The 72089-nt window shown below is 34.6% G+C and overlaps 2 protein-coding genes and 1 pseudogene across 5 annotated transcripts in view; 1 reads left to right on the forward strand and 2 right to left on the reverse strand.

Moving 5' to 3' along the window:
- The window catches only part of LOC103540420 (killer cell lectin-like receptor subfamily F member 1), a 22983-nt gene extending 17870 nt beyond the window's left edge, over positions 1-5113 (forward strand). Inside the window, exons 4-6 of one of the 2 annotated variants that reach the window (XM_008506997.2) lie at positions 2520-2659; positions 3048-3160; positions 4534-5113. In XM_008506997.2, coding sequence (XP_008505219.1) covers positions 2520-2659; positions 3048-3160; positions 4534-4642 — 362 coding nt within the window. In that variant the 3' untranslated portion in view covers positions 4643-5113. The remainder of the gene's footprint in view (positions 1-2519; positions 2660-3047; positions 3161-4533) is intronic. The other variant, XM_008506998.2, reaches the window with a different exon arrangement.
- Positions 5114-13680: 8567 nt separating this feature from the next.
- On the reverse strand, positions 13681-34800 carry CLEC2B (C-type lectin domain family 2 member B). 3 transcript variants are annotated; one of them, XM_070620680.1, is made up of 6 exons: positions 34463-34800; positions 28531-28626; positions 19772-19926; positions 16537-16640; positions 15426-15534; positions 13681-13901 (listed from the first exon to the last, which is right to left on the reverse strand). In XM_070620680.1, exons 1-5 carry the CDS (start codon positions 34551-34553, stop codon positions 15426-15428), a joined length of 555 nt encoding a protein of 184 aa, XP_070476781.1. In that variant the 5' UTR covers positions 34554-34800; the 3' UTR covers positions 13681-13901. The 3 variants fall into 3 exon arrangements, with proteins under 3 accessions (XP_070476781.1, XP_070476782.1, XP_070476783.1); XM_070620681.1 differs by having other exon boundaries at positions 15422-15534; XM_070620682.1 differs by having other exon boundaries at positions 15388-15534.
- Positions 34801-58379: 23579 nt separating this feature from the next.
- Positions 58380-62451, reverse strand: LOC103540903 (C-type lectin domain family 2 member A-like; annotated as a pseudogene).
- Positions 62452-72089: the final 9638 nt, after the last annotated feature.

Below are 72089 nucleotides of genomic sequence, written 5' to 3' on the forward strand. Positions count from 1 at the left end.
ACCCATGTTGCATCATGTCAGCACTTTATTCCTTTTTATGATTGAATAATATTCCATTGCATGTATATACTACAATTTATTTAAGATGACAATACTAACCTAAGTGATCTGCAGAGTCAAAAAGATCCTTATCAAAATTCCAATGGCTTTTTTTGAAGAAATGGGCAAGGTGGTCCTAAATTTCATATGGAATTGCAAGGGATCCTGAATAGCAAAAACAATCTTTTAAAATAACAAATTTGGAAGATTCACACTTTCCAGTGTCAAAACTTACTACAAATCTACTGTAATCACAACAGTGTGGTACTGACCTAAAGATAGACCTCGAACAGTGGAATAGAATTGAGATTCCAGAATTGAGCCCATACAGCTATAACCAAATGATTTTTGACATGGGTGCCAAAATTGTCAAATGTGGAAAGAATGATCTTTTCAGTAAATGAGTCTTGGTCAAATGGATATCCGCTTGCAAGGAATGAATTTGAACACTTAGCTCATACAACACAGAAAAATCAATTCAAAGACTTAAGTGTAAGAGCTAAACTATAAAATTTTTAGAAGGAAAAATGATATAAAATCTTCATAACCTTGAATAAGACAATGATTTCAAATAAGATATCAAAAGCACAGGTGACAAAAGAAAAAAGTAGATGAAATAGATGTCATCCAAAGTAAAGAATTTCTTCATGAAAGATTATTACCAAGAAATTGAAAAAACAACACACCAGGGTTGGCCCCATGGCAGAGTAGTTAAGTTCATTAACTCTGCTTTGGTGGCCCAGGGTTCGCTGGTTTGGATCCTGGGCACATACCCATACACCCCTCATCAAGCCATGCTGTGGCAGCATCCCAAATAGAAGAACTAGAATGAGCTACAACTGGGATATACAACTATGTACTTTGGGGGAGAAAAAAAGAACAGAAAGATTGGCAACAGATGTTAGCTCAGGGCCAATCTTCAAATCATGTAGCAAATAGGTGTGTAATATCCAGAATACATAAAGAACTCTTATAACTCCAAAACAAAAAGAGAAAAAGCTCAGTTAAAAAATGGGCAAAAGACATAAGCAGACATTTCTCCAAAGAAACTATACAAAACTATACAAAACTAGACAAAGCACGTGAAAAGGTGCTTAACATGATATGCCGTTAAGGAAATGGAAACTCAAAACCACAATGAGAAAGTGTTTCACATTCACTAAGGTAGCTATAATCAAACAGCAACAGCAAGTTTTGGTGAGGATGTGGAGAAATTGCTCAAACATTGCTAGTAGGAATGTGACATGATGCAACACTCGGGGAGACAGTTGGGCTGTTTCTCCAAAAGTTAAACATAGAATTCAAGCAATTTAAGTCTTAGGAATGCACCAAGAGAATGGAAAACATATATCCACACAAAAATTCATACATGAAGGTTCATAGCAGGATTATTCATAACAGCCAAAAAGTGGAAACAGTTCAAATGTCAGCAGGTGATATATGGATTAACAAGTTGTGCTACCTCCTTGCAATGGAATCCTATACAGACATAAAAGGAAAGAAGTACTAATACATGCTTCAATTGGATGAACCTTGAAAACATTATGCTAAGTAAAAAAGCCAGACACAATAAGCTACATATTATATGCTCTCATTTATATGAAATGTCTATCATAGTCAAACCTATAAAGACAGAAAGCAGATCAGTGATTGCCAAGGCTGAGGATAGTGAGAATGAGTAGTGGCTCCTTAATGTTTATGGGGTTTCATTTTGGCATGACGAAAATATTTTGGAATTAGGTAGTAGTCATGTCTGCATAAACTGTGGATGTACTAAAACGTAAGGTGTTTGCACTTTAAAATGGTTAAAATGGTGAATTTTATATTACTTAAATTTTACCACAATAAAAAAGGAGATTGTAATGGTTGCAAGTTTGAATAGTTTTCTTGGTCTGCACTTATATTTTTACATATACTTCACTGTATCTCATTATTTGTGAAAAGTCTCAGATATTTTCAATTTGAGAAGACCTCAAATTAATTTTAATTTCTGAAAATCAAAGGACTTGATGAACTTGTAATTATAAAGTTAAAAGACTCTTAATCTCAATATTATGTAATATCAAAAAGGAGATATTAAAGAGAGATTTACACACATAAAACGATAGCGATTCTAAAACTTTCACATGGAAGAATTCTAGAAAAGTGGTATAGAAAATATTTTATCTAATTGCTTGAGTAGTATTAATGCACTATATATCTTAATTGGTTTATGTTACTTTAGTAATTATATTAGACCGTGGCCTGGAAAAGAATCCCTTTATGTCTAGGTTTTCCTTCATCTTACTAAGTTAGTTTTCTTAATGCCCATGGGTTACCATTTGTATTTTGGATACCTTATGAGTCTGAACACTTTGTTACGAGTGATTTTGTCATACCTCCACTCTTATTCATACAACACATAAGAATTATTATCACTGTCAATTTTCAGAGATGCATATGTAATTTAATTTTTCTGTGTTTCATCCATTTCCCTATAGGATTGTGCCCATCAGAATGGCTCAAATATCAAGAAAAGTGTTATTGGTTCTCTAATGAGATGAAAAATTGGAGTGACAGTTATGGGTATTGTTTGGGAAGACAATCTCATCTACTAATCATTCAGGACCAACTTGAAATGGTAAGTGGTTTAGTATTGTGGTTAGGGTATTAGTCTCTTTGCAGTTAAAAATGCTTTTCCTCAAATTTCTTCCCACCACTCCATTAAATTATCATTTATCTTGATTATTGAGGTTTTGGTGCCCTCTTAAATTTCTTGCTCAAAGCCACTGCCTCAGTTGACTCATGCTAGTCCTAGTCTGAATACCTGTATTCAAATGTAAGTAGTGTATGTGTATATATATATATAATATACATTATATGTTGTGTGTGTAAATAAGATATAAAATTATTATAAGAATCCTCATGCAGAATGCTATGTGTCCAATAAAATTATCAAATCTTGCTTAGTATGTTTGAATTATTAAAATAGTCTGTTCATTTAGTTATTCATCACCCACTTTTTTTAGTCTTTTATACAGAAAAACCTAAAACAATCAAATTATGTGTGGATTGGGCTTAATTTTACCTCCCTGAAGAGGACATGGACCTGGGTGGATGGTTCTCCATTAGATTCAAAGATGTGAGTCTTTCCTAAAAGGCAATCTGATTTACTCTTTACTGTAGAGTTTATCTTCATAAAGTCCATAGGCTAATCCCCAAATCCTGTGATTAATAATCTTGAGATAGGAATATTATGCTGGATTATCCAAGTGGACCTAATGTAATCACCAGAGTCCTTATAAAAGGCAGGAAGTAGGCGCAGAGTCAGAGAAGGAAATGGGAAGACAAACACAGAGGTCCAAATAATGTGACTGTGACCTACAGCGTGCAGGGAGCCTCTAGAAGCTGAAAAAGACCATGAATGGATTTGTCCCTAGTGCCTGCAGAAGGCATCTCTGCAGACACTTGATTTCAGGCCTTAAGATCAATTTTGGACTTCTGATCTCTTAACCGTAAGATAACAAATTTGTGCTGTTTTAAGCCCCTAAATTTGTGGTAATTTATGTAGTAGTGATAAGAAATGAATACACTATGGTAACCAACTTAACCATTTTATTGTGTTATTTTCCCTTCACTCATTTCACGATTAAATATTACTCATTTTCTGTATCACTGCACCAAATTAATCAACGGAAGTCAATTGAAGATATTTTTTGGAATGGAGAGTAAAATTATGGGTGTGTGTCATCTGAGGGTAGAACTGTACCACTGAACATTACTTGATACTCACTTACGAAGATGCTAACCTAGGATTTTTTTCTTATGCCAGATTCACTCAAAATTACCTTTAATATTGAATTTTAACTCTACGAAAATTTGCTTACTTGCCCCCTATTAATTTGGAAGCTTCGATGATCATGTGCATCTTTTCCGTGATTCTTTCTTAACCTGTCTCCTCGTTTTAAATAAATCATGGATACTACAGTATTTTATAGATAACTCTATTATTGTATTTAACACACTGTTTTATGGATAAATAATACAAAAAATATACAATTTATTTACGGTTTAAATGGATCAGTTTGTGTATTGAGTTTTTTACAGGCATGAATTCATTTAACCTGTATAATGATATCATGAGGTAAATGCTACTGTCACTATTGTATAATTAGATATGAGAAGCCAAGAAAGGTTAAACAAGCTGTCCTTGTGCACTTTATCTTAATTTTTAATCTAGTGGACCACATGGAACAAGGGAAAGAATATTAGAACCGGAATATGGAGACAAATTTATTCTCAGCTCTGTCATTTGCAAACAAATGCTCTGGGAGCTCTCTGACGATCAGAGACAGCAATAATAAGTTACAGAGATATTATAATATTTAATGAGTCAAAGTATTTGAAAATGCCTTAAAATTTTGAATTACCTTTTAATTAAAGGAGCATATTAGCTAAAAACACAAATGGTGTCTTCAACAACGATTAACAATGTATTTCTCCTCTCTTCTGCAGATTCTTCATAAAAGGTCCAGCTAAAGAAAACAGCTGTGCTGCCACTAAGGAAAACAAAATTTACTCTGAAACCTGCAGCAATGTTTTCAAATGGGTTTGCCAATATTAGAATTTAAAAAAAATGATAATGGAATAATCAATGATAAAATCTTTTGCCTATTAGGTTCTAATATTAATCTTTAGGGGTAAGAATTTAAAACTGCAATTGAACGCCAAAATAGCTTCTTTATTTTCCCTCAATCACCTACATTGGTCCTAGACTTGGAGTAACCCATGTCAACAATGTAAAATACACTTTTCCCATTTTTTATGTGATAATGTAATCCAGTGTGAGCTCATGCATTCATATTCAGAATTTTTGTTCACTTTTTATTTTACAAGTGTTATCAAATTATGCCTACTTTTCTATATTTTGCTTTTTGAATTCTTAACAATATCCTATACAAATTTTGTATAGATCTGAGTTGCATTGTAGTGTGGATTTATACATTTTTCACTCATATTGATGAGCATTAACTTTGTTTCCATGTTTTTGCTACTATAAACTACGCTGTAATAAATATTCTGAATATTTTCTTAAGTAGTAGCACTTTTATTTCTATGACATAAACTGTAAAACTGGAAATTCTGCGTAAAAAATGTTAAATATGTTCGTTTGCTTTAGATTTTATGTAATTTTTATCTAAATTTAGAAATTATCATGAACTTCTAAGAAAATTACAGGTACAGAAAAAAGAACTTATCTTTTTCCTGAATGTTTTGAGAATTAGTTTCCAAATTGATGCATTTTATTATAAAATTTCAGGTATCTTTGGGTACTTTTGTGTATAGTTCCTACAAAAACAACTCCTACTTAACTACAGTACAATTATTAAAATCAACAAATAAACATTGACACACTACTACCATGTAATTCTCAGACTCACCTCAAGGTTTGCCAATTGTCAAGATAATGTTCTTCAAAGTAAAACATCCAGCTCGGAATAATTTTCCACATTTAGTTACTATGTCTTTTTAGTCTCCTTCCATCTAGAAGAGTTCCTTAGCTTTCCTTGACAATCAGAACTTTGGCACTTTTGAGTACTACAGGCCAGTTATTTTGTAAAATTTTCTTCAATTTGAATTTGTCTGATTATTTCTCTGGTTATATACAAGTTAAACTTCCTTGGCAGAGAAGTGATGCTGAAAAGCTTTATTTTTCTCGCTGCATCCTTTCAGAAGGTGTACATTTTTATTTCTTCCCTTATTGATGACATTCACTTCATTCACCTGACTAATGTAGTCTCCACCAGACTTCATTGGAAAGTTACTCTTTTTCCTTTGTAATTAATTAATATCTTGTGGGTAGTGACCAAGATGACATTAACATTTTCTCAGCTTGACTATAATTTAGACAAGCTTCTTTCTTCCTGACTATCCACCTCTGACCTCCCTTTTTTTTTTATATAGCATTTACTTTACAAAACTTGTAACTGTAAATTCTTTCTCTGTTTGAGATTTAAAGTTTTTTAAGAAACCTCTTGAAACTTTTACAACCTGGAAATGTCCTTTTCAATGACCTGCAAGCCATCTCTTTGAAATAAAATCATCAAGAAAGATAGCACCTCTATTTTTCAGCTTCTATGGGAGGGTAGAGGCCTAATTGCAGTAGATGCCCAGCTCCCAGATGTAAAACTACCTCTTATTATGAAAATCTGATAAAGTTTAATTTTCCTTTGGGTAAAGCCATTTAGCAAACACGGATGATGTATGATCTCCCCCTCACCTCAGCTCTTAAAGACCCTACTTCCCTTTGTTTCAGAAGATTTTAATTCAGACTGAGTTCTGGCCTATCTCGTCTATTGCAGTAACTTTTGAACAAAGCCTTCCCTAACCGTGTAACATTGTCAGTGTAATTTTTGCTTTGACAGGAGGTACTTCTAAATTTTGCAACTATCCAGCTCATCATCAAAATTTCTATTTATTCATTTTTGTATTTGTATCTTTGTGGGCTCTCATTTTCACATCCATATTGTTCAATGGATTATAATCTATTTTGATGGTAAAATTGTTCCAAACCTATTCATGAGAGTGACCATTCAAGTTCACATTTGTATCCTTGATCTCCACAATCCTTTGCTGGTTTGTAGCTTAAAAAAAAGAAATGGTAATGACCTCACCAGACAACCAGCAACCATTTTTACCACTGTTTGAACTAGCCTTTATGTTTTAGCCTGATTCATACCATTAATGAAACAATTAACCAGACATGCATAAAAAGTATAACTTTGTTTCCTTTTCCAAATACTTTGCTTTTCTTTGTATCTTTTAAAATGTTATATTTTATTTTCTGTCTTCTCATCTGGAATTTAAGCTTTACGTGGGCAAGAGCTTTTCCCTGCTTGTATTCCTATTGTATCCCTATTATGCAAAGCAATGCCTGGAGAGTTATGGTTCAAGATGACAACACAGAAAGATCCTGAACTCACCTCTTTCCACAGACACACTGAGTCTACAACTACATGTAGAACAGTTTTCTCTTTAAAAAAACTAAAGGCTGGCTGAGAGATGACTGCACATCAAGAAAATGAGAAGAGAACCACATTAATGTGAGTAGGAGAGGTTGCGACACAGTCTTGCCATAAATTTCACCCTTATCACAGTGACCCACAACTAGGAGGAAACTCTAAATCTGGAGCTTCTTGAAGAGTGAAGGGTTTGAACTCTACATTGGGCACCTCAGCTTTTAAGACCCGCACCTGAGAGATGAGTCCCCAAAACATCTGACTTTGAAAACCAAAGGGGGTCACATCCCGAGACCCACAAGAATGTAGAAATTTCAGAAAAGGCTTTTAAAGGGTTCACACATTCAGACTTACCCACCCCAGGGCCCAGCTCAGAGGCAGCCAATTGTGTTCAAACTTAAAGTGAAGAGGGCTACTGGCTTATATGAAGTTGTGGTGTGAGGGACAGGCATCTAACTTAACACACACATACAAGAGGCTGCTGGGGCACTCTCCACAGATGGAGATGGGTGGATGCCATCTTTGCACTCTCCCTTTGCTCTGCTCTCAAACACCAGTATCTCCTGAAAGGGAGCTTTTACATTCATCTGGTGCCCCAAGTTTTTGTGGCTACTACCCAGGAGACAGCTCTTCACTGTCTGGCTCTGGAGGCCAGGAGGGCTTGCATTCCTGGTCCCATGGGACTGTAGTAATTGGTGTTACCAAGAAAGGAGCTCAGACACCTCTCTGGTGCCCTTGTTTTTGTGACAGCTGCCAGAGTACATCTCTACGTCACCTGGCTCTGGCAGCCAGTGTGGCTTATTCTCATGGGTCTCACAGGACTGCAACAAATGGAGTAAAAGAGTTCTTAAGTAGCACCCACTCCCAGGGCACAGAGATAGGCAACAGACCCAGGAGCTCTTTCTGTGAAGGAGGCCCATTAGCTAATCAGTGTGGCTGTGATCTCAGGACCAGATTTTTAATTAAATTTGCATCTAGGGGCTGGCTGTAATCATTTCCAGAGAACTCAGAGGGTGGGCACTACCTTCACGTTCTCCTTCTGCTGTGTTCCAGAGTGCCAGTGTCTCCAGAAGGGAGCTTTACACATGTATGGTGCCCTGATATTTATATTGGGTGCCCTTATTTTTGTGGCTGCTTCCCAGGGAACACCACAAGATCACCTGGCTCTGGAGGCCAGAAGGGCTTATACTTGCAGCCCCATAGGACTGTACATATTTGCATACTTTAAAAAGCTGCTACCTAAGAATCTTGATTCAAATCAGCCTGAATCTAGGTGCTGAGATCTTCCTGTTAGGGACACCAACAGGTCTTGGCACATCCTGGATTACTAGGAGCTATTAAAAATATAATATGCTGGTTGGACAGGCACAAAGATTTGAAAGACAGCAAAGAGCTAGGCAGGATTGAACAGCAAGGTTTACCTCCTACACAAGGCCACTCCTTAAAGACTGGGAGAGCTGGTTGTTTCATCTACTGTATAGAAACTAAGACAGAGAGTCAAGAAAAATGAAGAAATAGAAGAATATGTTCCTAATGAAAGCACAAGATAAAAATTTCGGGAAAAAAAAGCATTAAAGAAATGGAGATAAGTGATTTACCTGATAAAAAGTTCAAAGTAATGGTCATAAAGATAATCACTGAACTGGGGAGAAGAATGGATGAACACAAATGAGAATTTCAACAGAGATGGAAAATATAAGATCGAACCAAATAGAACTCACACAACTGGAGAATGTGATAACTGAACTGAAAAATACACTAGAGAGGTTGAATATCAGACTAAATGAAGCAGAAGAAAGGATAAGTCAACTTGAAGACAAGGCAGAGGAATTCACCCAATCAGATCAAAAAGAAAGTAGAATGAAAAAAAGTGAAGATAGCTAAGACACTTACGGGACAACACAGAACGAACTGACATTTGCATTATGGGTCTCTCAGAAGGAGAAGACAGAGAGAAAGGGGCGCAAATGTTATTTGAAGAAATAATGGCTAAAAACTTCCTTAACCTGGGGAAAGAACCATACATTCAGATCCACGAAGCCCAGAAAGTTCCAAATAAGATGAATCAAAGAGACCCATACCAAGACACATTGTAATTAAAATGTCAAAATTTAAAGACAAAGAGAGAGTATTAGTAGCAGCAAGAGAAAAACAAATTGTTACATTCAACACAACCCCCACAAGACTATCAGCATATTTTTTTGGCAGAAACTTTGCAGGCCAGAAGGGAGTGGCACACTATATTCAAAGTGCTAAAATAAAAATACATCTAACCAAAATATTTTCCCCAGCAAAATTATCATTCAGAATTGAAGGAGCAATAAAGAGTTTTCCAGAAAAGCGGAACCTAAAGGAGTTCATCACTACTAAGCTGGTATTACAAGAAATGTTAACAGGACTTCTTTAAGCTGAGAAGAAAGAGCTCTGAATAGTAAGAAGAAAATATATAAAATCATAACTCACTGGAAAGGTAAATAAATAATAAAGATAGTGGGTTAGTCACTTATAAAGGCAGTATGAAAGTTAAAAGACAAAAATAATAAAAATAACTATGATTACAATAATTAGTTAAGAGATACACAAGATAAAAAGATGCAAAATTTGACACCAAAAACAAAATGTTGGGGGTAGGGACGAATAAAAATGTTGAGATTTATAATGGGATCAAACTTAAGTTTTTATCAACTTAAAATAGACTCTTATAGCTATAAGTTGTTATATGTAAGCTTTGTGGTAACCACAAGGCAAAAACCTATAATAAATACACAAAAATTAAAGACAGAGAAATATGAACATACCACTAAATGAAGTCATCAATCACAAAGCACACCGCTAAATAAAGTCATCAAACCACAATTCTCCAAACAAAAGGCATAGAGTGGCTGGATAGATTAAAAATCAACACCCATCTATATTCCGCCTATGATAGACTCACTTTAGAAGTAAGAACACACTCAGACTGAAAGTGAAGGGATGGAAAAAAATACTTCTTATAAATGGAAACCAAAAGAAAGCTGGAGTAGCTATAATTGTATCAGACAAATAGATTTTAAAACAAAGACTGTAATAGGAGGCAAAGATCGTTGTTACACAGTGATAAAGGAGTCAATTCAACAAGAGGATATAACATTTGTAAATATTTATGCACCCAACATAAATATATAAAACAAATATTAACAGACCTAAAGGGAGAAATAGCAATACAATAATAGTGGGACACTTTAATACCCTACTTATATCGATGTATAGATCATCCAGACAGAAAATCAATAAGGAACATTGGCCTGAAATGACACATTAGATCAGATGGACTTAATAGATATATACAGAACATTCCATCCAAAAGTAAAAGAATACACATTATTCTCAAGTGCGCATGGAACATTTTCCACAATAGCTCATATGTTAGGCCACAAAACAAGTCTTAATAAAGTTAAGAGGATTGAAATCATATCAAGCATCTTTTTCAACCTCAAAGGTATGAAACTGGAAATTAATTACATGAAGAAAACTGGAAAAATCACAAATTTGTGGATATTAAAGAACATGCTACTGAACAACCAAGGTGTGAAAGAAGAAATCAAGAAAGGAATAAAAAATATCTAGAGAAAAAATATCTAACATAGCAAAATTTGTGGAATGCAACATCAGAAGTTCTATGAGGGAAGTTCATAGCAATAATGCCTACCTTATGAAACAAGAAAAGTCTCAAGTAAACAACCTAATTTTGCACCTCAAGGAACCAGAAAAAGAAGAATAAATGAAGCCCAAAATTACTAGAAGGAAGGAAATACAAATATTAGAGGAGAAACAAATGAAATAGAGACTAAAAAGACAATAAAGAAGATCAATGAAAGCAAGAGTTTGTTCCTTGAAAAGATAAACAAAACTGATAAGCCTTTAGCTATATTCACAAAGGAAAAAAGAGAAAGAACTTAAATAAATAAAATCAGAAATGAAGAAGGAGTTGTTACAACTGACACCACAGAAATACGAAGGATCATTAGAGAGTACTATGAACAATTATATGCTAACAAGTTGGATAATCTAGAAGAAATGGATAAATGGCTACAAGCATACAATCTACCAAGACTGAATCAGGATGAAATAGAAAATCTAAACAGACCAATTACTAGTAAGGAAATTGAATCAGTAATCAAAAACCTCCTGACAAATAAAAGTCCAAGATCAGATAGCTTCACTGGTGAATTCTACCAAACATTCAAAGAATAATTCATAACAATTCTCAAACTCTTACAAAAAATAGAAGAGGAGGGAACTCTTCCAAACTCAGCCTACGAGGCCAGCATTACCCTAATACCAAAACCACGCAAGGACAGCACAAGAAAATAAATTACAAGCAATATTCCTGATGAACACACATGCAAAAATCCTTAAGAAAACATTAGCAAACAGAATTCAACAATACATTAAAAAGATCATACACTATGATTGAGTGAGATTTATCCCTGGGATACAAGGATGGTTCAACATCCACAAATCAATCAACATGATACACAAGATTAACAAAATGAAGGATAAAAATTATATGATCATCTCAATAGATTCAGAAAAAGCACTTGACAAAATTCAATGTCCATTTATGATAAAAACTCTCAAGAAAACTGGTATAGAGGGAATGTACCTCAACATAATAAAGGCCATGTATCACAAGCCCAAAGCAACATACTCAATGATGAGAAGCCGAAAGATTTTCCTCTACTGTTAGGAACAAGACGAGAATGCCCACTCTCACTACTTTTATTTAACTTGCTATTGGAAGACCTAGCCTGAATAATCAGGTGAGAAAAAGAAATAAAAGGCATCCAAATTGGAAAGGAAGAAGTAAAACTGTCACTATTTGCCAATAACATAATATATATATAGAAAATCCTTAAAATTCCATCATAAAACTTTTAGAACTGATAAACAAATTCATTAAAGTTGTAAGATACAAAAATTAATATGCAAAACTCTGTTGTTACACTAATAACAAACTATCAGAAAGAGAAATTAAGAAAACAATCCCATTTACAATTGCATTAAAAAGAATAAAATATCTAGGAATAAATTTAACCAAGGAGGTAAAAGACCTGTGTATTGACAACTACATGCCATTAATGAAAGAAACTGAAGGCACAAATAAATGGAAAGATATTTTGTGCTCATGGATTGGAATAATCAATACCATTAAAATGTCCATACTACCCAAAGCAATCTATAGATTCAACGCAATCTCTATCAAAATTACAGTGGCATTTTTCACATAAATAGAAAAGTAATCCTAAAATTTGTATAGAACCACAAAGTACCCTGAATAGGCAGAGAAATCTTAAGAAAGAAGAACAAAGCTGGAGACATCGTATTCTCTGATTTCAAACTATATTACAAAGCTATGGTAATTAAATCAGGATGGTATTGACATAAAAACAGACATATAGATCAGTAGAACAGACTAGTAAGTCCAGAAATAAACCTACGTATATGTGATCGATTAATTTATGACCAAGGAGCCAAGAATATATAATGGGAAAGATCAGTCTCTTTAATAAATGGTATTGGGAAAACTGGACAGCCATATGCAAAAGAATGAAGCTTGACTGCTGTCTTACAAAATACACAAAAATTAACTTAAAGTGGTTTAAAGACTTGAACATAAGATCTGAAACCATAAAACTAGAAGAAAACACAGGTGGTAAGCTCCTTGACATTGGTCTTGACAATACAGTTTTGAATCTGACACCAAAAGAAAAAGAAACAAAAGCAAAAGGAAACAAATGGGACTACATCAAACTAAAAAGTTTCTGTCCAACAAAGGAAACCATTAACAAAATGAAATTCAGGCAACCTACTGGATAGGAGAAAATATTTGCAAATCATATATCTGATAAGGGGGTAGTATCCAAAATATATAAAGAACTCATACAACTCAATATAAAAAAATCCACTTAAAAAGTGAGCAGGAGATGTGGATAGACATTTTTTCAAAGAAGACATACACATGGCCAATAGGTAATCATCAAGAAAATGCAAATCAAAACCACAATGAGAGACTTATACCTGTTAGAGTGGCTATTATCAGAAAGACAAGAAATAGCAATTGTTGGTGAACATGTGATGAAAAGGGAACCCTTGTGCACTGTTGGTGGGAATATAAATTGGTGCAGTCACTAAGGAAAACAGTATGGTAGTTCCTAAAAAAATTAAAAATAGAACTACCATGTGATCCAACAATTCCACTTCTGGTTATTTATCTGAAGAAAAGAAAAACTCTTGACTCCTTGTATGTGGAATCTAAAACAAAACAAAAGTCAAGCTCATAAATATGGAGGTGGTTGCCACAGGCAGAGAGTAGTGTGTAAGAGAAAACGGTGAAGGGAAATCAAAAGGCAAAACACACACACTCAAGAGCGTTTGCACACACTCTAGAAGTTTGATGAAGGTACAACACAACTTTTGTTCCTTAGGGCCTAGTGTAGTAAATAGCAAGTAGTTTACACTTAATAAATGTTATTTGAAACTAATCAAATCAAGTTTAATTGAATCTAGCTAAAATAGAAGTATAAAGAAAAAGCTATGAGAGCAACAGAGGAAAGCAATTTCTAATTCTACCTGGAGGAATTAGGAAAAGTCAAAACAAAAATAAAGCAAAATATATTTTAATAAGTTATATGAACCATTTTAACAATGTAATTTCATTTCGTGTGGCAAACATTTATTTAATTTAAATAATAAATGCTGGGGGCTGGTCCAGTGGTGTAGTGGTCTAAGTTCACAGACTCCTTCTCGGAGGCCTGGACTTCGCAGGTTCGGATTCCCAGAGTGGACCTAGTGCTGCTTGTCAAGCCATGCTGTGGTGGCATCCTACATAAAATAGAGGAAGATTGGCATAGATGTTAGCTCAGTGACAATCTTTCACAAGCAAAAAGAGAAAGATTGGCAACAGATGTTAGCTCAGGGCCAATCTTCCTCACAACAAAAAGAAAAAAGTTAGCGATGTTGTTATTATTCCCAATGTCATAGCTCTCAGGAATTTTATTTTATTGAAACAAGATGGATCTTCTGCAGTTTGCAGCTCCCTAGCACCATTTACTCAATTCTGATTACATCATGCTGTCCATCAATATTCTTTTCCAGTAACTCTCTCAACGGTTGCTATTGTGCCTTATTGCTGACCCCCCCAAAAAAATCTACTCTAAAATATGCATAAAAATGTAAACCATAATTAATTTTCTAGACACATTAAATTTATCATTCACAATTTTATAGCATAGATGTAAACAACATGTTTTCCAATAGTGTCTTCATCAAATTCTGTAAGCCACAATCTTTGCCTTCCTAGAAAAAAGTTTAGGGTAATCACATTCACAAATTTAGATGTAAGAATATTAAAAAAGAATATCAGCAAGAATCTATCTAGAATAAAAATGATATCACATCATGACCAAGTTGAATTTTGTCGAGGAATACAAAGTTTTTAACATTAGAAAACTTATAAATGCCATTTACCACATTAAAAGATTAAGGAAGAGAAACCATGAAGACATCAAAAGAGATGCAAGAAACAAAATCATATAAAAAAATTAAAAATCTCTTCCTATAAAAAAACTCTTAGCAAATAGGAATAGAAAAGAACTGTCAACCTAAAAAAAAAAAAAACTAGATAAAACACTACTAAAGTTAAGATGTTAGGAGCATTTTCTATAAAATGTGGAAAAAGTGAAGCGTGTTCACCGTTAATATTGTCCTGGCAATCCTATACATTTTAGTTAGACAAGATATAAGTAATAGTTATAACACGGGAAAAAATAAAACTTATTAGACTCTACCTTTTGCAGTATTTAAAAGAAACCACAAATTATTAGAATTTTTGAGGGTTTTCAGAATGGATGTTTGACAGAAGAAGAATACCCAAAACAGTTACATTTCTATATAGAAATAACTATTTTAAAAGATAATAAAATTACATAATTGAAACAGCAAAAATATTAGATATGTATAATAGGGATACATATAATAAATAATATGCAGTAACTTTGTGGAAAAATTGTAAGATACATAAGAAGACAAAAATCAATACAAGATATATATCATAAATGAATAAGAAGATATAAATATAACATTCTCAAAATTGACATATAGGTTCTATGAAATTATAAGATTCTTCTAAAATTGATACAGAAAAGCAAAGATTTAGGCCATTTGAAAAGTAAAAAAATAAGTTAAATGAAAATTACTTTAATAATTATGAAGATGTTTTATCAGGCTATAACATTAAAACAGTAAAATGTTGAGAGTTAAGTTATACAGAAGGAAAGAAAAAAGTTTACAGATATTAAAACCATCTTACCCACGGTTTTAAGTCCATCATCAGAAACACTTACGTACTTAGTGTACTTTTTTTCTGCAAATCCATTTTCTTTCTGTGTAGCATCTAGCTGTTGCCACACCATCATCATCGAGGTAGGCACATTTTTCATTCCCTCTCACAGTAAACCTGTAGAAAAGAGATTAAGTACTAGGAACTAGGGAGTCCCAAGATTTCTCCCTTGCCCAACGTCATATTTTAAAAAGATATTACCCATCCAGAGTTCTGAAAAAGTGTGCAGTGACACAGTCCTCTCCCGATAGGTTAAGATATCTCTACCAAATTGAACTATAAGAGTCTGTCTTCCAAAATTTCGTATTTCTTAAACTGACATTGTTAGTTACATGTAATCGACGGAACTACCAGTTCATATAAACCAATGGTTCTTAACTGGAGGTCATTTTGCCTTCCCTCTACTCTCTGCAAGGGATACTTGGCAATATCTAGAGACACTTTTGGTTATCATAAGTTGAGGGGAGAGGGAGACAATTGTTTGTGTCTAGTGGATAGAGGCCAGAGATGCACAAGAAAACACCCCCTCCCCACAGCAAAGAATTGTTCAGTCAAAAATGTCACTAACATTTCTACTGAGAAATTCTAATACAAAGTAAGTGGCTAAGTGGATAGTAGTCACCAATTTAGGTGGCTATGCTGAGGTCATGTGTGCAGTAGACTCAGATCTTTAGATCCAATTTTCAATGTTATAAAATGGAAGACATGAAGCCCAGGATAAATTGCACTGTCAGTGCAAATAAAATCAGGTTAAAATGAACAACAGATTTAACTTGACCTGTAAAAAATGTCAACAGATAACAGGAAATTCGAAAAACAGGTATGGAATTGGAAAAGACAGGTTAAAATCAGGCAAAATTTTAATTGTTTTTGGACTGTGCTTATGAATCTCAGGTCTTTATTTCCAAAATAATCAAGTAGGCGATCTTTCCTTATCCTGATTTCCAGCTTCTCTAGCTGACCCTTAGAACTAATCTCAATACATGATACAATCTTCTGCATGTCATCTTTGCAACATGCACACAAACCTTGGGCTGTAGTGAAATGTAGCTAATGCATAGGTTCTAGAGAAGGTTGTGCTATCTAAATTTAAATAATGTCAGAAAGAAAGAAACTTACCATTTGTTAAATACGGTTCCATTTACCCATTTTCTTATTTGATTTTCTGTCATCTCCAGCCCAATCCAGTGATCACTAGTGCATTTGTGTCTCCTGAGAAAGTGCTTTTGAGACAAAATAGATTGCATCATTTTACTTGTCAGTTTTTTCTGTCATCTATCTTGTCCCTCTTGCTTTGCAGATTGTGAGGGGAGGCGACATATGTTCAACTCCTGGCTATGGGATTTTGAAAAAGAATTTTACCCTCTTACCCTCAGTTTTCTTATTTGTGAAACAAAGATGTGAGATAAATTTTCTTTAAGATACTTTTTGATTCCAAATTGATAAATATTCAACATGAAAATCTATTCCTCCAGGATTTTTAAACTGTAAACTCCTGGAAAGTTACCCTTTGCAATCGAGCTCTTGCACAGTATTCCTAATCATCAGATATTTATTATAATATTTTTACACTTCCCAGTAAATACTAGTATATTAAGTTTAATGTTATATTTTACTTTAACTTCTCTCTCAAAACAATCACATGTGCTCATGCACACACACACACACACACACACACATGCCTCATGTATCCAATTCCTTTAGAATCTAATTATCAAATTTTATTTTTCTGCCAAATATTTTGCTTTCTAAAGGAATCATTCAGGGAAAAAATATATATTTTCCTGATATTTCTTCTTTTTATTCATTCAATGTCGAAATTTCTTGAAACCTGAGAGCTTTTTCACCATAGAATTATATTATACACAGAAAGTCATTGAGTCTACTCCCCTACTAAATAGCTGGGAAACCGTAAGCTTCACATTGTATCATTTCATGTTTCAGTTTTATGATAAAAACAAGGGAATTATGGTAGATCACAACAATATTGCCCATTCCTATGTAATAACAGTGACACTAATAATATTTGGCATTTTAACATAGCATCTTCTGCAGCATTTCACGAATATATTTGAAAAAAAAGTCAATTCATTAGTCTAAGTTTTGGGTTTACAAAGGAACAGATTAAGAAAACATTGTCCCTGTATTCACAGGGATTCATTTATAGTGAGGAAAATTATATAAACATAGAGTTAGAAAATATTCTACCAGATAAAGAGATGATACTGAGTATTGTAAATACAAAGTGAAATTCGAGTTTATGGGAAGAAGCATCTGAGTCTCATGAGACCCTTTCACATGGGATGTGCTCTAAGAGGTAAGTCTGCAAGAGAGGAGGAGAAGATTCCATATAAATATAGAGGGCAAGGGAGAAGAGGGCAATTCATATTTGAGGTTTAGGGAAGAGATTGTTAGAAGGCAGAAAGAAATATTAGAAAGGATGAATGTATTGGAAACCAACAGGATACATGTTATTGGATAATTGGGAAAATTGGATGAAATTCAGTAGTTTTGGTCCTGGTGACAGGGAACTCAGAGGTGTATTTCCTAGAGCCTGTCCTATGAAAAATGTCAATCGTTATTTGTTCAATAAAGATTTGCCCATGTAATCCATGTTAAAGATGCAAGATAATTTTAAATAGGTGGAAATAAATATGGGAAACAATTTATGAAACAAGCTTCACCTCATTTTAACTAAGGAGAACATTTTGTAATTTAAACAAATATATGTAATATTCTAATCAAACTATTTTAAATAAACAGTCCTTTAAAAAATTCTTCTACACATTGCTTTTATCACTCCTTCACGGATAACTTTACCTCATTCTGTTTGTCACTTAAATTTTGCCCAGATTATGTAGCACATAATAGCCATCTATGACCTTCAAAATATCTCAGGATATTACATGATCAAAGTCTTTTTTCTCTATCCAAACAGTACAATTATTCTCATCCGATAAGTTTAATGATTTCTGTTAAGCTCAAAAGTAATTATTTTTGTATACTTCTGTTCTTTGTGTTTCACTATATTCACCATTTTTGTCAGCCTTTCCTGATAAGATTCCTATAAATGACAATTTTTAAAATATTTGCATTATTTCTCTATCCTTCAAAAATTTTATTAACACATTATTTTTCTATCTTGCTACTAATTTAACCTTGTTTTTCCCCAAGAGAACTGTAAAGGGCAGTTTAAGGATTTCTCAGAATGTTTATTTCAAATCTTGCAAAATTCAGCAGCAAAACTGCTGACTACAGAAGATCTGCCTACTAAATTGAGCCTGCATCTTACTTTTTAATTTGCAGTGTCTATTCTTAACATATCTAGTTTTTCACATTCTATTCAGATTTCTATACCTTTTGTTGCCCAAAATAGTTTAGTTTCTTTGTACTGACCTATACATTGCCCCCACCTGGTTCCCACCCATTTAAATCAATCTTCAGGCAGATTGCATACGGATGCTTTGTTCACTCCAGAAGTAACAAACAATTCTCTTTTACAATGTTGACTTCTGTGCTGTGCTGCTTTACATTTTAAGCACTTTTTAATAGCACATTATTCACAATTTTTTAAAAAAAATAAGTCACATTACCTCTTATATTGATCCTTTACTTTAAAAGAGACTAAACAAAAGTAAAAGTAAATGCTTACCACATAAGTGACTTGGCAAAGAACAGATTTCACAAGTGCAGAGGTTCAGAGTTTCACAATCCCATGTGAAAGATCTCAGAAATTCTCTTTACTCATAGGATTTTTGCCACGTGAATCAATATTTATTCAATAGAGATCCACTAAGCTTTTAATTTGTACCTGTCTTTATGCTACAGCAAAAGATACGACTTCAAATAAATCATGGTATCTGCTCACCGGAAGCTCACACCCCAGTCTAGGGGGCAACTTCAATTACACACCTACTACATTACTACTGGTGGTGAGTGCTCTGATGGCTGTTGTCATGGGACCTCAGGGACAGATAGCAAAGCAAAACTGAGAAGTCAGTGGAAGGTTCTTTGAAGAGAGTGGAATGGAGAATTCCATTTTTCCTGAGGCAATTCTCTGTTCGTGGAGTACTGGCTTTTAAATGCTTTCCAAATATTATCAAGCTCTTCTATTTATGCTCCTTAAAATATAAAGATAGCTATCAATCTACTACTTGATATAAGTCTTATACTAACCAAACAAAATATCACCAGGTTTTTCAACTGTATCTCACATGGCATGCTCTGAACATCTTCAATATTCTGCGTATATAGACAGGCATGTGTGAAAAGTTTTAAAAATCATAATTGCATTTGAATATTTCTAATGCCACTATTCAAGATAATTCATAAGAATGCATATTAAATTAGTTACCATTTCTTCAACGGTGTCAATCATAGTTAGGTCAGTATGTTGTGTGGAACAATTGTATCTACTTGAATTCCAATCCCCTTCTTCTTTAGAGAAATAATAACATTTATCTTGGAAACCAATCCAATCATGTGGGCAAAAATGTTGAGTTTCTGTACCTAGAATTGAAACAAACACATATTTTAAGGACCAGATGAAGTAATGTGCTACTGTGTTTTGAGATCATTGGGGAAGATAGGATTGCAGTGTAAAATATTACAATCATGATCCAGAAGTGCATATCTGTCATACAACTAGTTGAAAAACCAATTTCATTTTAGGTTAAATAACAGCAGTTCAGGCTTTGCCAGGACACCCATATTCCTTTCAATTCCAACCACAGTGATACGCAGGCCTTCCTAGGGCAACAGGTGACTTCACTTGTGTTAAGTCACCTTTGCCATTTCTTCCTAAATGGAATATAATGAAATCCTAGTACTATCTGGGAGTAATAAAAATATTAATTTATGAGGAAGGGGTGGAGCAAAATGGCGGGGTGAGCTGACCCGGGATTCTCTCCCCTCCAAAATACAACAAAAGATTGGAAGAACTGAATTTCAGAGAATAAACATAATGCCAGCTCGTTAGAGACCTACAATACCAAGAAGGCGGAGATCATAAACCCTACTTACAGCCTCGGAGGCGCTGGAACGTAGGAGGGAACATCGCTCCCTCCCCTAGAGTCTGATCGCTGCGGCGCAGGTCGGGAAGGAGCGGGGGAGGGGCCGCGCGACCGGGGGATCATCCAGGACTCCTGCCGCTGATTCAGTGGAGACCCGCTGACGGGGGGAAAGCTTCCATCCACGGGGACCCCATAAACCAAGGGCCTTGGGAGAACAGAGAACAGAACTGATCTGAACCCAGACCGGCGCGTGTAACAGCCCCTGCCCCCCCGGCAAAGCCAGTGGGCGCAGCCATCTTGCCCCACGGCGGAGAGCTAACACGCCGCTCTTGACCCCCATCTAGTGGCGACAGGCTGTAACTGCAACCAAATTCTACCACCATGAGAAAAAACCGCTCGTCTACCATCCAGCAATTTATAAAAGCCCCAGACCAGAAGGAAAACAATAAAAGCATAGAATTAAGTCCTGAGGACTTGGAATTAGGTAAACTAAGTGATAATGAGTTCAGAGCAGCTATAATAAAAAAACTCAATGAGGTAGAGAGAAAGATAGAGAAACAAGCCGAGTTCTGGAGTTACTTCACAAAAGAGTTTGAAATCATAAAGAAGAATCAAACAGAATTACTTGAGATGAAAAACACAATGGACCAGATAAAACAGAATATGGATTCCCTGAATGCCCATGTAGACAACATAGAAGAGCAAATTAACATAATTGAAGATAGACAGGCTGAATGGCTCCAGACAGAGGAAGAAAGAGAACTAAGAATTAAAAAAAATGAGGAAAATCTCCGAGAGATAATGGATTCAATGAGGAGTAAGAACATAAGGATCATAGGAATTCCCGAGAATATGGAAAAGGAAAATGGAGCAGAAAGTGTGCTTAATGAAATTATTGAAGAGAACTTCTCAAATCTAGGGATCAACGGAGAAATGTGTGTAGAGGAGGGTTTTAGATCTCCTAGATTTGTCAATGTAAAAAGAGCTACCCCAAGACACATAGTAGTAAAATTGGCAAAAAGGAAAGATAAGGAAAAATTCTCAGGGAAGTAAGAAAAAAAAAAAGAGAATAACCTATAAAGGAGCCCCTATCAGACTGTCAGCAGATTTCTCTACAGAAATCCTACAAGCTAGGAGAGAATGGAGTGACATATTCAAAGCTTTAAAGGATAAAAATCTTCAGCCAAGAGTACTCTATCCAGCAAGAATTTCCTTCAGATATGAGGGAGAAATTAAATCTTTTCCAGACAAACAAAAGTTAAGGGAATTTGTAACCAAAAGCCCTCCATTACAAGAAATCCTCAAGAAGGCTCTCATACCTGAAAAAAGAAAAAAGGGAGAAAGGGGACACCATCCACAGACTAGGGAGACTGATGGATAGAACCAGAACAGGATAGCAATTATTCAATTATAGCATTAGGGTAAAGGTAAGGAAACTACCAAAGCAAGGATGATCTTATCACTCTAACTACAAATTAATAAGACGAGTTGGAATAAAAAATGAAAATAATTATTTAGGAGGGGAAGAGCAAAGGGTCTAAATCAGTATTGGTCAAGTAAGTAAGAGACCACCAGAGAATAGACTATATTATACACGAGATTCTAAATACAAACTTCAAGGTAGACACTAAAATAAAGTACAGAACAGAGTCGCAAATCATAAATAAGGAAAAATCTAAGAAACCCAGCATAAGAAATTGCAGTATTAAATGGGTAGTTTAAAGCAAACAGGAAAAGAAATGCAGGAAAACAAGATAATGAGCAACAGATTAACAGCATTAAGTCCACATGCATCAATAATACTCTCAATGTGAACGGATTGAACTCTCCAATAAAAAGACACAGAGTGGCAAAATGGATTAAAGAACACGATCCAACAATCTGTTGCCTCCAGGAAACACACCTCAGCCCCAAGGACAAACACAGACTCAGGGTGAAGGGGTGGAGGACAATACTTCAAGCAAATAGCAAGGAAAAAAAGGCAGATGTTGCAATTCTTATATCAGACCAAGTGGATTTCAAAATAAGACAGGTAAAGAGAGACACAGAGGGACAATATATAATGACCAAAAGGACACTTCATCAAGAAGAAATAACGCTTACAAATATCTATGCACCCAACACAGGAGCACCAAGATTCATAAAGCAGCTATTAACAGACCTAAAGGAAGATGTTAAAAACAACACAATAATAGTAGGGTACCTCAACACCCCACTCACATCAATTGACAGATCATCCAGACAGAAAGTCAACAAGGAAATACTGGAGCTAAACGAAAAACTAAAACAATTGGACTTAATAGACATATATAGATCACTTCACCCTGAAAGAGCTGAATACACATTCTTCTCAAGTGCACATGGAACATTCTCAAGTATAGACCATATGTTGGGAAACAAGGCAAGCCTCTACAAATTTAAAAAAATTGAAATAATAACAAGCATCTTCTCCGATCATAGTGCTATAAAGCTAGAAGTTAATTACAAGAAAAAAGCTGAGAAAGGCACAAAGATGTGGAGACTAAACAACACACTACTGAACAAGCAATGGATCATTGAAGAAATTAAAGAAGAAATAAAAAAAAACCTGGAAACAAATGAAAGTGATAGCATGCCATATCAACTCATATGGGATACAGCAAAAGCTGTATTAAGAGGAAAATTCATTGCAATACAGGCACATCTTAACAAGAAAAATCCCAAATATGCAACCTTAAAGCACACCTAACCAAACTAGAGAAAAAAGAACAAATGAAGCCCAAAGTCAGCAGAAGGAGAGAAATAATAAAAATCAGAGCAGAAATAAATACTATTGAAATGAAAAAGGCAGTAGAAAGGATCAATGAGACAAAGAGCTGGTTTTTTGAGAAGATAAATAAAATTGACAAACCACTAGCCAGACTTACAAGGCAAAAAAGGGAGAAAGCTCAAATAAACAAAATCAGAGATGAGCGAGGAGAAATAACAACAGACTCTGCAGAAATACAAGATTATAAGAGAATACTACAAAAAACTATATGCCAAAAGAATGGATAACCTAGAGGAAATGGATAAATTCTTGGACTCCTACAATCTCCCAAAGCTCACTCAAGAAGAGGCAGACAATTTGAACAGACCAATCACAAGGAAAGAGATGGAAACAGCAATCAAAAACATCCCAAAGAATAAAACCCCAGGACCAGATGGCTTTCCTGGGGAATTCTACCAAACTTTCAGAGAGGATTTAATACCTATCCTTTTCAAGCTATTCCAAAAAATTAGGGAAGATGGAACACTTCCTAATACATTCTATGAGACCAACATCACGCTGATACCAAAACCTGACAAGGACACCACGAAAAAAGAGAACTACAGGCCAATATCACTGATGAACATAGATGCAAAAATTCTAAACAAAATTTTGGCAACCAGAATTCAGCAATTCATCAAAAGGATCATACATCATGATCAGGTGGGATTCATACCAGGGACACAGGGATGGTTCAACATCCGCAAATCAATCAACGTGATACACCACATCAACAAACTGAGGAATAAAAACCACATGATCATCTCAATAGATGCAGAGAAGGCATTTGACAAGATCCAACAGCCATTTATGATAAAAACTTTGAACAAAATGGGCATAGAAGGAAACTACCTCAACACAATAAAGGCCATATATGACAAACCCATAGCCACCATCATACTCAATGGGCAAAAACTGAATGCCATCCCCCTGAAAACAGGAATGAGACAAGGATGCCCTCTATCACCCCTCTTATTTAACATAGTACTGGAGGTCCTGGCCAGAGCAATCAGGCAAGCAAAAGGAATAAAAGGAATCTAAATAGGGAGGGAAGAAGTGAAACTCTCGCTGTTTGCAGACGACATGATCTTATATATGGAAAACCCCAAAGAATCCATTGGAAAACTGTTAGAAGTAATCAACAACTACAGCAAAGTTGCAGGGTATAAAATCAATTTGCATAAATCCGTAGCATTTCTATACTCCAGTAATGAACCAACAGAAAAAGAACTCAGGAACACAATACCATTCACAATCGCAACAAGAAGAATAAAATACCTTGGGGTAAATTTAACTAAGGAAGTGAAGGACCTATATAATGAAAATTACAAGGCCTTTCTGAGAGAATTGGATGACGACATAAGGAGATGGAAAAACATTCCATGTACATGGATTGGAAGAATAAACATAGTTAAAATGTCCGTTCTACTTAAAGCAATCTACAGATTCAATGCCATCCCAATCAGAATCCCAATGACATTCTTTACAGAATTAGAACAAAGAATCCTAAAATTCATGTGGGGCAACAAAAGACCCCGAATTTCTAAAGCAATCCTGAGAAAAAAGAACAAAACGGGAGGCATCACAATCCCTGACTTCAAAACATACTACAAAGCTACAGTAATCAAAACAGCATGGTACTGGTACAAAAACAGGTGCATAGATCAATGGAACAGAATTGAAAGCCCAGAAATAAAACCACACATCTATGGACAGCTTATCTTTGACAAAGGAGCTGAGGGCATACAATGGAGAAAAGAAAGTCTTTTCAACAAATGGTGCTGGGAAAACTGGAAAGCCACATGTAAAAGAATGAAAATTGACCATTCTTTTTCACCATTCACCAAAATAAACTCAAAATGGATCAAAGACCTAAAGGTGAGACCTGAAACCATAAGTCTCCTGGAAGAAAACGTAGGCAGTACACTCTTTGACATCAGTATTAAAAGGATCTTTTCGGACACCATGCCTTCTCAGAGAAGGGAAACAATAGAAAGAATAAACAAATGGGACTTCATCAGACTAAAGAGCTTCTTCAAGGCAAATGAAAACAGGATTGTAACAAAACAATAACCCACTAACTGGGAAAAAATATTTGCAATTCATATATCGGACAAAGGCTTAATATCCATAATATATAAAGAACTCTCGCAACTCAACAACAAAACATCAAATAACCCAATCAAAAAATGGGCTGGAGACATGAAGAGATATTTCTCCAAAGAAGATATACTGATGGCCAATAGGCATATGAAAAGATGTTCATCATCACTGATCATCAGGGAACTGCAAATCAAAACTACACTAAGATATCACCTTACACCCTTTAGAATGACAAAAATATCTAAAACTAACAGTAACAAATGTTGGAGAGGTTGCGGAGAAAAAGGAACCCTCATACACTGCTGGTGGGAATGCAAACTGGTGCAGCCACTATGGAAAACAGAATGGAGATTCCTCAAAAACTTAAAAATAGAACTACCATACAATCCAGCCATCCCACTCCTGGGTATTTATCCAAAGAGCTTGAAGTCAGCAATCTCAAAAGTCCTATGCACCCCAATGTTTATTGCAGCATTATTTACAATAGCCAAGACGTGGAAGCAACCTAAGTGCCCAGCAACAGACGAATGGATAAAGAAGATGTGGTACATATATACAATGGAATACTACTCAGTCGTAAAACAGAACAAAATCATTCCATTTGCAATAACATGGATGGACCTTGAGGGAATTATGTTAAGTGAAATAAGCCAGCAAGAGAAGGATAATCTGTGTATGACTCCACTCATACGAGGAATTTAAAATTATGGACTAAGAATAGTTTAGTGGATACCAGGGGAAAGGGGGGGTGGGGGGTGGGCACAAAGGGTGAAGTGGTGCACCTACAACATGGCTGACAAACATTAATGTACAACTGAAATTTCACAAGATTGTAACCTATCATTAACTCAATAAAAAACATTAATTTATTTTAGACTGTTATAAATCTAGGACACGATTTAATCTCAAGAAAGCAATGAAAATAATAAAACAGAATATATAACTAACAAGATATATGTGTCAAATTGCCTGTTGTCAACTAGGTACCACCATGACTGTATGATTTTGGGTTAACCAATGAAAAGAATCCACTTGAGATTTGGAAGGTGCAAGTAAAACAGAAGACATTATTCTTGGAGATCTTGGGCATTGGAACTTCACAGGCCTTTTCATGAGTTTCTCTTTTGTAGTCTTGGCAGTCAGATATGTTAGCTTCTTAGACTTTTCTCTAGTCTCTGAGTTCTCCAAACATGTTAACGCTTAAGCCAAAATCATTAGTGACTATTTCTCCTCCAGCTAAACAGCCTTTCAGACCATCACTCTCCAGCTCCTCCCAGTCATGTTTCCCTAATTCCTACACTAAAGTCCTATTCTTGTAACATTTGCAATGTATGTTTTCCTGAACACATCCATATAGAATCAGTTTTTGGTACCAAAAGTGGTGCTAAGGGAAGAGAATCTTAAGGATGAGATATGGTATTGATTTTTCAATGTAATTCACTTTAAAGACATTAATCCAATCACCAGTTGTAAATGGGATGCTGGTGATCTATGGTCCATAGTGGTAAAACAATTAGTTAAATTTTCAGCTATAGTCACCTGATGCCAAGTACCTATAAAAGTTAAAACCTTTAACACAATTCTCTTAATCACTGATATAATAAGAAGCAAAAAGAAGGATAATAATATCTGAACACTGTGATTAACAAAACTAAGCCAGTTGACATACATAGGGAGCTACATGCAGCAACAAAGTGCACATGAAACATTTACCAGAGCAGGCAATAAAGTGGCAAAAATAAATTTTAAAAGATTGAAGACATTTACAGTATGTCACCTGACTGCAGTAGACTTGAGCTATATATCAGTAGAAAAGAAAATTATACTATCTTAAAATTAAGAACTGTTCATTGAAAGATATTATACAGAGGATAAATTTGAACTTCATAGGGGAAGAAGATATTTACAGTAGAAATACAAAAGATTTTTATCTAGTATGTTAAAGAACTCATGACTCAAAAAAAAGACAGCTAACTCAATTAAAATATGGGCAAAGTATCTGAACACACCCATTACAAAATATGAACTGTTTGACTAAATTAGTCATTAGTGACTAAATGAGCAATAAACATGAAAAGGAGCTTAACGGTATAGGCCATCAGAAAAATATCAATTAAAGCCACATAAGATATCAACACACACTCACTGGAATGGCAAAAATGGATAAAATTGACAGCAAAGTGATGACAAATATGTCGAGCAACTGGCATTTTAATAGCATTATGGTTAGATTATCTACTATTTAAGGTATTATCTACTAAGGCTAATCTATGCAAACTCTATGGTTTAATAATTCTTATAAGTACATTCTAAATGATGTTCACTATTCACTAAAAGACTAAAAATATAAGTATATTCAAAGCAACACAATTTGCAGTAGTCAAAATGTGGCATAATTCAAATGTCCATCAAAAGTAGAATGATTAATAAATTAATATATAACATGGAGTACTCTACAACCGGGATCTGCAGACCACAACTTGAAGCCAGACTCAGAGCTAAGAATGATTTTTACATTTTAAAATAATCAAAAATAATTAAAAAATGAAAGTAATTAAAAGAGGAAGAAGATTTTTGACACATGAATATTATATAATATTCAAATTTCTGTGTTCAATTTGGCCATGCTCCCTTGTTTACATATCTTCTGTGGATGTTTTTGGCTACCAATACAGAGTTGAGTAGCTACAACAGAGATTGTATGGCTAACAAAGCCTAAATTATTTATTATCTGGTCCTTTATATAAAATATTTCCCAACCTCCTTTTACAACAATGAGTCAATGAATTTCTGCTACATGTTATAACATGGAAGAATCATGAAAACATAATGTGGAACAAAAGGAAAAAGATGCAAAGGATACATGCAAATTGCATGATGTTATTTGTACAAAATTTTTTAAATGGGTAAAACTTGCCTATGGCAACAAGTGAAAATAGTGATTACCATTGGCATGAGAAAGTTCAGTGGGATGTGAGATTATCAGGGTGAACAATTTTGTCTTAATCATTTTTGCATCTCCCAATGTCTTACATAGGTTATGTAGTTCATAACAATTCACTCAGTGATACTCATTAAATATATTATGAATAATGAGAAGGGAGTGGGAACAAGAAAAGACTGTGATTGAGACAGAAAGGAACAGGATTATATAATAGGAAGCCCTGAAAAAAAAAATAAGTGAAGATATAAAGGATGTGATTTACTCACCTTTTAAACAAATTGAAAAATAAAGAATAGTTAGAACTATTCCCAAAACAAGTCCAATAAAAATTAAAATACACTTATCCTTCATGTTCTTAATACCTGAAAAATCAAAGAAAACAAATACCTTTAGATTAAGAAACAGGCAAAAGAAAGACTAAATTTGCATTCATAACTATACCTAACAAACTATTTTAGGCAATTTATTATGATTTTTGAGGACATCTTTATATCCAGTCCAAGATTTTGCTGTCATAGTCCAAGGAACGAAGTATGCATGACTCTTTAGGGTAGCATTTCCTTAGCCTGGCGCCAACCCCAGGCCTTCATGTCCTTCCTCTGTGGTGAAATATAGCTCACCCTAACATTCTTTGAATGTTTCGAAGAAAGTCTGCTTTCTAACAGATGAAAAGTTTATTTTAAAGGATAGATAGCATAGTATATTGAAAGGTCATAGAGTAATCAATCCAAAGTTTTGAGATACAGATTTTTGCCACAAACAAGCAAAGGGAAGTTGGACAAGTATTATTTCTTTTTCAGGTCATATATTTCCTCATCTGCAAAATCAGTAGAACAGAATAAATCTCTGGTGAGGGATTGTTTTTCTTTTATTAGTGCCCATTTAAGAAAAAAATATGGTTATAAGTTTTTTGAAATGAAACATTTTTATTGTTTTACATGATTACGAAATATTCATCCTTGTAAAATTTTATGAAATTTAAAAAAGTGTGGAAGTTACTATGAGATAATATAACTTATTGAAAGCATTTATCATTCCCATTTTTTTTTCACTTAGTGAACTAGTTATTCTTTCATTAAATAAACTTTTTCCTTAGTGGATATAGGAAAGAAATGAAATTTAAAATGCAGCTAAATTTATACTACGTAGAGATAGCCAGCATTATCATTTGGGATAACATCCTTCCATCCATACATCTTTCTAATCCTGTTTTAACACACATAGCCTGCCTCCCAAAGACGCATAATTTTAAATGAATGCAATAATCATGTAGCCATTGTTTTATAATCTAATGTTTTCAGCTAACAATTGTTCTTCCCATGTGTGGTAGACTGTTAAAAATGGCCCCAAATGAATCACGCCTCCTTGTGTCCACTTCCCCTTTGACACATGATCTTGCTATACTTCCCATCAAGAGGTATACTGTATCTCCTGAAATTTGAATATGAATTGGCCTTGTGCCTTACTTTGACCAATAGAATGTGGTAGAAATACATTCTGAGACTTTAGAGCCTAGGTCTTAAGAGACCTTGCAATTTCTCCTTTTACTCTTCTGAAGTCCAGCCACCATCTGAGGAAGGCCAAGCTTACCACTAAAGGGGCCCAGCCACCATCTGAAGAAGACTGGGAGAGAGAATATGGAGGATAAACATATTAACCCAACCACTATGGCTCATATCTGTGAGTGATGACATTGTGGATCCTCAGTCCCTGCCCAAATATACCAGCTGGCATAAACATAGAGGAGGCACGAGCCATCCCCATTGAATTTTGTCCACATGCCTACCTCATAGAACCATAAGGAAAATGGTGGTGGTTGTTTTAATCCACTAAACTTTGGGATGGTTGTTCATTCAGAGCAATAGCTAAATTTACGTATTATGTAAAAGTATAATTTGATATTGTAATTTTAATGGTTGATAATATTCTATCATATGGCTACACCATTAAAAAAAACACCAACAAACTAATCCTCTTCTTTTTTTTTTTTTGAGGAAGATTAGCCCTGAGCTAATTACTGCCAGTCCTCCTCTTTTTGCTGAGGAATCCTGGCCCTGAGCTAACATCTGTGCCCATCTTCCTCTACTTTATATGTGGGATGCCTACCATAGCATGGCATGCCAAGCGGTGCCATGTCCACACCCAGGATCCGAACCAGCGAACCCTAGCCGCTGAGAAGCGGAAAGTGTGAACTTAACTGCTGCATCACTGGGCCTGCCCCCAAACTAATCCTCTTCTGATGGATATTTAGGCTGCTCCATCCCTTTTTTAAGCCAGAACTAGAACAAGTGTAATTTAAATGTCTTGCATATTTGTCTAATTATCTTCTTAAGAAAAATTTTCAAAAATAAATAAATTGCTATATATTGGTTGAATGTTCTTCCAAAAGTGTGCTACTAATCCATATCATCATGATTAATGCATGAAAATGCTGATACCCATAAAAATTCATGAAAAATTGATTTTTATAGAGTACCATAAAGAGTGAGAGGGAATGCAGCAAAGAGAATATCAGCATTGTTTTTGAGGCAACAAACTCTTATTATTTCAACTATCTGAGAAATATCATTATGGAATTACATCTAACTTCATATATTTATGCCAAATTTCTGAAAAGTCTTATCATTAGCTGTGAGTTTTTTCTGACTGTTTGGAATTTCAAAGCTACACAATAAACATGAACTGTAGTACACGTAATGCTTCACTTTTGAACCAGCACTGTGTTATTTGTTCATCCTTTAACAAAATGTTTACTTGTTAATGACCTATTATGAGCTAATTTCCATAATACAATAGTAGACTAATAAGACATAATCCATACCCTCCTGGAACTTACAGTTGGTGCAAATACTGATAAAAATGAATTTGAAAATACAGATTGAAGCCAGTGTTAGAAAGGCAATAAGCATGGTCCTCTGATCGATAAAGGGGAAGCGACTAAAAGGGATAGTCAGGAAGGCCATTTGTGGAAATGACACTAAAACCAAGACCTAAAATATGAGCAGTGACCATCTATGCAAAATAAACAAGAGAAAGCACTTCAAGCAAAGAGAACATGTACAAGTGCTTGAATCAGGAAAGAACTTAAAAGAATGTAGCAAAGTGTAACAAGTGTGACTGGGTCAGAGGTACCAGGGGAGAATAGTGACTACTAGGAGCAAAACCATGCTATGCTCTGAATGCCCTAGGAAAGAACTCGATTTGCCTCTAAGTATAATGGGAAGCTGCTAATTTTTTATGAGAGTGTTTGATATTACCAGATCTACATTTTTAAAAGTTGTGTGTGTGACTACTGGCTGGAGAGCCTGTTTAGGAGACTGTAAATAACCAATTAAATTACAGTGATGGGGGCCCGCCCAGTGGCACATCAGTTAAGTGCACACGTTCTGCTTCAGCGGCTTGGGTTTCGCCAGTTCCAATCCCGGGTGTGGACATAGCACCACGTGGCAAGTCATGCTGTGGTAGGCGTCCCACATATAGAGAAAGATGGGCACGGATGTTAGCTCAGGGCCAGTCATCCTCAGAAAAAAAGAGGAGGATTGGTAGACGTTAGCTCAGGGCTAATCTTCCTTGGGAAAATAAAAAAATTATGGTGATGTCTTAAATAAGATCTGTAACAGAGAAGATGGAAAAATTCAGCTGGAACACGTGAAGGTCATTGTTGTCCTTGATAGAGTGGTTTTAAGGAGTAACGCAGGAGGAAGTTAGATTGTTGGAAGTACGAAAGTGAAATCAGCATGTAGACTCTCAGAGAACTTTGCTTTGTGAAGCAGAACAAGCAAAGAATTTGTTAGTGGAATGAGATTAATAGTTATAGCAGGATTTTTTTAAAAGATGTAACACATAATGTTTCCATGCATTTGGGGATTATTTAGTGCAAAAGGGATAGATTGCTGGCACAGGCAGGAAAAGGAGGGAATCATTAAATTAAAAAGAATAATTCTTGCATAGGCTAGAAGGATTGGGGTCTTATTGGACCACAGATGGAGGGATTGCTCCCAGGTAAGAGAAATGACCAGACCTGCAATGTAGGAAAGGTCAAAATGAGGATAAACATAACATATGTCTGTCTTTTCAGCCTTTTTGGTGCTGTACATGACTCAGTTCAGAGCTTGAGTCCAGGTTCTTTCTAATGAGGTTTTTAATCACCTTACAAATATTATCTTATTAATTTCTTTAATTCCATATTAATTTTCCTCAAATATCAAGGTATCAAGAAATCAAATACTTGTTTTCTCTTTTCTATGCCGTCAGTCAAGTCAATAGGTCATTATGGTATCCTATTTGTCTGTCCATGAACTGGCATAGTGAACAAAAGGATATTACAGTTTTAAATATTACAATTTCAAAATCTTGGTCAAATGTTTACAGTGTATAATTTTATTTTCTTACCCTATTTGAGCCTATATCTCTTCATCCATTAAATAACACTATCTCTTTTTTTTTAATTAAAGGATATAGATGTGCTATGTTTTCAAACAGTCTAGCTTGCACGAGGAATTAAATAAAAGAAAGTTTTTGTTATTATTTTTTTATGGTGTTAGCTCTCCCATCTTTCCATATTTTAACTATTGTGTGTGGGGGAAGGTGAAGGTTATTTGTTGCTATATTAAGTGGAATTTTTAAATACACTTTCCCATATGCAATTTTTATACATTTTAAGTAGGTAACCAGGCTCATTTTCTTTTCTTCCAGAATGACTGTTGAAAGAAAACCCAAACCTGCTTGAAATCAGTGACCCTTGAATTTGTAGAAAATTCCTAGCTTGTTAAAGGGATTGTAGGGGAGGAAGACATTTCCTCTACCCTCTCTGGGTTCTTCTGTCCAGAGAATGAATTAAATTCACATGAGACAGAATAACAGGCGAAAATTAAACAAAGCTTTTTAACATGTATACATGGGAGAGGCTCAGGCAAGCTGAGCAGCTTGCCAAAATGGCCACCACCTTAAATATCATCTTCAGCTAAAGGTAAAGGAGGATGTTGAGGGTTTGGGGGAGTTGATCATGGGAGATTACCACACAAGTACAGTAAAGAAAATGCAGATTTAAGTCCTTGCCTTTGGTATTGATTAAGAGTTTCTGGAGATAAGGTCATCCCCCTTCTTCTTGGTACAGAGAGGCAGACACCTTTACAGATGGAGATTTCCTTTACAGTGTAAATGTCTCTTAACAAAGGGTAAGTAAATTCTACTTTTCAGAGTTGCTTTCCTGTCTGCAGTTTGTTAAAAGTAACCAGCCCCAAATAATCCTCATGCCCAAGAGACATATCTTGGGGTGGCCAATTCCAGTCCCCCACAGGATGATTAGGAGAATGATAGATGGATTTAAAAAAGAGGAAAAACCTCTGAGCCAACAGGAGGAAAGAAGGGAATGCACATCCTGACAATATGAGAAATGATAGTTTGCACATACAGGTTGAAACGAAATTAAATATATAGTTGTATTTAAAGTATTTTAGCTTGATCCTCTCCCTTCTTCACCATGTTTTGACATAAAGAGCCCTGGATGATTGACTTTGAAAGATTTTCCTGTTAGATTTAGAATTTGGATCTTACGTACTCTGACCTTGCTATTTGCTTGGTTAGTATTGCTACATCCAATGCTACCAAGTTATTTTCTAAGTTATTTTTAGTACCTTTTCTTTCCTTATTCATCTTAAGGTTGCCAGAGACATTACTAAGGATATCAGGATACCAGCATTTGTTTAGACAGGAGTACAATAGGGAGATAATCCTTCTGTTATTAAGAACCTCTAAAGTCTAGTTTATCTTGATTCTACTCTCTGGGCATAAACAATCTTTTAAAATATTGGCCAAATTTTTCATATCATGTATGCATTTGGGGCATTGAATGAGTATGTGGATCAAATTTAACATCTTCTCCAGTATTGGTTTTATTAACTACTTAGTAAAAATGAAACTAAATCCTGAGCTGTTTTAAGCTACGATTAATCTCTCTCCATTATCAGTTAAGATAAGACAAAGTGAATCTGAATTATAAGGAAAAAGAGTCAGTTACAAATCTAAATTTTGTTATCATTTTTCATTTATGGAGATGTTAACTTAAAAAGTATTCTTCTTTTGCCTTGATACAAAAAATACAAAACCCATGTCATGTCTTTAAAGGGTTTTGTTTAACGTTATGCCTCATAATTTCAGTAAGTAACTTTCATTTTGAACAGCTGAAAATGTCCTTACCTTGCTTCTTCTGTGTTTCTTTTCCTTGGTTGCTGTTATCATTTTCTGGTCCTCCTTGAGCCGGTGCAGCTACTTGCCTGCTTTGTGTCATATCTTCCAAAACCTGTCTTAAAAGTTTTTACTTTACTCTAAAAATGTTTTTGTTGTTTTTACAACACAGCTCCGGGCTAGAGTTATGCTGCTATTGAAAAGTAAAACAAGTTTTTATGCGCTATTTCTCAAAAGGGAAGTAATCTTATGACTATGATTGAGTTGAACTATCATTTACCACAATGCCTTCCTGGAGGGCGGAGGGCGAGAAGAAAACAAACAATCTTTGCGGGAAAGGAAGGAAGTTCGCTAAAAGTGAAGAATGACAAGCTCATATATCTCTTAAAAGATGAATCATAGAGCAAAGAATCTTCTAGAGGAATTTGTTTTCAATTGTCCCAACAGTGTTCATAATTAAGGTCCTTCCAGAGCCATAAGAGATAAGGATACCAATTAATTAAAAGACATGCTTTAGGACGTTATAGATTAATTGTCATGTTTTAAGAATGACCATCTTAAAGGTGATGAAATCAAAAAAAGAAAAGCTATGCTTTAAACTGGCTGCTGAAACAGAAACAAAACCATTTCCTCTCTCTATCAAACACAATGAATATTACATATGTTCATATATAACATTCATATAATATATACTATTCATATATATTATATATGAATATTATGTATATATGATATATTAGAGAGGAAACTAAAAAGAAGCAGCTGATGTTCTTTAAGCTGTTTCAGGATTAACACCACAGGGACACTGTGAGGGGAAGAGGAAGTGAGAACAGAGAGGAAAGTAGGATACAAAAGAATGGAAAGAAAGAAAATGTGAAAAAAATAAGAAGTACAGGATTACACTCTTCTGGGTGGCCTCAAATATATAGCTCTGGTCACTTCTGCCACCACCTAAAATAAAATTTTGCAAGGTAAAATACAGAAGGAAAGGAGAGATAGCAAAGTCGTTATTTCCATTTGGGGACAGAAAGAAGACAAATATTGGGAAAAAAATGAACATATTCTACCTGTGTCATCACCAAAAAATTCTGTCCATAGGACCATTAGAAATGTATGTATAGGAGAATATAGAGATTGCACTATCATCTTTGAGTGAAATTTAGTTTTCTTCCTAAGGGAAAAAAAGTTATATAAAATTTGACTCAAAATATAAAATGTTCCCATCACCTTGAAATGTTCGCTAATGTACCTTTGCAGTTCCTCCCCTGATCCCTGGAACCAGGTAACCATTATCCTTTTGTCAATGGAGATGAGTTCTCCTGATTTTAGAATTTTACATAAATAGAATCCCACAGTAAGCACTCTTGTGTCTGGTGTCTTTTGCTCAGCATAATATTTTTGGGTTTTATCCATGTTGTTGCATTGACCAGAAGTTCATTCCCTTTTATTGCTGAGTAGTATTTCATTGTGTGAATATATAATTATTTGTTTATCCATTACTCCATTGAGTTGTTTCCAATTTTTAGCTATTGTAATAAAGCCAACATAAACATTTGTGTAAAAGTCTTTCTGTGGACATATATTTTCTAATCTTTTGAGAAAATACCCAGGACTGGAATTACTAGGTCATATAAAAAACATATGTTTGTGCCCTCTCTCTTTTTTTTGGAGTAAGAACACAACATGCAATATGGGAAGTGATGGATATGTCTATTACCTTGATTGTGGCGATGGCATCATGGATGCTTGCATATGTCCAAACTCATCAAACTGTACATATTAATTACCTCAAGTGTTTTGTATATCAATTATACCTCAGTAAAGTTGTTTTAAAAAAGAAAATACATGTTTAATTTTATAAACATACAGCATTTTCTGAAGAGGTTGTACCATTCCTACCATGAATGTAGAATGGTTCCAGTTGTTTCAGATCAACAACACAACATTCGATATGGTCAGTCTTTTTCATTTTAACCATTCTAGTAGGTGTGTGGTGGTATCTAAATGTAGTTTTAATTTGCATATCTCTAATGATCTGTTGAGAATTTTCTCATGTGCTTATGGAAATTTATATATCTTTTTTTGTGAACTTTCTATTCAAATATTTCACTCATTTTTATGGGATTATTTGCCTTCTTATTATGAATTGTAATATATACATGTAATGTGTTATAACATAATATATAAATAATATGGAAATATGTGCTTTTGTCAGATATAGGTATGACAAATACTTTCCACCACTTGTAGTATATTTTTTGACAAAATCTTTCCCAAAAATCTTAAAATAACTAGAACCCTCTAAAAATGCTGAACCCCCTAAACCTGTGAAAGTGGTGGGTTCTCCCCGTTAATGTCTAGCCTTTCTCCTTGCTTCAAGCTGATGTCGAGTCCTCTGCTATGAAAGAAACTACACACCTACCTTACAACCATCGCTTCCTTCCCCTCCTGATCATAGGCCAATAATCAAGGTTAACTGCCAGCCTTGATTAGGGAGAAAAAGGATTATACTCAGAACGAATTCAGACATAACCAATACGTAATGACAACAACCTAGAGAGTACATAATGGGATTGGATTCTGAGGGTGCTGGATCAAAGAGAAACACAAAGCTCGATAAGGGAGATTTTTTTCCACATTGGAATACTCTCTTGAGACATAAAATTAAATAACTTGTCAAAATGTTGTGAGAGAGTCCTGATAATCTAAAATAACTCCAAGAAGCTTGAAGAAAGCAATGGCCCATGCTAAACAGAATAAAATCCCAAAATTGCTGTAGGAGATAGTTGATGAGAAGATAAACATGCTTAGAGAAGGGGGCATTCTAGAGTGGATATACTCAATATGGACAGAAAATTCAGCAGATGACTATGTCCTATGGGAAATCTATTAACAAATCAATGAGGAATGCACTGGTGAATGCACATAAGCATCATGAAAAATCTTATGGCAGTTCTCCTTTGTAGGCCAAGGATTACAATAGGGGATGTTCTCACAGAATTGGATTTACAGATAACATTGGTAGTGACAGGATCTTGAAGTAGTAGAGGTCAAGTGGCACAGCTCAACTGTGAAACGAGACAGACACAATTACTGTAATGAGTGGTGAGTTTGGAGTAGCATACAAGATTACTGGCCCACAGAAAGTTAAAGAGTTATCAAACACTCCCAGGGGTAAGACAGATAGATATCCAAAAAGGATATTTCTACTTGTGTGCTGGTCTTTAATAACTGTTGCTACAGAGAAAAAAAAAAATGCCCTAGTTTGTAACATGTGCTGATTTCTGTGATGTAATTACTTCCACCATGGCTGTTTTTGAGCTACCAATGTGACATCACTGAACACAGAGTTGAGAAGAGATGTGCAGTAGTACACCAGTACATAGTATTTCTGTTATATGGGTATGACATATGTAAATAATTTCATGCATAGATAATAGTAAAATATAATAAAAAGCCCCATTGAATTTTATTGTAGATGGGGCAGGATTTCAGAAATACTGACTTACCTTAGTTTTATTAATTCCAGAGGGCATTTTAATTATGATTAAATAAGGCCTGATAAATATTCATAAATTGAGTTCTAAGTATCTTTTGCTTTTAACGTAATTTATTAATTTAAGTTTAGATAATGTAATTTTTAAATAATAACTATTTTTAACAATTGGCTCACAAAATCCTGAAGGTTTAGCAATCACATCTTGCAAGCGTACCACTGGGTTTTGCTCAACATCTACAATAGAAAGAAGTCAAAGATGAATGTACAGTAAGCTAAGGGCAACCATCCCCCCAAAAGTCATAAACTATTATCCGACTCTAGTTCTACCTGAGCCAGTTTTATGACACAGGACCCAATTATTGAAGGAGAAGGCAGGTCCTCAGAAGGAAGACCTCTTCAATACCATGACTAGTGTAAATATTAATGATTCCCCCAGTCCATCCCCAAAGGGACTTGTATTAGTCTTCTTTGCCTGCCATAACAAAATACCACAGGCTGGGTGGCTTAAACAGCAGAAATTTATTTTCCCATAGTTCTGGAGACTGGAAGTCCAAGATCAAGGAGCCAGAGGACTGATGTCTGGTGAGATCTCTCTTCTTAGCTTGTAGATGGCTGCCTTTCCACTATGTCCTCATATTATTTTTTCTTTGCATGCATAGAAAGAGAGCTCGCTAATATCTCTCCCTCTTCCTATAAAGACGTCTTCCTGTTAGATCTTCCTAATTAGATTAGGGCCTAATCTTCCTATTAGATTAGGGCCCAACTCTTATGTCTTCATTTAACCTTAACTATCTGCTTAAAGGCCCTATCTCCAAATACAGTCACGCTGAGAAGTAGGATTTCAATATATGACTTTTGGGGAACAAAATTTAGTTCACAATATTCCATCTTCTGCTCCCCTCAAATTCACATCCTTCTTGCATTTTAAATATATTCACCCCATCCCAATTGCCTTAAGAGTCTCAACTCATCCAGCATCAATTCCAAGTCCAAAGTCTCATTTAAACCAGGTATGGGGAGACTCCAGCTATGATTCACTCTGAGTTAAACTTCTTCCCTAGCTCTGAAACTGTGAAACCAGACAAGTTATGTGCTTCTAAAATACAATAGCGGGATGGGCTCAGGATAGAAATTCCATTTCCTAAAGGGAAAAGTCAGATAGAAGAAAAGGGTGACAGGTCCCAAATCTGGTGAGGCAAATTCCATTAGATCTTAAGGTTCAGGAATAATCCTCTTGGCTGAATGCTGTGCCCTGTGGGCCCACTAGGCAACAGTGCCATCCCCACAGCCCTAGATGGTGATGCTACCTCTTTAGCTCTGAATCGTGGCCTTGCCCATGAAGCCCTGGGTAAGGGCAGCCTGGCCTGCTGAAACTGGGAAAGTGGTCCCACTATCTGAAATAGATGAGGAAATGGTCTTGTCCCCTGCTTCCCTACTCCCACCACTCTTTTTTGTATTCTCTGGGCCTCTGGTGGGAGTGGGAGCCCTAATGATGTTTGAAGAGTCTTCAGGATCATCCTTCCATTTTCTAGAAGGAGAAAGCATGTTCACAGCTATATAGCTCTATAGAATCCCAGGAATCTGAAAACTGCTTTTGTTCAAACTTGCTATGTCTCTGCTTGTATATTCCGACCTCTATTCCTGGCTTCTGATAAGATGGTTGTTTAAATCCATGGGTAATCTCTTTATGGAGTGATTGTCCAGCCATACCCTTGATATTCTCGCCAGAACATGTTTTCTCATTTTTTGCTATATGGATAGGCTAAGAATTTTCCAAACTTCAATTTCTGATTCCTTTTTGTTTAATGATTCCTTCAATTTATCTCTCTCCTTTCACATTTACTATAAGCAATAAAGAGAAGCCAGGCAGCACCTTCTACACTGTTCTTAGAAATCTCCTAAGCTAAATAGTCAGTTTTATTGTTCACAACTTCTACCTTCCACAAAACACTAGAACACAATTCAGCCACATGCTTTGCCATTTTATAACAAAGATTACCCTTCCTCCAATTTTCAATATCATTTTCCTCATTTCCATCTGAGCTCTCACCAGAAATACTTTAATGTTCATATTTCTACCAAGATTCTGTTCATGGTGATATATGTATTCTCTAAGACAAAGGCAACTTTCTCTACAGCTCTCCCCTTTTCTTTTTGAGTCTTCACAAGAATCACCCTTTAACATTCATATTTTTATCACAATCTTTTCAAAGCAATCTAGACTTTTTCTAGGATATACCTCAAAATTCTTCCAGCCTCAATCCATCATCTAGTTCCAAAATCACTTCCATATTTCTAGGTATCTGTTACAGTATCACCCCACTTCATGGCACCAGTATCTATACTAGTCTTCTGAGGCTGCCATAATAAAATATCACAAGTTAGGTGGTGTAAACAACAGAAATGTATTTTCTCACAGTTCTGGAGGCTAGAAGTCTAAGATAAAGATACCAATGTTGATGTCTGATAAAGACTCTCTTCTGGCTTGCAGTCAAGCACCTTCTTACTGTATCCTAACATGCCATTTTCTCTGTGCATGTACAGAGAGAGAGCTCTCTGGTGTCTTTCACTTCTTGTAAGGACACCAGTCCTATGAGATTAGGGCCCAACCTTTAAGCCCTCATTTAATCTTATCTCCTTAAAGGCCCTACCCTTCAAATACGGTCACATTGGGAGTTAGGGCTTCAAAATATGAATTTGGAGGGGACACAATTCAGTACATAACAAGACTTATGATCATTTATTTGAATAACTGGGGAAAGATCTAGGACATACATTTCTAGGATGCTGAAATGCAGGTGCGAGTTGGCATTGATTCCAAAGACCTGATCATGACTCTCCAGTGAGCATAGGCACCTATGGAGACCAGGCAATATAAAGAGTTCTTGCCTATGTCTGGATTACAGTAGGGCCATGACCTCATCTATTAGTCATTTCTGTGATCCTTGAATATATAATTGAACATCACATACTTAGGAGTTCGTACAACCTCCATATTTGTTCCTTGGCTAATTGAGTAAGTACTATAGAGAGAAAAGCCAAGTGGAGCTTCTGAAACTACTTTATAACCCTGCATGGGTCATGGTAGTAAACCCAAAATAACTTTGCATCACAGAAGGTATGGCAGAGATTAATGATACTCATGAATACCCCAAAGATAAAAGGATGATGGTATCCATTTATCTCTATTTAACTCATCAGTGCAACTCTTACAAACTATATGGATTCTGGAAGATGACAACTGACTATTGCAAGCTCTGTAAAATAATAATCCCAATTATAGCTGCTGATTCAGATGTGGAATACATGTTAAAGTACATTAACATAACCTCAGATACATGGAATGTGGCCACTGACCTGCCAAAAGAGTTATTTTCCATCTCTATAAGAAAGGAGTATCAGAAATATTTGGTGTTTATTTAAAGAAGACAAGTGTTAACATTTATATTCTTACCCCAGGGCTGTTAACTCTCCCTCCTTTTGTCATAATATAGTATGAAGAAACTTTTGTCTGCCTGGACATCCTACAGAGCTCATCACAGCTTTACAATATTAATGACATCATGCAAATCGGATTCGATGAGAAAGAAGGGGAATGTATGTTGGAAGCATTGGCGAGGCACATACACTGCAGAGAGTTGTAAAGCCACAAAGATTCAATGGCCAACTGTCTCACATCAGTGAAATTATTATGATTACAGTGGTCTGGGACATGCTAGGGCATCTCTTTCAAAAAGAAGGAAATACAGTTGTTGGGTAGGCCTCATTGGCTATGGGAGGATGCATTTTCCACACCTGGGAATAGAACTCTGATATATATATTAGGTGACACAAAATGCTTCCAGAGCAAGCTCTCAGACTAAGAAAGGGCTCTGAAGCAAGTCTGGCTGCATTAGAAGCATTCCTGCCACTTGAGCCATACAACCTATCATACACTATGACACTAGAGTTATCAATGGAAGGAAAGGATTTTGTGGAATTTATGGCTAAGCCTTGTTAGGAGAAACACAATGTAAATGACCCCTTGAGTTCTGGAACAAGGCCAGGTCAATTACAACTGATAATTATAGTGCTTTTGTAAAACCGCTCCTGGCACCCTGCTGGACTTCTGTAGAAATAGATCACCTGACATGGGTCATCAGGTGTCCATATGGCTAGAATTGCCTTTAATGAAGTGATTCCTGTCCGACCCACCAAATATAAGTTCAGGTGGTCCCAGCAGCAATTCATCACAAGGTGAAATTTGTATATCCAGAATCAGCACAAGCTGATTCTGAGCAAAAAGGCAAGCTGAAGATTCTATGCCAATCAGAGAGCACAGAGACAAGCTTCAGATCCAATGTTAACCAACATTATTTCCCTGGCATCTCTTCCTCTGCTCACATATATGGTTGTTTCAGACATTTCTTATTACCTGCTGATGGAGGAAGAATAAAGTTGATTCTCAGAGCTTGGTTACTAGAAAGTTCTGCTTGGAACATAGGTACAGGCTCTAAGTGGACTATGGCTACACTGCAGCCCCACTCACTGGGTTTCATGAGGCAATAAAAGTGGTCCATGTTAAAAATATATATGAATTCCTGGGCAGTGGCTGATGACTTGGCCAATTGGTCAGAGGACTAGAAAGAAAAAATATTAGAATATAGGGACAAGGCAGTTTCGGGGAAGAGAGGAATACGGATGGACCCAATTAACCTCTGCTCACAATTCAGATGTCAGTTAACTGTCATTTACTCAGGGAAGCATTCCTCAAGTCTTAAGACTACGTCAGATAATCCTATTTTACATTCTCATGGTAGCCAAATACTGTTCCTGCAAAATGCTTATTATATTTTAGTTTTATATTCATGGCCTTACTGATCCTACTGTTCTATTCTTTTCTAATTCCACTCTAGCTACAGTGGCCCCATGGTCTTATGAACTTTGAACTTTCTGTTCTTTCTGCCTAGAAATTTCTTTCCTCAGATATCCACCAGATTTATTGCATCAATTTCTTCAAGTATTTGCTCAATGTCACTTCTCAGTGAAGTTGACCATGACAAATCTATATGAAGTTGCAAACCACCCTCACTTGTTCCTTATGGAGAAAAGTCTTAACTTCAGGAACATGTTATATACATGATTTGAATATACATTTACATACTTATTTTGCTGATTTTGTGTCTCCTTCACCAAGAAAGGCTGTATAAACAAACTTTGTTACTTCTTTACTAATTTACTGCCCCAATTGTCTTTGTCTTGTCAATTCTTCACAAATTTAATGTTTCTTTCTCTAAGAAGTATTAAAGCTGCCTGCTTTGGTCATTTCTTCGAGTTTCATATTTCTATGAGCTCCTGTATGTACAAAATTAAAATTGTTTTTTTTCTTGTTAATCTATTTTATGTCAATCTAATTTTTTAGGCCAGCCAAAGAACTTAGAAAGGAAGAAAGGAAAAAGTTTCCTCCTCTATAGTAGACTGAATGCTCCAATGGAATAGAGTGTGCATTGGCTTGGATAAACTGCACTAAAATGTTACCTCTTAAGATGGGCAGTAATGAATTAAATAGGGAAATGTGTAAGGGGTTAAATTGACAGGACTTCATAATTAGTTGAGTAGAAAACATAGGATAGATCTAAAGTTTGGGACAAGTTTTAGACGTGTTCAAATTGAGATACCTCTCAATTTGATATCTCTAAGCTATCTCAGTATTTAATCCCATCAACTCTTATTGCCATCAGACCCATAGTTAGATAATTAGATATCAACATAGCCCAGACAGAGAAGATAAAGGAATTTTTTTTAAGAGACAGGTTATATATCAAAAAAGCATCACACAACTAGCCAATCTATATTGGTAAGAACCTGTGAGCATGCATTAACTGGATTCTAAGTATGGCAGTGCAATGGGATAAATAGATGAATTGATAGAGATGAATTTTTTGACATAGAGTTAGGATTTAATGTTTGCTCATCACCCAGGAGTGGAGTTAATAATTATCTGTGTTGGCTACTAAACACCTGTATATAGTTAATGTTGTTTCAATATTGGAAATTATATAACAAACTATAGGAAAGAATCTGAAGGCTCAGGGAAATGGCTATGTTGAAATGAATCTATTCTGTGCAACCTGCTCAAGCACCTCTTGATTATGTTCCCCAGGAGGGCCCAGAAGGTATGCTTGCAACAAAATCTTAAGAATGTATTGGTGAGGGCAATTAGTGATGGCCTATTGTGATTGTAGGCCAAAGATGTAGTAGGAGATGCTACAGTGGAATCGGGTTCTCTGGTAACACTGGTGATAATCTAGTCCTAGAGGTCAAGTGGATGCAATTGTTACAGTAAGCAACAGGAGTTGACTGGTAATCAAAATTTTGATCCACAGAGATCTGTGACAAAGGCTAGTTGATTTTGGAGTTGATTCCTAAAAATGAAAAAAAAAAAAAAGAGAATAGCTTACTAGGTAGTTGCTTGATATGCTGCGAAGATTCTAGGAATCTAGGAATCTTGGCCAGAAACTCAATTCAAATTTTCAGATAGGAGATTCACTATCTTTTATCCAGTTCCAGACTTAAATACAGTTACTAGCTAAAGCTATTCACAGATTATGAGGCTCTCAACTGGGGAAAGGGCAGGCTGCATCCCTTTATCGAAGGATACTGTAATATGATTACAGGTGTCATTGTGACCACTTCTTTCCCAAAACCTAGCCCAGAAAAACCTTCAGCCATTTTCTTGGATGACTGTATACTCGAAAAAAGAAATATTAGCTTTTATTTACAAGGACAAATAACAAAGATATTTCTTTACTGTCTTGCCTAGGTGTTTGTGAGCTCTCCTGGTCTCTGCCGTAAGATATCTCAGAGGAAACCAGCTCATATTAATATATTTCAGAACATAGTATAGCTCAGACTCTATTGCACAGAAAGGATTCATTATATTGATGATATTATGCTAAGTATACCTTGTGAAGAACAAGCAGTAAACATCCTATAACTTTTGGACGATATGTGTTCATCAACAAGGATCTGATCTAATTTGACCATTTTAACCCAATGAACCCTAAAATTAGACATGCATAGCAGCATTTTATCATAAATGCAAAAGGGGGCATACTGGAGGCTAGGCCTGCACAGTTCCAAAGAGGCACAGTAAACTGCATGAGTGGATGGCTCAGACTGCCATGGTACATTTTGTGTTCATTTTCTTCCTTCACCTCAACCACGCATAAGGTCTTGGTGTATGTGGCGTGGGGTGTTAGAAAAGATTCCATATGATCATATAGTAGAGAAGTAAAAGGAAAAGTTTTATCAATAGATATGAAAAGTATGCCACTAGAAATAGATGCCACCTACAGGCCTGTTCAGAGAGTGACCTGAAAAGACAGAAGTTAAGTTAAATCTTCACATTAAACAGAAATTTGGGTGATATGTCTGGTTGTTCACCTAGCAAAAAAGATGAGTACCCAGAGATATAAATCTAAACTGACTCATGGTCAGAGAAAAATGAGTTAGATAGCTGGTCAAGAACTCAAAAAGAACAAAACTGGAAAATTAGTAACAGGGAGATCTGGGGGAGATGTATATATAGGGATTATTCACAATGGACACAGATTGTGAAGCTATTAATTTCCATGTAAATACCCACAAGTGATATCCACAGATGAGGAACAGATTGTCAGTAATCAGGCAGACAAAATGATATGTGCTGTATGTATCAGGCAGGATCTTTCTCCAGACACTCTGATGTTTGATTAATGGACCAATGTAGAGTGGCCTTGCTGCCAAAATGGAGACTATGTATGCATCAACAAGATGATCTTCTATTACCCAAGGATAATCTGGAACTAATGAGCACCCAATAAGCCAAATGCAGAGGCCAAATCTGAGATCCCAGGTAAGGCACCAATTCTTAGAGGGACAGCTGGCTAGCCTGGTGGCAGATTGATTACACTGACGCTTTATCATCCTGAATGGGGCAACATCATGTTTTAATAAAGTAGACTCATATTCCAATAATGAACTTGTCTTCCTGCCCATAAATCTTCCATGGTACCATCATCCATAGACCCAAGGACTCATAGCATGCTGTATCCAACTCCCTTTTATTCAATCTACTGTTGTTTCAGCACAAATCGTTTCTTGAGAGCCACCTCAAGCATTGTGACCACACTTCTCTCAGGGATTTTGAACAATTATGTAGACTAATTTTTCTGAGAACTGATTTAATGCAGACATGATATTACCTTTCCTCGTGCCCTCATTATTTGTGCCTCACCTCTTGGTCTGTGACTTACCCATTACCACTGAAGAGTAAGACTTTCCTCTGTGTGTACACATGCACAACACGGAAGTATAGTACAGGTAGTACCCTACAGAGCAAACATTTTGCCAGTAGGAAACTAGAGCTATGAATAAGTTTTTCCCACTTGTTCCATTTCTGCTCCCATAAGGATTGTCCTGAGAAAAAATAGTCTAAATGGTTTGTCTAAAGATGATCCTATGAGATAAAAAATGATCTATCCTTGATATCAACTGATGCTCAGCTTATATTTACTCTTTTTTCCTCCTATCTCATTCCTCTTTCACTCATTCCTCTTTTCCTGTATTGCACTTCTGCAAAAAGCATTAGATGTCTTTGAGTCAAGCTTTGTTTTCTAGGAAGCAAACTTTGGAAAACTGGTAACTGAATGGTTTCAAAATGCAGATCGTCTGGATGGGATTGTTGAATTAAATTGTCATCAGGCTGAGTGCAATAGGGACTCCATTACTAGAGGTAAGTGGAGCAGTAATGACCTCGGATATGTAGATTATCAAAATACTAAGATGTTCACTTGTGCTTAATTTCTATGAGAACAGAGGAAGGTGAAGAGTTACCATATGTCATAGTTGTGGTGCTTGGTTGGTATGGAGGTAATCACAGGCATTATGGTGAGACTGGATAATATAATTAATAGAATTAGAATACATAGAAAAAAATGAAAGTTTCTGGTAAGTAGCTGAAAATTTAATGAATTGTGTGAAATATGGAGTGTCTTTATGGCAGCTTTGTTGAAAATTCTCATCTTCTGAAGCTTCAGAATAGACTGTAAGGAAAATCGAGCCCAAAACCCAATTGTAAAAGTTATGTAGGTACCATAAGTAAAAATCAGTCCCAGATAGAAAAAGTCAATATTATGTTCCAGAAAACCTGACACGGGAACATCTGGTCAGATGAGTCTCCAAATCTTGGATTCCTGAATTCCTCTGTGCCCTCAAAAACTACAAAACTCTTCTTTATCCTTTGCCAGAGAATACTAGTCTTCTTTCAGCTAGAAACCATTCAATGACCTTACCTTAAGCAGGTAATTCACAGGATGAGTCTTCTTGTCATTGCCATTGTTTCCAGATCATAAAGTGCATACTCTAAATAGGGAAGAATAGAATCTGCTTTGAGAGGTAATAGTTTACATGGTGAAGAAATTATAAGGCCTGGCAGTAACTGAGCTACCATCTGTGGTGTCGTGTTGCATAAGGAAGGATGGAACACAAGATTGTACAGGGGATATTTATTGATACTGATATCAGGATCCTCACTTGTAACTTGAAATTTTCTGTTCTTATAGGGACATTTCTATTTAGTCCTATCAGTCTGCTAGAATGGCTACACTGAGCTAGTACACAGTGGTGATCTACTTTAAATGGGGTAAAAATGACAGATTTTCCTAAGCATAGTTTTGGAGAAAGGGTGAGAAGTTACTCCTAGGTACTAAATACTTTAATAAATATAGCATTAATTTTGGGGGAACAGATAAATTCTAGCCAACTGCGCGTATTTATCTCTCACAAATATTGTTACTGAGCCAGGTTCATTTTTGCCCATTGCCCGGAAAGCCAATCACCAAGACAATGAAACTGCAGCAGAGAGAGGATTTAATCAATTAGCAGCCAAGAAAGGAAGCGAGAGCACGGGTCTCAAATCAGCCTCCCTGAAAATGGGGTTTCAGGGATATTCATGGGGTGTGGGGTAAGGTGGTCTTAAGTGTGGGAACAGATGATTGGAGGTGTACAGAGTTCATTGACCTCCCCGCCTTCCAAGGACACTGGGCCTGGGTCCTACGTAAAGGAACATGTCTGGGCTCAGGGCCAAAGATGGCCACTTCAGCCCTGACTCTAAGGCTAGGTCCACTCAACATAATGTCATTAACGAAGCAGTGTGATATCTTGCAGAAGGGAAGGTGATCAAAATCCCTGCAAACTAAATTATGACATAAGACCAGAGAGTTGATGTAACCCTGACGTAGGCCAGTGAAGATGTATTGCTGGCCTTGCCAGGTGAAAGCGAACTGTTTTTGTTGGGCCTATGGACAAATATAGAGAAAAAAATATTTGCCAGATCAATAGCTACACACCAGATACCAGGGGATACGTTAATTTGCTCAAAGAATGAAACTATATCTGTTATAGAAGCTGCAGGAGTCACTGCCTGATTAAGTTTAGTAGCAGCCAAGGTAATAGTAATTACTATTTTCTGAGTAATATCACATGAAAACATTTGAGAAGATGGAGAATGAAGATGGTTATATGATACTGGATTTCAAGAATCGTTTCAAATCCAGGCAGAGATCTAAAAAAGGTAGGAATATTGTTTCCCCTCATTCAGGCTCCAGCTTAAAATTGCATTATTCTCAGGAAGATAATTATCTATGAATATTTTTAAAGTGTTAAAATTAACTATGTTTTTGGATTTCAAAATATTGTCATAAATTGTCTGATATAGGTTATTTAGACTCATATAAGCATCAGCAATAAATGGGCAGTATTTTTGCAGCTATGAGGCCAGAGAAATGCTCATAGGATGATGTATAGTCTCCTCAAGATTGTAGCGTAAGAATAAGAATGTAACTTTCAAGAGAAAGGTTGAAATTAGTCTTTTTACAGAAATTATTCCTCTTATAAAACATAAAGTTCATGGAATCAATTATTTGAGTATGATATCTTTATGAAGATTTCTATTATATGTGGAAGATAAAGATCTAGTGCTGATGGTGTGAGTAGCATTGGTCCTACTGCGTTTTTGCGTTTTTTTTTTTTTTAATATCTCTTACAGGTTCTATTGACAAGTTTAATGAACAACATACTGGTGTATAAATTCAGTCTGTCTAAAATAAACTTTTAAAACAATCTGTTGAAATAGCCAAGATCTAAACTGGGATGACATGGGCCAGGAATTCAGAATTTCCAGTCACAACCACAGCTCTGACATATGTACTTTTTGAACATCCACATGTACTATCTCAGTTTCCATCTAGTAAACTCAAAATAATTTTTTTAAATGGTACTTTTCTCATCATCTGAAGGCTCAGGGTCCTTTTTGTGGTCTCAACATCAGGAAAGAAATGCTTCTGCTTTCACTAATAAATTCCTTTGATGTAGTAAAAACTAGGACAACTGAAGTCAAATTAACTGAATCAGACCCCAAACCCCACAGACTAAGTGCATGCTTTTGGGCAAATCTTTTTGTCTTTTTAAATCTCAATGCTTATTTACAATAAAGCAAGTCTATTTTGTGATTTTTATGTAGATATTAAACTAAAATATTAACTATTTCTTCTTTAATTTATAAACAACCTTATTAGACAAGTGAGTAAAGATATATAAAATCTGAGTATAGGTACATAAAGTACAAGATAACATTCATCTACATTATGAATGAAAGAAGGATAGGGCTGGGAACATGAATTAGGCCTGATATCAAGCGAAAGTTACATACTGTGAGCATATTTGTGCTTTCCATAAGTTCGTTTCTAAGATTCTTCGTTATTGATGAGTAAGGGAAACCTGATCAGTTATTTGACTCTCCTTGTAAGATAAAGTTTCACCTATTGCTTAAGATGGGTAATAATTAATCTTGATAGTAAATTCAGAAAGGAAATTTTCCTATCATAGAACAGAAGTAAATAATGCAATTAATACTCTTGTAGTAGTGATAATAACAGGTTTCATAGAGCGCTTTCTTAATATTACTCCACCTAGGCTCATGACATCTAGTCGAGCAGTTCTAGAATGGGCCAGGGCAATGCACTCCAGGTACTCGGCTCTCTGTTCACCTGGCTTGATATAATATGTAAATTATGACCTGTATGAAATAATATTTTAATTTATAGCTATAATATTATTTGACAATGAGTTTCTACTTCCTTCTCTGACAACTATGGAACCAGTTAACTGCTGGTCCATAGGCCTAGGATTGGTATACCCCCATAAAATTACAGAAATGTGTTTTGAAGATTTTTCAGTAAGTAGAGGTCATTTACGTTCGCTTGAGCAAAAGAAACACCCATAGGCAAGAAAAAAGATAGAAACTTATTTTGAATTTATTCTGTAATGCAGACAGTTTGATAATTTCAGAAGTTTTACTGCATATAACACTTCCTATAAATGTGAACTATAGATATAATCAGATGCATTAAGCCCATAAAAATTAATTGAAGTAAAATATGTACATATTACCCAGATTTGAGAAATAGCACTTTTTACTATAACTTAAAAGACAAATTATTTGTGAAATGCACAACCAAGGTGATGAAATTAAGTGCTTGTTTATTTAATAAGCTATTAAAAACTGGGGAGCAATTATCTGAGTATCACCAAATGATTGGACTTTCTCTCTGTCCGCTAGCATGGCAAATTGTTTGGCTAGAATCCTTCTAGATTGAGATAATATTCCTGTGATGCCTGCATGCAAAAGAATATCTGTTTTAATTTTGCCTGTGGAAAGAGTGTATATATCCAACTTATTCAAAAGTGCTAGTATGCGGTTGGAAATATATAAAATTGAAAGAGGATCATAACATATATATCCCTGATAATGTCTCTGAAGTTTCCTCTTTAACTCCTCTGTAATAAGATCATTTCTGCTGACTCTGATCCAAGAGAGTACTATGGCACAAAATTCTACCTAAGCATCTTCAATCAGAGATCTATGCTTCGTAGGCTGACACTGATTTCTGTCTAAAAAGTCAAAGCCAGGGAAATACAATATATCATATGTAAAGATGAAATAATGTGAATATTCCCAGTTCAGTGACTGGTACACAATAGAACTTCAACAAATGTTCCTTTTCTTCTTTTATTTCTTATAGTGAGTCATTAAAATAAATAATACACATAATAGTACCTATATACATACCTATATTGTATGTACATGAGATATTCAACAATATACTATAAAGGTATTTTATTATTAACATCTATTATTGTTAGATGATTTTTCTGAGCACATCTAAGTCAGGTTAGGCTAAGCTGTGATGTTTGGTAGGTTAGGTGTATTAAATGCATGTTCCACTTACAATGCATTTATCCAGATGTAACCCTATCATAAGTCAAGAAAGATCAGTAACGTGTATATAATACATATATTATTCTATATAGAGAATATAAAAGATATATATTTATATTATATTTTATATATTACTATTAATATTTACATATCACTACACATTATGTGTGTAGTATATTATATATATTATATTATATATACACTTATATATAAATTATATATATTATTTATATACTATATAAAGAATTTAATAAGTCATTTTTAAGTAATCAAAAATCACCAAACAATCAACAAAGCAAGACAATGGCACTACAATCCAGCACGTTAAATAACAACAGCATCTCTTTGTTTTTGGACTGTAAATAGTTTTCATTTTCAAATTTTCAACCTATTGTAAATTTTAATTCCATCTCTAAAATGAAACGGATTATCTCTGTAATAAAAATAAAATAGGAAAATGTTTATAAAGTGAATAATTAAAGAATTCTAAAATTCACCAAAAAAAAATCAACATTTAAGATTTCTCCCCGTATCCAGTGTATTATTGTCTTACTCTAGAATTTGGATGCATTGGAATCCTTATTTTCATGATGACAGTGATTGGCTTGAACTTTTGGGGTAAGTATGGAGTTTTTATTTTTTCATTTTTAGAAAATAAATGTGGATCTTTAGTTATTTTTAATATCAAAATCAGCTCCACATTGTAGCCCAAAATTGTAAATTAAACTGACCAGTCTATATGTCATATTTCAAAATTATTTTGAATTTAAGGAAAATTAAGAAACACTCAAATCTAAAATGAGCATTTATTTTACACCTTTTCTTGTGAAGAACCTCCAGTAATATTTTAGTGATGTATATTTACAAAAAGAGTATATGCTCACTTTGAGAGAGAACAATTTAAATGTATGAATGTTAGTTGTTTTTTTAAGAAAAAGACCTATTTGAAAACCATTTTAGATGGACTTCTGTACTTTTCTTTTTCCTGAAGTGATATTTAATGTGCTTATTCTGTAGTTGTTCTTATGAAATCCCAGACCAATTTGTGGTTTCTATAATATTTTGTTTCTCCCTTGAAAATGTGATTCTTGAAGATGTTGGGCTAAAATGAGTAGTGTATTATATGCCACATTTACATGGAAACATAAACTCTGGGGGTCTTTGAGATGAGATGTCTAAATTTAGATGAGCCCTAAAGCAACTTCTCTAAGGCAGACAAAGAGGTAAACAGTCTATTTTTGTAGTGGGCAATTATATTTGTTTTTGTGTTTTTCCTAGTACAACAGTGGAAATATCAGATCTTTCTAAGGTAAAATAAATATTCTATTTCATGTAATTCTTTTACACTTTCATAGCATTTTGGCGGGAAAGTTGTCAACCAATCATATTCCTTAAACGTATCCAATCCTTATATTGAAATCAATTACAATAGTATGAAATTCTCCACCTACGTAACATTTAATATTAGATGACTAATGTTAGTTTTCATGAATTGATCTAAGTAAGCACTATTTTCTGTTAAGCAGTAATTCTGGGAAGTTGAATACACTGTAATAATTATAGCTTTAAACAAAGCCCTTAAAATTCAGGAGCAAATGGTTTCTTGTTAGGCACTAAGAATGATGTTTATAGGCTGCCACTGATCTTTTATGACTCAATTTTCTCTTCTGTAAAACATAAGTGGTAAAAAGACATAAGTGGTGCGATAATCATTCTTTTGGAAGATGCTATTGAGAAGAAATCAATAAAACTTGACACATTGATGAAATATTAGTAGGGACAGTATTTCTTCCTAGTGATATTTTTTATTCTGATAAATTAGCCACAATTTCAATATTTATGTTTCTTTTAAGTTTGTGCTTGTACTTTGACAAGTTTAGAAATATTTACCATGGCTTCCATAAATATTTATGCCTGCTCTTTTCCAAGAGTCTGTATTAGAAAAATGAAAGATAACAAAATAGAATGAATTAACTAAGTCACAGAGAATGGAAAGAGAAGAAAATTGTAAAGAAAATGAAAAGTAGATGGGATAAGGCTATTGGATAAATCAACGGAGAGAACCACTGTTCAGAGAAAGTGCAACAGGTGGCTACAGTGTAAATGGAAGGTATTCCTCACGGCAAAACCCAGGCAAGGCTCCATTTTGGGAGCAGAGAGTACAGAGTGCAAAGAGAGGCCTAAGCAAAGTAATTAACTGAAAGACTTTCTAAGGAATGTTCTTTAAGGTTGATGTCTTGACAACCTCTTATTGCACTCACACAGTAGCATTTGCCACCATATCACACCAAAAACAAAAATAAAGACAGAATATTCTCTTAAAACAATGAAATATATAACTAGAATAAGCTAGGGCTCCTCTTTTATAGAGTAGTGTTTGGTGCAATAGAGTGTATACCCGCTTGTTTTGGTCCTGGGGTGGGAGAGGGGAATATTGAATTGGTATACTGCCTTGCTTAGCTATTTCCTGTGCTCTTTCTATCTAAACATTCAGTGTAGCTAACCAAATATCCCAGAGCATAGAGAAAAGTGTCAGAAAAAAATCAACAAATGCCAATAAATATGAAAATATCTGAGACAAAAACACAAAATACTGTCTATCCAGAAGGACAGTATCTCTTTAACAAATTCTCAGAAGAAGAGAATAAGAGAAAAAGTGAGATGTAAGATAATAAAAAATATATATATAAATATTTTCAGAAGAAAAAACAAAACCAAAAAACATGAGTTTTCAACTTATAAGAGCCAATCAAATTCCAAATAGGATACAAAAATAGGTATAGATAGATGGATGGATGATAGATAGATGATAGTTAGATAGATAGATAGATACATAGATATAAACCCTTATCATATTTCAGGACACCATAGGTAAAGACATGATTCTGAAAGTTTACATAAAGAATTAGTTTTCTGCCAAAGCAAAGAGAAACAAATTGGTATCAGATTTTTAAATGTCCGTAAAAAGACACCACTGTAGCAATGTCTTCAAAGTTATGAGCAAACTGGATTTTAATTTTAGCTTAAAAAAGGGTAGTCAAGCTGTATAATTTTTCCACGTGTTCTTTTGGAAGAGAAAAGGGAAGGCACGTTGATGTTAGATAGAGTAAATCTATCCCAAGAATGTAATGAAAAAACATTTCAGGTTATCAACTGCTCTGTGTTCCTGGAAAGCAATTAATTCAGTCTATATAAAAATGATCTATAAATAAAGCAACTGATAAGCTGAAGGGACTTTATATGGTAAAAAGAAATTCCTTTTTTTTTGGTCTGGAACAAAAAGAAATAACATCATTTAAAAAGTTCGGTGGAAAAAAGAAAATAATATATAAAAAAGTAATGGGTATGAAGTTTAAGAATGCACACAATATTTAGAATTGTGATTAACACTTAAAGGAATAAAAATACATATGGTAAAATGTGGCTAATTCTGAGGAAGAAAAGAAGTAGAAACATAGAAGAAGAGAGAGACTGAACTTTTATTTGCACGCCTCTATTCTGTGCTAGTATTTTTATTCTCATATGCTTAGACTATTATTCATTTTTAAATGTTTCTCATTGTATCTTTTCTTTGCCTTGAGTATAGATTAAAAAACGGATTTCCCCCAGAAAGTAAATATCAGCAGTCTAGCAGGTAATGTTCTTTTTTTGTCTGTAATGTGCTGCTCTGTGTTTGAATGAAGAGATTTCAGTCAACTGTCACATGAATTTAGGAAAATTAAACATCAGTTTTTTAAACTTTCAAATGAGGATAAAATAACTACATCCCAGAATATTTAGTGTAGGTTAAACCAACTGTGATGTTTAATTTTATGTATAAGCTGGGCTAGGCCATGCATGGTACCCAGATATGTGGTCAAATATCTGGGTTTGGTCAAAAATCTAGATATTTCCATGCAAGTACTTTTTAGATGAGATTAGCATTAAAATCAGTAAATTTTGAGTAAAATAGATTACCTTCCATACTGTGGTGGGCCTCATCCAATCAGTTGAAGGCCTTAAGAGAAAGATTTCCCAAAGGAAGAGGGAATTTGCCTCCAGACTGCCTTAGACCTGAGCTGCAATATCAGCCCTTCCCTGGATCTCCAACATGCCAGCCTGCTCTATACATTTTGGACTTGCCATCCCAAATAATCACATGAGTTAATTCCTTAAAGTAAATCTCTGTTTCTCTCTTATAAAACATACGTATATATATGTATACACACACAAATTCCATTAGTTTTCTTTCTCTGGAGAACTCTGACTAACACACCAATTAATATCTTATGGAGGCGATATGAGGCAGTGGTTAAGAACATGGGCTCTAGAGCCAAACTACCTGGGCTGGAATTTCAGCTCTGATATTTACCTATTGTATGGCTTTGTGAAAGTGATATAATCTCTTTGTGACTTAATTTCTCATCTTTAAATTGGGGGTGATAACATCTACTTTATAAAGTTTTATTTTACTGTAGATAATAAAAAAATAGAATTGTGTAATAAATCTCCATGTTCATCATGGAGAGCATGCTCAGCAGTCAATTCCACGATCTGCTGGCCCATCTCACCAATAACATTCTGCGTTCTGGTGGCAAAGATAATGATTTCTGTCCTGGTTGGTGTAACTTGGACTTGTACTCAAGAGAAGACATCTTCAGCCAGCTCCCAAGTGAAAACTGGTTCAGTTCAGCTTTGAAAATGACATCAGTGATAAACTTCCTCTTCTTGGAAATTTGCCCTCCCATCTTGCTGGCACATGCTGCCAACAGGAAAGGAAAGGCACTCTGTGTCTTTTGATTGGCAAATTTAGTTCACTTACATTTAAAGTAATTATTGATAGGTATGTACTTATTGCCATTTTGTTAGTTATTTTCTGGCTATTTTTGTAGTTGTTCTCTTCCTTTCTTCTTCTCTTTCTCTCTTCTCTTGTGGTTTGATGGCTTTCTTTGGTGTTGTGTTTAGATTCCTGTCTCATTTTCTTTTGTGTATTTACTGCAAGTTTTTTCTTTTTGGTTACCATGAGTTTCACATATAATATCCTTTGTGTATAGCAGTCTCTTTTAGGTTTATAGGAACTTAAATTTGAACACATTCCAAAGCTTAACATATTTACTCTTTCACATGTTTTATATTTTTGATGACATATTTTACATCATTTTTTTGCATCCCTTAACTAATTATTGTAATTTTAGTTAATTTTTACTACTTTTGACTTTTGGCCTTCATACTTTCTTTATAAGTGATTGATCCACTACTTTTACTATAATTTACCTTTCCCAGTGAGATTATTACTTTTGCATGTTTTCGTATTATTAACTAGTGTCTTCTTTTCAGCTTAGAGCAGTCCCTTTAACATTCCTTATAAGGCTGGTTTAGTATTGATGAACTCCTTCAGCTTTTGCTTATCTGGGAAATTTTTAGTCTTTCCTTCAATTCTGAATGATGACCTTGCTGAGTAGAGAATTCTTTTTATAAAAATTTTTTTCTTCTCCTTTTTTTTTTTTTGTGAGAAAGACTTGCCCTGAGCTAAATCCATTGCCAATCCTCCTCTTTTTTTTTGTTCTGCTTGAGGAAAATTAGCCCTGAGCCAAAATCTGTGCCAATCTTCCTCTACTTTATATGTGGATACCTCCACAGCATGGCTGATGTGTGGAGAAGGTCCACACCCAGGATGAGAATCTGTGAACCCAAGCGGAACGCACAGAACTTTAACCACTTGGCCATGGGGCTGGCCCCCTGAGTAGAGAATTCTTGATTCAAAATTCCCAACCAAGAATTCTCCTTTAACTTTCTAACTGAGATTCTATGCAAAGTTCCTTGTTTTCCTCTCATTTATTCAAAACACATTCATATTTCAAAATAAAGGCAACAGTTTGTGTACAGTATATAAATGAGGTAGTTATTTAACTCCTTCAAGAAGTTGCCTGCAGTTCATTCTAAGCCATCAGAAATTTACACCCTAGTTACTCTGAATCAAAAAAAATTGCTAAGCAATTAACAAAATTAACTTATAACTATGAACCAATGATTAAATAAAATCTCTAATATGAATCAAGTAAAAATTTAACTTAAACTGAGCCAAAACATAATACATCAAACTGTAATACACAATGTCATCTGAAATTCATTACTTTCAAGTTTTCTTGTTGACAACATGGTGCACAGATGTAATAAACCTATACTTGATTACATGTTGACATTTGCCAAGTCATTTGCATTCACATATATTGTCAGGTAAAACGTTTATGAATGAGGCTCACAAGAATTTGTTTATCAGAAAACTTCATCTGTAACTAAGAAAGTAAGCCTTTATTAAAGATATGGGAGAGGACTAGTTTGTGTGTTTCTATGTGTTTGCCCTGTAACCTAGATATTATCTTTTTCTCCAGCTTCTCTCCTCTACCGTGCCTATCTATTTGCCTACGCTCACATTCCTTCTTGCACTCATATCTTACAGTACATAGGCAGGAAATTAAACTCAAGTTAATGTAACAAAGGCAATTTTTATATAATTTTTTTAATGTTCTGCAGAATTTGAATGTTAAGATGCACCCAGGGATGTGTCATAAGCCCGTTCTATTTCCTTGTCGTTACTTGGAGAATTGAAATTTTTTCAATAATGTATTGTTTGGTCACTTTTGATGTTACTATTCTAGTTTATATTCTACAATCTAAGCTTTGTTATTTTAATGCATAATTCTAATCATTTATCAGTGATGATTATTTATGGAATTAGACTCCTTCCTGGTGTGTTTTCCCTTGCTTTTAGAATACTGTTGAAGTAAATGCCTGTTCATAGATGATTCTCATGTAACATTTCTTTAAGCCAAAGTCACTATGGTCAGTGTTTTGTAATATTTATACATGTAGAGCACATATATTTCCTAAACTTTCAAGCTGTAAGTCTTGGCTGGCCTATCAGTATAGATTCCTTTAAATTTGTTTGTCATCATCATCATTGCAGTCACCGGTCATCTAGTTATTTATTGTTACTTTGTTTGGTCCTATTAAACAGGCATTTCCTGACTTGTGCTCATAAAGAGCAACTCTGTGTCTTGAATTGATGAAGTTCTACCTACAATTCATTCGTTTAACAATTTTTAGTTCTTTTGTTTAGTCCTTTATCTTCAAAATATCATAGTCCTTTTCTAGTTTTTTGCCCTATTAAAATTAGGTTTGCTGCAAATCCACTTGATATCAAGAAATCCCCTGGAACTATGGACTCCATCAGTATTCAGAAAAGCAAAAAATCCATTCCCACTGATTTCAAACCTGAAAAGGAAAAACCAAAATCAGTTCTGAAGCCACTTATAGCTGTAATCAAAAGTAAAATTAACAGTAAAGTAATTTGAAACATTTTACACAAAGCACTGATCTTCATACTCACCCATGATAAAAATATCTGGTACATTAAAGGAATATAAGATTGAATATAGGTATTTAATTATTATTATATTTATTAGTATAATCTGTAACATTTTTTAGAACGTAGGTAGAAAGACAGATATGGATATAAATAGACATAGATAAGTCAAGGATACAGATATAAGTCTATATCTATCTACATTTATCTATCTAAATCTATATCTATTTCTAGTTGAGAGAGAGAAGTTTGCTAAATCCAAGAACTCTGGAATTTTTTTTAAAAAGCAGTTTCCTGGCATATTTTTAGCCACTGTTCTTTTTTGAAAGTAAAGAATAAGATCTATAGATCTATATTCATCTGATACTTTTGCAACATGCTGAGATTGAAACCAGAGACTAATTATAATATCGTTTTTATTAATTTACTTTGTTGATGACCAAATTTTTGCTTTTTTTTGCAATAAGTATGTTTTTTTCTGTCATCCTACAGCCTTTCTTTTCAGGTAAAATAGTATGTAAGTGAGGAAACAACATTCACTCAAGAAATGGTTGTATAAATAAATAATATTGCTATGGTGGACATTTGGAAAATTAAAGACAACTGTATGGTCTATAACTCTATAAAGAAGAAAGAGATCTTGTATAAATTTAAGTAACTGGAAAAAGATGCAAATAATATGTGTGCTTTGGCTTAGAATTTGCAGAATAATTGACTTTGAATTAACAAAAGGAGATTTATTGGCAAGAGCTTGACAAAAATAACATAAGAAAGAAAAATAAAAATAAGAATGGAAAATTTCACTGTGTGTTACTTAAAGGTAGAAGGAAGATGGGCCACTTTAGGGTATGTTTCAATGTGAAAGGGCACATGTCACAGGGTGGACACTGAGAAAGGGAATTATACATACAAAATTGGATGACTTCTTTATAATAATACATCTCAAAATGTTTTAAACTTGTTTATACAACATGAGAATAAAACTTTTCCTACTAAATTTGGAACTCACCGAGCATTGTATGTGGAACAATTTGTCCATTTCCAAGACTCTCCTAGTCATAAACTATTTTGAGTTGATACCAGCATAAGAATGTCATTGTTGCTGTGTGTTTTCACATATAATCGGAAGTCAAACTAACTTCTGAATGAATCTCATTTGTTGTAATAAAAGATATTGAGTGATGGGTTTAGTCTCACCTCAATTGGCTCCTTGTTATTAGATCAAAACCCTATTAGTCAGCTTTTCTTTGCAAACAAACCTCTTCCTTTACCCTGTGTCCCTGGAGTCCAAGTCCCCTTTTCTTTGCTCTGTTTTACTTCTTCCATTGGTTGTCTCACTTTCTTCAAACTGCACATATTTCCTTCACATTCTCATCTCTAAATTTCAAGAGTTATATCTTTTTGTTGTTTCAATTTTACCTGGCTATTCTTGGCAGAATGCAAATTCAAAGGTATTAAAAGCAATCTATTTAATAATCTAAGAACATTGAACAAATACATTTAGCTTTGTAGATAATGTGCATTGTGATTAAGGACATAGCATCAGTAGCTAACTTGTCTAGGTTCAAATCGCAGGTCAACAATTTATGACTGTGTGACAATGGCTGGGTTACATAACATTTCTGCGTCTCACTTTCCTCATTTAAATAGGGATATTTAAATATCTACTTCATAGACACTAGTTGAAGATTACATGAGTTTTTACAGTTACAGTACTTAGAACACTGTCTGACACTTCATCATAGAGTACTAGCTCTGGCCATCTTTATTCTCTCTTTGTAGAAACTTAAGCTCTGAAACGATTGAAAACTTTTTCCTTTTCTTACCATGTCCTCTTGTGTATCAATCTGAGCAAGTTATGATCCTTGTGAAGTGCAGAATCTTTTACTAGCCATCCAATTTCAAGTGGCTTCAGAGAAATAGAAACACTTCTCTCTTACTCCAATCCACTGCCCTGAACATGCCACAGTTTTGGGACATTTTGACAGTCTTGTAGATAATACTGAAAAAAAAGGAAAACACGATCAGATAAAAAAATAACTTAAAAAGTGTTTCTACTCATTCTGGTGAATCATTTTTACTGTTTTATCCTCACAGTTTGAGGCCTGTAAAATTAGCTTCACTCATGGGATGATGGACGAATTCATTTGTCTGTAAGGAAGACCATTTATTGGCTGAGCTGTCTATATTTTATCCTATTTTCCTAGCTTCTGTTTTGAGAAATGGAACCATGTGCCTCTTGTGGTCTATATTGACATCCTACCAAGAACATTGCATAAAATTTAGCAATCAAAGAAGGGAACTAGAGAAATGAATATAATTTAGGCCTCAAGGCCTAAGGTAAGAAATGAAGACTTACCTTTACCTCGAAGAAATGGAAAAGTTATGGACATCCAATTTAGGGAAGTGAAACTCACCGTAAATGACAACAAATCATTGAGATATAAGAGTTAGGGAAACATTTGTTCCATTTCACCAATATTCAGTGCCAAATAAGCTGGACTAATGAAGAATTTATTTCTACGTACATTGTTTTGAGAATTTACTGTTTCAGAGTTTTAGTTAGGTGCTGAGTAATCAGAATAAGATAAAGTCTCCGTCCTCCAAATATTTGAATAACTTAATGTAACTAGTAAAGAGCCAAATAAATGTACAAATATATAGCCAACTCCAAAGTCTTCTGTCTTCATTCTGCTTTTTTTTGGTTTTTTTGGTTTTTTTTGGTGATACTGAGAAGTGAATCCAGGCTACTACAGATAAGTGATGAAATATATTGTTTCAAATTTTTAAAAAAATAATTAATGTAAAGACTTCTTACAGAAACACTTCTCTATAAATATTTAACTTACAGATATTTAAATAGCGATAACATTGCACTCCCAGGACTCTGTAGTGACAGAGGAGTGTATAAGCAAGAAGAGCATCAGTATTCTTGCAAATGACAAAGAAAACAAGAATCACGAGTGTTAGGTGCTGCTTTAACCCAAATGCTAAAGTAAGCAAAACATGAGTATGGAAAATCAGCTTCTGAGGACTATTAGACCATGGTTCAAGAATCAAAGTTTACTTTTGGGTTCTTTTCATAAAATCAACCCATAATACCCAGAAGAAAATTAAAACATCTTCATTTTTAAAAATCTACTCCAATGGAGAAAATCTTGCAAGGAATCAGTGTGTCATTCTTTTTATTCTGTTAACACAATATGATAGAAATAAATATTTTGTAGAACAACTATCAGCAATATAACTTACTCTTGATCCCAAAGAAACTAAAGTAAAGAAATACTGCAATTACAGAAGCAGTGTTGCATGATGGTTAAAATATCAGGAATTAGACAAACAACAGTCTCAATTCTGGCTCTAGCATTTATTATTCACTCTGGCCTCTATTTCTCTGACTGTAAATGGATTTCATGATTATACCTGTTTCATAGTTCTGTGAAAATTAAACATAAATAACAAAAATAGTGTATTTAATATTAGCTTTTTAACTCAAAGGACTCTCAATTAAAAAAAAAAAACTATCTCTCTTGCTATCCGGTAGTCATCTGAGAATTTATGGCTATCTTACTCAAAGATCAAGAGCTCCTATAAAGTCAAGAAGATGACTGTATTCTGAGACAGAATATTTTTTGAGAGAGGCAAAGAATATATAAAACCTACCGAACTGGTAGGAACCTGAGGACAAGTCTCTACAAACCTTTTTATTACTCCAGAGCTAAAAGATTCAGGATTAAGCTTGAGGTATCAATATTTGGGCCAGCTGAGCATGAGGAACCATAGAAAGTTTATGAGTTAAGCCACTCACCTTTTGTAAGAATGATTGCAATACTCAGGATGCACACACAAAGGTACATCTTCCAGTTATTTTTCAACTTACCAACTGCAAAATAAACAAATATTTATTGTGAAATTTCCCGAGAAACTCTGACTGGATATTTATTATGCATTTATTTCTCTCCCATAATAATCAACCAAGAAACTCTCATTGACAGCATCTGTATCTTAAAGTAATAGAAGATACAATGGTGTTGGTCTTGGTGAAAGGAGGTAGGGGAAGCAAGGTTATTTCAAAAGGTAGAAATAGTGTGAATGAGGGCTTGTAATCAAGAAAGTATAAGGGTCATCAAAAGAGCTATGATCAGACAAATCGCTATGACAGATACATAAATCAACATAATCAAAGATAGGGGAGAAGGGAAACTCATAAAGTCATTTTACAGAAAAAATAAAATGTGAGATACATTGTTTCCTTTATTCTGTAGGCAATAAGAAGAAGAAGCTTAATGTGTTTGAGCAAGAAAATGTCAAACTAAAAGCAGTAATTTGTGGAGAACAGAATGAATTAGAGAAGAAAAGGGATTTGGCACTCATGGAAATGTTAGGAGAGCAGGAACAAACAGTAATTATTCTATTAATGATTAAAATAATCTTGTCTGGCACATTATTAGCCGATGTAGAAACAATCTGCAAAGACTGTATATGTACACACACACACACATGTTTAAATATAAAAAAAGGATTTGAAGAAAGAAAGAAAAAATATCAAAAAGATGTCATACACTTTTTGACTCTGAGTTATAGAGCAAACCTACTGAATGAAAACTAAGAAAAGTTATTAGGTTTTGTAGGACAGGTAAAACCTAATCTGCACCCATCTTAGTTTTCAGCTGGGGTTCTATAACAAAAAGATGGATTAACAAGAGAAAAACAGTTTACTAACTGGTGCAGCGCACAACACCTGGGAGAAACTCAAACAGAGAGGAATTCAAAGAGGTGCTTTAGAACTCCAGCTTATATGGCATCTTCAACAAAGAACAACAAATTTGTAGAGAAATGAGAGGACAGAAAAAAAGCAATTTTAGGCTTCTGAGGGCAGCAAATGGTGGGAAGATAAGTGTGTGGGAGTAAACAAATGGTGTAAGGTTTGCTGTCTCTGGGCTGATCAGTCTGTCTCCAGTAAAAGGAGGATTTATATCCTGTCTTTAGGCAGAAAAGGAGGAGGACAGAGTGAGTTATTCCTGCATTTGCTGCTTCCTAATTGCCTTCAGCTCAAAATAACTTTTACGTCAAAAGGCATATTTTTGGATAACATTCTGGTTTCCTTAAGTTTTATGATCACAATAAAAGGGAAAAGGATTGTAATGGAAGAGATACATTTGCAATATTTTCAGACAATTTGGTTGTATAAGAAGAAATACCAGCAGAATCAACTTTTATTTCCTTTGATATTTTTATATCACTGGTTACAACTGCTAGTGCTATACTGTACCAATGAGTGAACATCTGTTGCTTGTTCTTGTTCTTAAAAGGAATATGTATAAAATTTCATTATTATCATAAAAATGCTGTATAAATTCAATATATAACATTAGCAATTTAAGAGAGTATTTTCCTATTCCTAGTTTCCTAATAGGGTTTGTGTCAGATAGACATTGAATGTCATCAAATGCTTTGTAGGAGTTTATCAAATAATCATGTGGTTTTACTTTTTAAATCTAACAAGGTAACCTACACTGATTGATTTTCTGAGACCAAAGCATTCCAAAGATAAACCCACTTGAATATAGATTATTAACTACATTGTTCTATTTAGTTACCTAATATCTTATTTGGAATTTCTACTTCTAATTTCATGAGCGAATTTGTCTATTTCTTTTTGTCTTGTTTGTAGCTTATTTTGAAATCAAACTTACAGGTACTAGAGAAAGAAATCAAACTTACAATCCAGTTAAGAAGAACTGGGCGGGTTTCTCTTTTGTTGCCGTTTTCTGAAGCAAGATGTACAATTCAAGAATTAGCTGTTCTTTGAAACATTGAGAGATTTCTTCTATTTTAATTACTATGTTTCTATAATATTTATTTCAATTATTTCTTTTTTCTCATTATATTTTGACATTTCTTATTTTCCAAAAATCCATTTATTTTCTTCAAGTTTATAAATCAATCGATGTTCTAGTTTGCTAGGACTGCCACTAATAAGCTGTCAGAAACTGGGTGGCTTAGACAACAGATATTTATTGTGTCTCAGTTCTGGAGGCTAGAAGTCTGAAATTAAGGTGTTGGTAGGGTTGGTTCTTTGCGAAGGCTGTAGGAAAAGGATCTGTTCCAGGCCTCTCTCTTTGGCTTGTAGGTGGTCGTCATCATGTTGACATGGCAGTCTCCCTGCGTGTAAATCTGTCTCCAAATTTCCCCTTTTGATAAGGACGTCAGTCATATTGGATTGGGGCCCACCCCAATGACCTCATTTTAACTTGGTAAAGACCCTTTCTCCAAATAAGGTCACATTCTGAGGTAATGGAGGTTTAGGACTTCAACATATGGATTTGGGGGGACACAATTGAATCCATAACAATTGATAAATTATTATATTTCATTAAATATTAATATTTTATGTAATTATTTGTACTTTATTGATATTTTCTTTATTTATATCTTCTCTTTTGAGGACTTTTATACATCTAGTTATTTAGTCTTTTCTGGTAAACATCATTTGATTTTGCTATTCTTCTCATTTCTTCTGTTTTTTATTAACTTATCCCATTACCTATATTTTTTCATTTTGTAGATTTTTATTTCACTCTATTGTACCTAGATGTGCTTGTCTTCTCATATTTCCATTTCTAATATCAATTTTAATTTGATGTTTGCTTTCCTTATTTTATCCTCTATGTTCTCTCTTTCTCTCTCTTTCAGATTCTTATTATCTAGAAGTTAGCATTTGTACTTCTATTTTTCATCTCTCTCAGCCTTTCTTTTTCATCTTCCATCTTTTTTCCTTTTCTAATGTGGTTTGGACTAATTCATTCTTAATCAGCATCCGTTCTACTAATTAACTCTGCAAAATGTCCTTTATTTCAAATATATTTCTATATATAATATTTCCACTTGATTTTTACTAAGCATCTTGTTTCTGTTTCATTTTATCGATATCCTCCCTAATCTTTTTGAGTCTTTTCATTATATTTTAATTAAATTCTCAGAATTGCTTTTAAAGATTCTGCTTCTGGGAATATTCTGTGAATTATTGTATTTAGAGTGGTTAGCTTTCTCAGGTGCCCAGCTATTTGACATGTTCTCTGGGTATCAGTGACCCTGTCATATAGTGGCATGACTGAAGGCTGACTTTTTAATTTAAGAAAACATCATGGCCTTGCAGTGCAAGAATGAGAATTATAAGCACAGCAGACCAATGTTGGCAACCCCTTTCTGCTTCTACCTCAGAGAAAATCTTCTCTGGTCAAGAATTCAAACTTAAAGCCTATGAAAGAAGCAGTTTTAGGAAAAGGCAATCTTATTAAGTTGTGATCGCAGCAAGCCTTAGGGTTTGTGGGGACAGTAAGTTTAGGAATTAATGTAACAAGGTGCCTGGCCAGCCTGAAAGGGTACTTTTTAAAATTCAATCTTTCTAAAAATTATAAACATATATGCACCAAACATCAGAGATCCAAAATATATGAAGCAAACATTGACAGAATTTTAAAAATTATCCTGAATTTTAGATAGCTTGACATTAGAGTTATAAAAAAGAATAAAATACAACTCCTTTAGCCAAGTAAATCAGTCAGGTTGAGTGGGTGACAGATCCAAAAGTTTGGAGAGTATAAACAGGAAGAAAATCTCTATCCTTGCATTATGGAAATGGACAAGATAAAAAGGATTCTGAAGAGTTTACTGGAAGGTTATGAGAACACCAAACTACAGGAATATCATGCGCTTGCAAGAAGAATGAGGGAAAATAGAACCTTCAGCTGTTAATTCAATTCATATTTCAGACTTTCAATATACATTTTTGCTGAATTCTGAGTCTATCCAAGCACATATTAACTATTCTTGGCTTGGCCTTACATACTAGTTTGAAAAGCATCCCTTCTAAATGCTCAAAATGAGTGTAAAAATCACTAAATAGAACAGAATCAAGCATGTGAAGGTGGTATGGCAGAGTGTGTAGGATTTGAGCTTATTACTAACTGTATGAATGTGCACATATCAATAAAGCTTTATGATCCTCAATTTCTTTGTATCTATTATTGTATCAACCTATTTATTTGTATCTATCTGTCTATCTATCCATCCATTCAATCATCTCTCTGTCTACATACATACCCAAGTACGCACAGGTGTGTGTATATGTGCATAGTTACCCTTCACTAAGCACTTAATACTTATCAGGCAGCAAACCAAACATTCTTCTCAGAGTATCTGTCCCATTTATTCTTCATAATAATATCTGTAAGACAGGATTAATTATCCTCATTTTATAAGTATGGAAATCAATGCTCAGAGACATTAATATTTTCACCCAAGGTCAATTCAGTTTCATTAAAAAACACTTATTTACATTTAATATTTTTTGTCCCTTTGCTCTTTATTTGTTCTTGTGTCCCACTTTTTTTGGTATTCTTTTTGTTTGAATTTATTTTCTACTAATTCTTTTCGAGAGAGTTTGTGAGTGGTAATTACTTTAAATTCTTACATCTGAAAATTTTTCTCTAACATCTGAATGATAGACTGTGTAAAAAATTTGAATTTGAAACATTTTCTTCTTTATAAATTTGAAGAAGTTGCATAACGAGCATCTACCGTGGCTGGTGAAAGACCTACCATAAAGGCAACGATTTTTGTTCTCTTAGAGTTAATTTGGTTTGTTTCCTTCTTCTTTGAAAACTTTCAGAATTCAGAATAAATTTCAGAATTTATTCTTGATGTTTTGAAATTTAGTATAAAAATTATCAAATTAAGAAATCCTTTTAATTCTTCCTGCTCAGAATTTTTGGGCTCATATGTTTTTCAATTATGATTTCTCTTCTGTTACTGCTAAGGACACCACTCTCCCAGAAAGAGTGAAGAGTAAGAGGATTTAGATCAAAGTTGACAGACGTTAGCTTATGGAAGAAAATGGAAAATTGACTCCTCCATAAGCAAAGTGTATCATGAAATAAGCAAAATATTTTTGTCCTCAAACAAACAAAAAAGTCTTATATGGCATATAGATGGAACACATGGAAAGAAGTATTCATCTTATTATAGCACTCCATGCAATTTCTTATAATTTTCTTGTTTTCCGTTTTTGTAGAAAACCTATATACAAATTATTAATAATAATTATACACATATTCAGTCCGTATGGGTTCAAATTCATTTATTACTTGTGCCTTCTTGAGAAAGTTATCTAAACTCTCTGTTGCTTAGTGTTATTCTCTATAAAATTGAGAACAAAATTGTGCTTACCTTGTAGGAATGTTACAGTGATCAAATCAAATGCTACGTGGAGAGTGCTTATAAAGTTGATGCCTGGCATTTGTGTCAGATGTATCTGTATCTATCCATCTACACACACACATGCACACATACCCATATTCTGGTGCAGTTTTTTATTACTTTAAAATCTACTTATGAATCACAGCATGTAGGTGTGCTAAAATAGAACTATATATTTCTTGCAGATCTTTTTGTGTATGAAGCCGTATTATGTTTAAAAATTTTTACATCTTTAAGTCATTCGTTACTTAGATCACTGATCCATTTTCCTAGCTAGAGTCAGAATTTCTCTCTGGATATGAATATATATAAATACGCACAATTATGACAACCAAAAACTGTGCATACCTCTTGACTGTTGTGCAGAGCCAACTCTCTGTTCATTTCTGTAAAGTTGAGGAGCTTATATACAGGAAATAGTGAACATTCTCTAAGTTTTGCTCTATCATGCTAGAGGTCTGGATAGCTTCAGCATGGTTGGTCTATGCCTTGTAGACTTTTAGAAAGAACCACTTATGGAATCAGACAGACCTGATTGCAATCTGAGGTCTATAATTTGCTAGGTTTTTGACTTCTGGAAAGTTACATGAACTCTGTTTATTTATTTAATTATTATTGCTTTTGGAGAAAGTTTTCCCATTCTGTTTAGAAGACTATTAAATGAGATTGCACAAAAAAGTATCCTAGGCACAGAAAGGGCATAGTAGACATAGTGAACTTCAAGAACTTTTCTCCTCTTAAATGTTCCCTTTCAATCTTGCATACACATCTATTAAAGCACTTGACATTTTGCATTGCAATTACTGTTTTTTCCCTTAGCCTGATAGAGATAATAAAATATTTATACTGTATTCCTACGTCCCGGTGGCTTGTCAGAATGCTATAAATTACTTGGTCACACTTCCAAAAATATGGGTTATTTGGTTCACTTCAATTTTTAGGGAAACATCAAATCAAAGACTCCCCGTCACTCTGCCTCCCAGTGAAGATGGTCATGGAATGTCCAGAAACAAAGAAGTTCAGGTTACTTTCTATATTTCAGATTCTCAGTAAGCATTGATTTAATACATATCCAAACTTCTTTATAACTATATTATTTTTTCTTCAATAATTTATACATGTGTTTTTGGGCTCATATTTATGGGTTCATAGCTGTATCTTTTACATTACAAAATGCACTTACATTACATACCTTTTACATTACAAAATGCACTAACAGAACGACTACTGTTAACTTAGAGGGAATTTAAAGTAATTTGTTTTCTTTTTTATTGGAAAATTTTGTTTCAAAATATTTGTAAATGTAATAAAATACATTTAACATACAACAAACAAACAAAAACAAAATGAAGAATGAAATCATTTTATTGTTCTGAGTTTTTCTAGTGGTTACTAAAGTATCTATAAACAATATGCTTAGATTACTCTTTATAGATATTATCTGTTAAATTTGTTATTGATAACTGAGGAGTGAAAAACACCAGCCCTTCTTCTCCTTATCCAATACAATACATATATTTACATTCATTGGTCACCTCTACAATTATAAACAGCGCATTTAATGTCTATTTATTGTTCTATACAAAAAGTGTATCTTGATTTCCTGCTCTATACAAAGAGAACATTAGAAATCACACGCTGCCCTCCATCACTCTCATGCTCTTTTCATGTATTTTTCATTTTTGTGGTTATGAAGTTGTATTTGTCCAGGTAGGAGGATAGAATAGAAAATTTGTTAGCTTGAATTATAATGCAAATCTTTAAGCATAGAGTATGTGAACCTCAACTTGTTCTCTAGCCTCAGGCTCTGTAAACGTTAGGAGAAGATATGTATAGTCAGGTATATATTGTATACATATATATAATATGTATGTGTGTATACCATCTATACCATATGTACCTGTGCATACAAATGTATATATATATTCTGGCATATATAAGTATGTTCACATATAGGTGTACATTTTTTTATATAAATGTTAACATACAATGCACATTATTCTGTACCTTCTTATTTATTTATTTATTTTTAAAGATTTTATTTTTTTCCTTTTTCTCCCCAAAGCCCCTCTGGTACATAGTTGTATATTCTTCGTTGTGGGTCCTTCTAGTTGTGGTATGTGGGACGCTGCTTCAGCGTGGTCTGATGAGCAGTGCCATGTCCGCGCCCAGGATTCGAACCAACGAAACACTGGGCCGCCTGCAGCGGAGTGTGCAAACTTAACCACTCGGCCATGGGGCCAGCCCCTGTACCTTCTTCTTTTTTAACAAGATATTGTAAAGATTTTCGTATAACTCATTTCTAAGAGCTACAAGCTATTCTGTACGGATAAAATATGTCTAATTTGCTCCGTGGGTAGATATTATGGTTGTTTCTCAACCTTTTAAGCACAAATTCATATACATTTTTCTTTGCATGCACATACAAGTATATCTAACAGACAAACTCTTAGAAGTGGAATGGCTGAGTCAAAGAACATACACATTGTATATTTTGGTAGATCTGGCTAAATTGCTTTCCAAAGTGATTATACCAATTTATGTTCTCACCAAAAAGTGACAAGATGGGAATTTTAATAAAATCATTGTTTTTTTCTACTTTACTTTTTGATGAACTTTCGTGGGAATCTCTGTTAGCATGCTGGACTGGACGGTATGGAGGTGGTACTAGTATATATCACAAGCTGATTTCACTTCTCTTTGAGTTTAGTGACTTATAAAAACACTGTAGGTGGACAATCTTTTATTATAGGATGTTTTGGAGGGGCTTTTCTTTCCCAGAACGGTCCTTACTGATTTCAAAGGGAATCCTGACTAATAAACAGCAACATTTATCTAGTGATCTACAATTTTCAAAGTGCTTTTATGTCTACTATTACATTTACATTGTAAAATTTATTCATGAAACAAATATTTGAAATGTACTAATAACAACATTAAAATTCATAAAAATCAAATGATTGGCCTGAGATCATCATACCAACTGAAAATAAGCATGTTGGGATTTAGACCCATATCTTCTGACACCTCTTCCCCATTCCTTCTCAGTATTTGCCTTCTGGTATAATTCATCTTTTTCTCCACTACTAAACCCCAGGAATACTGTTTAAGATAGGCTCCTTCCTTAAGCTCATGCAATTTCTACATTGAACAAACACTATTTGAGTGAGGCAATGATAAAGCTAGTTTAATATCCTCTTTTAGTCTCCGTTTAAATGTTACCTTAGGCCCCTGGATGAAATGTCCATCTCCATAACTGTTTTAGTCTTGAACAATACCTGTACACACATGGAGAGGTCCAGGTTACATGTAAAGGACTAAGAACTGATATGGAGCCACTCCCAAACCTCCTCTATATATAGCATTCAAATGGAACAAACTCTAAAAGATATAAAGCATTGTAAGTCACATTTTTCCAATAATTAATTTTTCAATACTTTTAAATGTTTATTGGACATAATTTACATGATAATATTCACTAATTTTTATTGTACAATTTAAGTTTTGATGAATGTATGCCACCATGCAAACACCACCACAACTATGATTTAGAACACTTCCATTGCCCCCTAAAAGTTTCCTTGTTTCTTTTTATAGTCACTATTCTCCTTGACCTTGGCTCTTGGCGAGCATTAATTTGCTTTATGTCAATATAGTTTTGCCTTTCCTAAAATTTCATACTCATGGAATCATATAGTATGTAGTGTTTGTGTCTGATCTATTTCAGTTATAGGAATGCTTTTGAGATTCAGTCAAGTCATGCTTATGAGTAGTTCATTCCTTTTTCTTTCTGAGTAGTGTTCCCATTTTGTGTTATGTCACAAATTGTCTACCAATAAGCAGATGATGGACTTTTTTTCCCCAGTGTTTGACTATTATGAATGAAGCTGCTGTGCACATTTTATAACAAATCTTTTTGTTGGCACATATTTTATTTCTTTTGGGTGAATTCTCAGGAGTGGGATTGCTGTGTCATATGCAAAGTATACATTTAGCTTTATAAAAAATGGCCAAATTGTTTTCCAAAATGAGTGTATGACTTTCAGTTCTCACCAACAATGTAGGAGGGTTTCAGATGCTTCACATCGTCTAAGACACTTGTTATTGTCAGTCTTTTTAAAATTTTATCTATTTCTTATAGGTATGTATTGATCTCTCATAATTTGGTTTACATTCCTCCAACGAGTAATTATGTAGAGCTTTGTTGTATGCACTTATTTATCATTTACATGTC

Source organism: Equus przewalskii, chromosome 5 (assembly GCF_037783145.1).
Source record: "Equus przewalskii isolate Varuska chromosome 5, EquPr2, whole genome shotgun sequence".
Classification (NCBI taxonomy): domain Eukaryota; kingdom Metazoa; phylum Chordata; class Mammalia; order Perissodactyla; family Equidae; genus Equus; species Equus przewalskii.

Bases quoted from the DNA above. Each gene is read 5' to 3' on its own strand.
- CLEC2B (XM_070620680.1), bottom strand. From the start codon at position 34,553: ATGACACAAAGCAGGCAAGTAGCTGCACCGGCTCAAGGAGGACCAGAA. The intron at 19,927-28,530 runs GTGAGTAAATCA...TTTCAATTCTAG, and splicing joins TTTTTCAATTTGTTTAAAAG to GTACAGAAACTCAACATTTT. The intron at 16,641-19,771 runs GTAACTAATTTA...TTGTCTCAAAAG, and splicing joins TTGACACCGTTGAAGAAATG to CACTTTCTCAGGAGACACAA.